Source organism: Theobroma cacao, chromosome 6, assembly GCF_053813885.1.
Source record: "Theobroma cacao isolate CCN51 chromosome 6, ASM5381388v1, whole genome shotgun sequence".
In the NCBI taxonomy this organism is placed as follows: domain Eukaryota; kingdom Viridiplantae; phylum Streptophyta; class Magnoliopsida; order Malvales; family Malvaceae; genus Theobroma; species Theobroma cacao.
The window spans coordinates 19306018-19378106 of NC_142644.1; the positions used below are offsets into that span (position 1 = coordinate 19306018).

The 72089-nt window shown below is 32.9% G+C and overlaps 2 protein-coding genes across 2 annotated transcripts; both read left to right on the plus strand.

Moving 5' to 3' along the window:
- The first annotated feature begins 32430 nt into the window (after positions 1–32430).
- LOC18595810 (pleiotropic drug resistance protein 1-like) lies at positions 32431–40489 on the plus strand. The gene is made up of 24 exons (XM_018123492.2): positions 32431–32995; positions 33493–33613; positions 33735–33823; positions 33947–34031; positions 34149–34308; positions 34442–34518; positions 34828–34881; positions 34972–35062; positions 35153–35454; positions 35539–35820; positions 35912–36228; positions 36342–36502; positions 36599–36702; positions 36789–36945; positions 37032–37160; positions 37242–37402; positions 37519–37851; positions 38273–38563; positions 38652–38735; positions 38835–38968; positions 39104–39331; positions 39417–39588; positions 39681–39935; positions 40060–40489. Exons 1-24 carry the CDS (start codon positions 32658–32660, stop codon positions 40324–40326), a joined length of 4392 nt encoding a protein of 1463 aa, XP_017978981.2. The 5' UTR covers positions 32431–32657; the 3' UTR covers positions 40327–40489.
- A 4451-nt stretch (positions 40490–44940) lies between these two features.
- LOC148762125 (uncharacterized) lies at positions 44941–48198 on the plus strand. The gene is made up of 4 exons (XM_088807647.1): positions 44941–45031; positions 45681–45764; positions 46623–46690; positions 47425–48198. Exon 4 carries the CDS (start codon positions 47431–47433, stop codon positions 48196–48198), a length of 768 nt encoding a protein of 255 aa, XP_088663773.1. The 5' UTR covers positions 44941–45031; positions 45681–45764; positions 46623–46690; positions 47425–47430.
- Positions 48199–72089: the final 23891 nt, after the last annotated feature.

A 72089-nucleotide genomic window follows, 5' to 3' on the forward strand; every position in this document is an offset into this window, starting at 1 on the left:
GGGTTAGTCAGCTAAAATTCAAATCAGAAGTTGGTGGGCTCAAGAGTATTGAGAAACAAAAAAGACTTAGTCGACCAAGAAATGAGTTAGTCGACCAAGAGTCTATTACCAAAAATTTGAACTTCAAGACAGAACCAACTTAATCGACCAAGAAGTAAGTTAGTCGACTAAGAGCCTACTGCTAGAAATCTGGACTTTAAGACAAAAACAACTTAATCGACTAAGAAGGAAGTTAGTCGACTAAGTGCTCACTGTCAGAAACTGGGATCAGAAGACAGAAACAACTTAGTCGACTAAGAACACAATTAGTCAACTAAGATCATTCTGTCAAAAAATTTGAAATGAGCGCTAGAAGACAAATTAAATGCTAGTACTGCCACCAAACTGTTTTCAACGGTCAAAAACTACCTAATACCTATCAGAGTTGATTCTTCATGTATTTAAAAGGCTCCCAACAACTAGAAAAAGTAATTAAGGCTTCCAAGAACAAGAAGAGCTCAAAAATCAGTAAAAAAATTCTCTGCACTCTTATTGCACATCACTCCTATCTTTGTATTTGAGATAAGCACTTCACTTTGTACCACTTAGATCAAGTCAGTGATCATAGGTACACTTTTATTTCTCTTCTCCTTATATACTTAAAGTATGCGAGACACTCTAAGAAATTTATTCAAGCGTGGATTGCTTGATTGAGTGTATAGGTTCTAACTTAGCCTAGAAAAGTTAGTTGTTGGGTTTTGGTTGATCCCGATAAAAACTATTGTGAAAGGTTTTGGCTAAGCCTGGTAAAAGCCATTGTAAAAACTTGGTGAAAGCTTGTGAATTTCACCGTTCATAGTGGATGTGTTTGGAAAATCCTTGGTTGAACAATCAAGGTAGTGGATGTAGGTCCTTGACCGAACTACTCTAAATTCTGGTGTAATTGTTTACTCTGTTTTTAATTTTTCATTCATTTTTAAATCTTTCTTTTATCTTGCATTTGTCCCCAATTAGAAGTCAATTTTAGTAAGAGCCAAAAAGTACTATTCACTCACCTCTAGCACATTTACTTAGGACCAACAAGTGGTATCAGAGTAAGTTCCCTGTTCTTAAGGTCTAACACTTTTTGGGAAGATCCAAATGGCTCTTCAAAAATCAATAGTAGCTGAGGGACAATCAACAAACAGACCACCTCTGTTTGATTGCTCAAATTACCCATATTAGAGTACTAGGATGTCAATATACATTAGAGTAATAGATTATGAGATGTGGGATGTCATAACTGATGGTCCCTTTATTCCTTTAACCTTAAATGTTATAACCAACGAGATGATTCCTAAGTCAAGGTCTGAATGGACCGAAGCTGAAACCAAAAGAGTCCAAACTAACTTTAAGGCAATCAATACACTACATTGTGCTTTAACTCTCACTGAATTCAATAAAGTGTCAAGCTGTACCACATCCAAACAAGTGTGGGATAAACTTAGGATTATTCATGAAGGGACTTCACAAGTTAAGGAGTCCAAGATAGCCCTCTTAATCCACAATTATGAGATGTTTAAGATGGAACTTGGTGAAGATATCACCAGCATGTTAGATAAATTCACAAACATCATAAACAAATTAAGTCAGCTAGGCAAACCAATTCCTGAGCATGAAATCGTTAAAAGACTTCTTAGAAGCATATCAAAGAATTGGAAGCCAAAGGTGACTGCCATCCGTGAAGCCAAGGACTTAAATGTTATAAATCTAGATGAAATCTGTCGTTCTCTTCTTACTCACAAGTTGGAACTCAAGGAAGAGGAAGAATAAGACAAGAGGGAAGCAAAGGAAAAGAATAAAAGTATTGCCTTAAAAGCAAGCATCCTTGAAGAAGAATTAGACAGTTTATCTTATGATGATGATGAGGAACTAGCTATGGTTGCAAGAAGGTTCAAAAAGCTAATGGGCCAAAGAAACTGGAGATTGGCTAGAAGAGGGTATAGAAAATAGCAAGACTCTTCATGGAAAACCAAAAATAAAAACAAGTTCAACAAGAAAGAAGAGCTTATATGCTTTGAATGCAAGAAGCCAAGACACTTCAGGTCAAAATGCCCCTTGTTGAAGGAAGAAACACCAAAGAAAAACAAAAAATCAAAGAAAGCATTGGTGGCTGCAACCTGGTCAGATAGTGATACCTCAAGTTTTGATGATGATGAAGAAAAGGTGGAAGAAAGAGCTAATCTGTGTCTGATGGTAAAGGATGATCAATCCGAGGTATCGTCATCCCCTTTTGATATTTCAATTGATGAATTACAAGAAGAGTATGAATGTCTTTATGATGAGTTTGAGAAACTTGCATCAAAATATAAAACTTATAAAAGAAAAGCTCTATCTCTTAAAACTGATTTGCAAAAAATAAAACATGACTTCAATTCGGTTTTTAAGCAAAGAAATTTTCTAAAATTGAATTAGAGCATTCAAAAACAGATTTTGAAACTCTAAAATTAGAATTGGAAAACAGAACAGAAGCTTTGCAAAAGGCAGTTGAAGAAGATGCTAATCTTAAAAGTTTGAGGAAAGAAACATCAATGAAGAACACATATTTTAAGAAAATTCTGATAATGCTTCATCTAGATGTTATAATTGTGGACAAATTTGAACATTTATCATATAACTGTTATAGAAATAGAAGCATGTAGAAAACAAGAAAAATTTGGGTTCTAAAAGGATCCTATATTGCAGTTAACCTTCAAGGACCCATCAAGGTATGGGTACCTATTACGAAAAGCTAAAAATCTGTTTTGCAGGTTGAGCTAAACTTAAAAGACACATGTTCAAGAGCTCAACTAAAGGAGAAAGAACCATGGTTTATGGACAATGGCTACTCAAGGCACATGACTAGATATGAAATGTTGTTTGCTCAGCTGGACAAGAAAAAGGGAGGTACCGTTTGCTTTGGTGATGATTCAAAGGTAGAATTTATGGTATATGAATCATTGGTAAGAACTCTCAAGCTCGAATTAGTCATGTGTTGCTAGTTAAAGGTTTGAAACACAATTTATTTAGTATCAGCCAATTATGTGATAAAGGTTTTAAGGTATGCTTTGATTCAAATAAATGTGAAGTGATTGATATAAGTACTAACAAAGCTTCATTTATAGGAAAAAGAATTAAGAATATGTATGTTATATTTCTTGAAGATCTTGAGATGAATTGTGAAACATGTCTTATAGCAAATGTTGAAAATGATGGTCGGTTATGGCATAGGAAACTTGGTCATGAAAGCATGCATACCATTTCAAAATTGATAAGAAAAAATCTGGTTATAGGATTGCCTGAGCTTAAATTTGAATATGATCAAATTTGTGATGCATGTCAACTAGGAAAACAAGTTAGAACGTCTTTTAAAAATAAGAAGAATGTGTCAACCTCTAGACCACTAGAATTGCTGCACATTGATCTATTTGGGCCAATTAGCACAACTAGTCTAAGAGGAAAATCATTGGCTTTGTGATAGTTTATGACTATTCTAGGTATACTTGGGTCTACTTCCTTGCTCATAAGAATGATGCACTACTAGCATTTATAAATCATTATAGGAAAGTTGAAATTGAAAAAAGACTTACCATAGTTAGTGTTAGAAGTGAACATGGTGGTGAGTTTGAAGAAGATGAGTTTGAAAACTTTTGCAATGAAAAAGGGTTGGATCATAATTTTTCTGCACCTAGAACACTCCAGCAAAATGGAGTTGTAGAAAGGAAAAACCGAACCTTAAAAGAGATGGCTCGAACTATGCTTTGTGAAAACAATCTACCAAAATATTTTTGGGCAAAAGCTATCAACACAACAACATATATCCTTAATAGAGTCTCAATTAAAGTCTTGATATCAAATACTCCATTTGAACTTTACAAGGGTAGGAAACCAAACGTCTTTCACCTTAGGAGTTTTAGCTGTAAGTGTTTTGTATTGAACAATGAAAAATATTCTTTAGGAAAGTTTGATGCAAAGAGTGATGAGGCAGTATTTTAAGGATATGCATTAAACTCAAAGGCCTATAGAGTTTTTAACAAAATGACTTTAATTGTTGAAGAATCAATCCATGTAGTTTTTGATGAAACTAATGCCTTGCAAAAGGAAATTCCTACTGATAAAGATGATACGGATGATTTTGAAAGACAAATGGAAGAAATGAATTTAGATGACAAGAAAAACAGTGAAAAAAAGTCCTTAGGAAGAGAAACAGAACCTCCACCTTTAGAAACATTGCAAAGAACCGAAAATCAGCATAATGACCTTCCAAGAAGTTGGAGATATGTAAAAGACCATCCAGAAGAGCTGATTATAGGAGATATTACACAAAGTGTCAAAACTAGGAGATGAGTTAGAGAAACATGTGAGTTTTTAGCTTTCATATCTCAAATTGAGCCTAAGAGCTTTGAAGAAGCAGAAAAAGAGGAAAGCTGGGTAATGGTTATGCAAGAGGAACTTGATCAATTCAAAAGAAATCGTGTGTGGTCATTAGTCTCTAGGCCTTTAAATCACCTTATTGTAGGGACAAAATGGGTGTTTAGAAATAAGGTAGATGAGCAAGGAAATGTCATTAGGAACAAAGTTAGGTTAGTGGCTCAAGGGTATAACCAAGAGGAAGGAATTGACTATGATGAAACCTTTGCACCTGTTGCTAGGACAGAAGCCATAAGACTGTTGCTTGCATTTGTTTGTTTCATGAACTTTAAACTATTCCAAATGGATGTAAAAAGTGCATTTTTAAATGGTTTCATTCAAGAGGAAGGTTATGTTGAACAACCCCTCGAATTTGAGGACTATGAAAAACCAGATTATGGGTTCAAACTTCATAAGGCTTTGTATGGACTAAAACAAGCTCCCAAAGCTTGGTATGAAAGACTCTCTAAGTTCTTAGTTGAAAAAGGTTATGTTAGAGGGAGTATTGATACAACATTGTTTATTAAAAGATACTTAAATGATTTAATTGTTGTTCAAATCTATGTGTATGATATTATTTTTGGTGCAACTAATGACGCTTTATGCAAGAACTTTGCTGAAGAGATGCAGGGTGAATTTGAGATGAGCATGATGGAAGAGTTGAAATTCTTTCTTGGGCTCCAAATCAAACAAAGTAAGGAAGGAATTTTCATTAGCCAAGAAAGATACATTCAAGACATGCTTAAAAAGTTTGACATGTTGAAGCTAAAATCAATTAGCACACCAATGAGTCCATCCACCAAACTTGATGTTGATGAAAAGGAAAAGGATATTAATCAAAAGCTCTATAGAGGTATGATCGGATCACTACTTTATTTAACAGCCAACAGGCCTGATATCCAATTCAGTGTATGTTTGTGTGCTCATTTTCAATCTTAACCCAAGGAATCACACTTGACTGTTGTTAAAAGAATTTTTAGATACCTCTTAGATACACAAACTTTAAGGATATGGTATCCTAAAGAATCATCCTTTAATCTAGTTGGATATTCATATGTAGATTTTCCTGGAAGCAAAACTGATAGAAAGAGCACTAGTGGAACCTGCTAGTTTCTAGGTCGTATGCTTGTGTCATGGTCAAGTAAAAAACAGAATTCAGTTGCTCTCTCTACAGCTGAAGCCGAATATATTTCTCTAGGTAGTTGTTGTGCTCAAATCTTGTGGATTAAACAACAACTAAAAGACTTTGGAGTAACAATGGATAACATACCAATATATTATGATAATACCAGTGCAATCAACATTTCAAAAAATCATGTACAGCATTCTAGGACTAAGCATATCGTGAAAGACTTTGTGAAAGGTGATATTAAGATTGAGTTTGTTAATACTTTACAACAATTAGCTGACATATTCACGAAGCCTCTAAATGAGGAAAGACTTTGTGAGATTATGAGAAATTTAGGAATGGTTAGTGTGCAAGAGCTTTAGGAAAAATTTTGAAATTTTCTAAAAGGATAGTGGGCACTTAGTTGACTAAAAAAGTCACTTAATCAACTAAGAGCATTCTGTCGCTTTAAATAATAAGACTCAGTCAGTTAAAGAAAGGAGGAATTAAATAATGAAAAGAAACTGCCTACTAGGTGATGGAACAGAAAAGAAAAATTACCTCACCAAAAATAAAATTTAAGAAGGAAATTTTTAAATTTTAAAAGAAGAGGTTATTGAATGTATTTAAAGAGGGGGAGACAGACGGTTTTGATAGAATTCAACCTCTCTTAACACATTCTCACTTCATTTTCTCTCATCTAAAACTGACCCTGCTGAAAGAAAAATTCTTCCTTCTTAAACCCACAAAACCCTAAGCCATAAATCTCTCAAACCAAATGGCAAAACCATTATAGACTAAAGAAATTCTGGAAAAGAAAATAGGTAAACGACCAATGGAGGAAAGTAGGCAAGTTGAATCTCAGAAGAAGAAAAAGAAGAGTATGTCCACCTCTGAGATCGAGAAATCTGGGAAAAAGCAGACCATGAAGGAATATAAAACAGAGAAGAAGAAAGAAAAGGGTAAATCCTCCAAGAAAGGCAATATTTCATCCTCCAAATTTAGGAATAAAGCCCATGAAGATAAATTCAAGAAAATAGAAAATTCTCCAATTATATGTGGAAAATTCATAAACAGGAACAGCTTTGATGAAGCCCTTGAAATTCAAGTTATTTTATTAGATTATTTTGAAGAAATGAAACTGAAGGATTTTAGCACTTTTAAGAATCGAACCTATAGTGCTAGTTCGATGAAAGAATTTTATGCTAGCATAGCCTTAGATAAGGATGAACTTAAGGATTCTGATGATTATATTGATGATTGTTTAAATGTCTTTTTAAATGGAAAGGAATTTGTTGTGACTATTGCCGATTTAGGAAATATACTTAAAATTGAAAGTGAAAATGGTGACTATGAAATGCCTGAAAACTATGATCCCACATCTCTGTGGGAGATAATCACAGGGAAGAAAGAAAAATATTCATCAAAGAGTAATATTGGTCTAATTAAAAGTCCACAATTAGAATTTGCATTACTTTATTGCTGCGAATATTCATGGAAGAGGTGGCAATTTTGGTTATATTAGTCTTCAGGACTTATGGCTAATGAAGTATGCCTTCAATGGTGCTCAACTTAATTTAGGCAGATTCATGATTGAAAGAATGAGAGGAGCCTGTCGATTGGAAAAAATAAATCTGCCTTATGGAAATATCATTACATCATTGGTGCAAAAAAAGGGAATTTGGAGCTTTAGGTATGAATTGGATAAAGTGAAGAGCAGGGATCAAGCTATTGACCTTGGGAGTCTGCCTAAGATGGGGTATAAGCTTGATGGACAAAAATTTGTTAAAACCCCCAAGGTCACTCCAGGATGAGAGTCTTATCTCCTTGCTCAGTCAGAGGTAGCCCTCTCACAGTTCTCAAATGAAATGGTTTTTAATATGCTCATGCGAATGGATGGAAAGCTTATTGACTAGGCAATGAGAATGCAAAAAATTGAAAAAAAATTGACAGAACTGGAAAATGTGTTGAAGAAAAAAGGAAAAATGCCTCATGAACCTGCAGCTGTAGACACCTCTGCCATTCCAAGCCATGCATCAGCAGGACAAGATGCTGAAGGTTCTGCCTTTCAGGCCAAGGTTCATGAACCTGAAGTTAATCAACCAAGGAAACCCCCCTCACCTTAGCCACAAAAGAAAGTTGAATCAGAACAAGGTACTGATGTGCTTGGCTCACTTGATGAAATCCTCCATCCCATCACGAACATCAACAAGAGCAGCCTTCTCCTCCTAATTCTGAGGAAGTATCAATCATGGACATTTTTCACCAAATGGTTCAAGAAAAACAAGTAGAAAACGAAGCAGCTAAAGCACAACCACAGAAATCTACATCCCCTGAACCAGCTCATACTACAGAGGGGCAATCTGTTAAAGAAAAAGAAAAAGCTGCTGCAGCTCCACAAGACAAATTTAAACCACTTGGCAATGGCAAGAAAACAATGGCCACCAAGACAAAGTTCCTTAGAAAAAGAAAATCCTTCAGAATAGTTGAAAAAACTAGACCATCAGCCATTTTTTCTCTTTAAGACCCCCTTGAAATTTCTGATAAATCATCCCCTAAACCCTCACCATAAAAATCACCACCTGAACCCCTAAATGTTCACTACGGCACTAATGAATCTACCCCTTCACCCTCTTCAAAAGATGATTGAGCATCCTTAGATTTTGATGATGAAAAAAAAGGGGAGAATTATGGTAGAAAGTTTAGGAAAGAACTGAACATTGCGTGACTGACTTTGAAAAAACAAGTTTAGGAGAAAACTAGGGGCAATTTAGGAACACTGACTATTGTTTTTGTTTTACTGCTGTTTTTGCTTTGACAATTAAACATTTAAATTTGACTTTGCTGATAGATATTTTTGAATGCTGAATAAACATTGTTGTTTATGTTATTGGATGATGATAAGTTGATGTTTGAATATTTAAATCTGTTCTTGAGATTGTTTGTTGCTGTTTAGAGATTTGGTACTAACATTGGGCTGTTGTGATGATAACCAATTTCTGTCATGATATTGTGAATGGAATGTAAATAGAATGTGTTTGTGAATGTATATGGATGCTAATTATACTATATCTGTTGAATAATAAATGGCATAGATAAAATCTGGTAACAATATACTGTTGACAGACACAGCTGAAATATTGATGATATTCTGTCAACCAGTCACCTATTGTAGATTACTCTATATATCTGCATAAATATATTCTGAATGTATAATATCATTGTCTGTATGACATAAATAAAAATTTGCTGGAATGAATAAGGAAAATAAGCACACACTTAGGGGGAGAAATCCTCATTTTTTATGCAGAACTAAAAAAATTAAATGGACATTGTACTATTAATCAAGGAATGTTTTGTCATCATCAAAAAGGGGCAGATTGTTGGCTCCATTAGTTTTTTATGATAATAAAATATTCTCATTCATTTGTGTCTAATATTTCTACTTGAGTGTACAGGACAAGAATTGTATGCCAATGATAAATAAATTATTCCAAAGGACATATCAAAAATTATATGTATAAGAAGCCACAATTGATCAACAAAACAGAAGCTCCTTAGTTGAATAATAAAGGGTTAGTCAGCTAAAATTCAAATCAAAAGTTAGCGGGCTCAAGAGTATTGAGAAATAGAAAAGACTTAATCGACCAAGAAATGGGTCAGTCGACTAAGAGTCTACTGCTAGAAATCTGGACTTCAAGACAGAACCAACTTAACCGACCACGAGGTAAGTTAGTCGACTAAGAGCCTACTGCTAGAAATCTGGACTTTAAGACAGAAATAACTTAATCGACTAAGAAAGAAGTTAGTCGACTAAGTGCTCACTACCAAAAACTAGGATTATAAGACAAAAACAACTTAGTCAACTAAGTGCACAATTAGTAACTAAGATCATTCTGTCAGAAAATTTAAAATGAGCACTAGAAGACAGATTAACGACCAGAATTGCCACCAAATTATTTTCAACGGTCAAAAATTGCCTAATACCTATCAGAGTTGATGCTTTAAGTATTTAAGAGGCTCCCAACGGCTAGAAAAAGTAATTAAGGCTTCCAAGAATAAGAAGAGCTCAAAAACCAGCAAAAAAATTATCTGCACTCTTACTGCACTTCACTTCTATCTTTGTATGTGAGATAAGCACTTCACTTTGTACCACTTAGATCAAGTCAGTGATCATAGGTACACTTTTATTTCTCTTCTCTTCTCCTTGTATACTTTGTGCGCGAGAAATTTATTCAAGCTTGGATTGCTTGATTGAGTGTATAGGTTGTAACTTAGCCTAGAAAAGTTAGTTGTTGGGTTTTGGTTGATTCCGGTAAAAATCATTGTGAAAGGTTTTGGCTAAGCCTAGTAAAAGCCATTGTAAAAGCTTGGTGAAAGCTTGTGAATTTCACCATTCATAGTGGATGTGTTTGGAAAATCCTTGGTTGAACAATCAAGGTATTGGATGTAGGTCCTTGACTAAACCACTCTAAATTCTAGTGTGATTGTCTGCTCTGTTTTTAATTTTTCATTCATCTTTAAATCTTTCTTTTGTCTTGCATTTTTCCCCAATTAGAAGTCAATTTTAGTAAGAGCCAAAAAGTGTTATTCACCCCCTCTAGCACACTTACTTGGGACCAATAAATAGGAGTCAGAAGAGGGGGTGGATTAATCAGTGCCAAAGTGAACATTAATGGGTTTAGAAGATGATAAGGGTGATGATTCAGTGGATGAGGAGTCTGAGACTTGGAAAAGTTTTTGGCTGGAAGATTTGGTTGAGGATCTAACTTTTGTAGGAGATTTATTTAGTATCAACCTGGCAAACATTTTTCTTTTGAGGAACTTGGTTTTCGGTGCCATGGTTTTCTTTTTTTTTTTCCTAATTGGATTGATTAGAGCTTGTGCAGATGTGGATCCTTTCCCCCTTTCCTTTGTTAGTAGTTTTACTTTTGCTTGTAGTGTCAATTGAGCTAGGTGAAGTCCTACCAGGTGCAAGCTTTTGTGTTGCTTCTTTCTCAACTTTTTCTTTTCTTACCATTTGATGAAACATATCCATGATTAAGATTTCCTCAAATTTTGTTAAAGATTTCTTGGTTTTCTTTGCTTCATCATGTTGTTGAAGATTAAAATTGTCAACGATGTTGTCAAGAAAATCAGCCACTTTTATATCATCCTTGCCTTTTTTTTTTTCTCCATGTTCAGAAGTATTCTATTTGTTTGCTATGTCATGTTTTGTTTCAGTACCTTCAATTTGAGTTATAAGATTCTTAGTAGTTTGTCCTTCTGCTATAGGACTTTAAGCTACAGGAGTACTTTCAAATGTAGGACCAGATGGTGTTTTTCCTTTCTGTTCACAATAGTGGCAAAGCTTTGTAGCTGTTCTTCAATTTTAGAATCCTGACTGACTGATCATTCAACTTGCCATCAATCCTCATCAATAAATTGAAGATCATTTCATCTGAGATTGGAGGGGAGGCTATCTTGGTCTGAGTAGAGGGAAGATTCTCATTTCTTGGGATGTCTTTAGGAGTCTTAATAAATTTTTCTTCTTCAAGTTTGTATCTGATTTTTGGTAGACTTCCCAAATAAATAGCTTGGTCTTTGCTTTTAACCTTGTCCACTTGGTGTCTTGCACTCCAAATTCCTTTTTTTCTTACCAAAGAGGTAATGATGTTCCCATAAGGCAGATTGATCTTATCTACATGACAAGTTCTCTTCATCCTTTCAATCATAAACCTTACAAGGTTGAGGGAAGTTACATTGAATACATGTTCCATTAGCCACATGTCTTGAAGACTTACATAGCTAAATCTACTACTTCATCCATGAATTGTTGATGTAATAAAGTAATGGAGAACATTAGTTTGAGGACTCTTGATGAAGCTTGCATAGCTTTTGGAGGAGTACCTTTCCTTTTTTGTAAGAAATGATTTCCCACGGGAATGAAGGATCATAATCTTCTGGAATTTCATATTCCCCCATATCACATTCAATTTTCAACAGTTTCCCCAAATCAATAGTAGTGACAATAAATTCCTTTCCATTTAGAAACACATTAATACCATCATCAACAAAATCCTTCGGATCATCTAGCTTTATTTTATCTAAAGCAATGCTAGAATAAAATCCTTTGACTAGACTTGGGCTATATGTTCTAGTTTCAAAGACACTTAATCTCTTTAATTTGAGTTCATCAAAATATTCAGACAAACCTCTCTTGATTTCAGGAACTTCATCAAAACTATCTCAATTGATGAATTTGCTGTAAGATATGGGAGCATTTTCAATTTTCTTGAACTTTCCTCATGAACCTTATTTCTAAACTTTGAGGATGTGGAGTTCCCTTTTTCAGCAACTTTCTTTGACCCCAATGGTTTCTCTTATCATTTCTTTCCTATCTTTTCAACCATTGATTATGGGTCATTCTTTTTCTTTTTCTTTTGAGCCTAAAGTGATGGATTCTCCTTAACGGGACCTTTCCCTTTTTTCTTATCACGAGTGTCACTTGGCAGGGTGGTTCTGGCCATCGTTCTTGGTTGTTTCAGACTTAAGGTTTGAAGTGATGTTTGAAGAGTTTGAGAGGAGGAGTTTGGGTTTTGAAGAGATGGTTTAGAAAGAGAGAATATGAAAGGGAGATAGGAAGTTATTAATTTCCCCCTTTTAAATAAAGTTTGACTTTTCTCCTTTTGAAATTCAAATTTCAACCTTTATTTTTGTCTTAGTTTTTAGAGTTTGACAGTTTGTTTTTTTTTTTTCTTTGCTTTTAGTTTCTTAACTAATTAAGTCTTACTTTTAACCAACTAAGTCAAGCACTTTGAATATATTAATCAACATAGAATGTCTTAATCGGTTAGGTGGTTTTCTTAACCAATTAAGTCTCTACTGACTTGTTTAATTTATTTAATTATGCAGCGGATAAATCATTTAGTATATTCCTTTAGTTTAAGAGATATTTTTGACAGATCACTTAAGTTGTGTAAGGTGAATGTAAAAGATTTATCTAAAACTCATTTACATTGAATATCCCCAGTTCTCATCTAATTTTGGAAAATCGTTCTTCACTAAAGGGTTTTGTGAAAATATCAGACAATTGATGCACAATATCAACAAATTCAATCTTAATATCTTCTTTAAGCACATGATCTCTAATAAAGTGATGTCAAATTTCAATGTGTTTGGTTCTAGAGTGTTGAATTGGATTCTTAGAGATGTTTATAACACTTGTGTTATCACAAAATATGGGTATATTATGCATGATTATTTCAAAGTCTTTTAATTGTTATATAATCCATATAATTTGTGCACAGTAACTTCCTAAGGATATGTATTCAACTTCAGTTGTAGATAGTGCAACAGAGTTTGCTTTTTACATGACCAAGATACAAGCATATTTCCAAGGAATTGACAGGTGCCGCTAGTGCTTTTCCTATCTGGTTTACTTTTAGCAAAATCAGCATCAGAGTATCTAATCAGATAAAAAAATGATCCTTTTAGATACCATAATCTTAAGCTTTGTGTGTCTAAAACGTACCTAAAGATTCTTTTCACAACAGTTAAATGCGATTTCTTGGGATGTGATTGGAACCATGCACACAATCATCCACATAAATTTGAACTATAATTAAATCATTCAAGCATTTCTTAATAAATAGGGTTCTACAACACTTCCTCTAATATAATCTTTTTTAACTAGAAATTTTGAAAGTCTTTCGTACCAAGCTCTTAGAGCTTGTTTTAGTCCATATAAGGCCTTATGTAGTTTATAAACATAGTCAGGCTTTCCAAAATCTTCAAAACCAGGAGGTTGTTTGACATAAACTTTTTCTTGAATAAAGCCATTTAAAAATGCACTTTTCATATACATTTGAAATAGTTTGAAATTCATGAAATATGCAAAATCTTATGGCTTCCAACCTGGCAACAAGAGCAAAGATTTCATCATAGTCAATATCTTTTTCATGATTATATCCTTGAGCAATTAGCCTAGCTTTGTTTCTCATTATATTACCTTGTTCATCTACCTTGTTTCTAAATACCTGTTTTGTACCAACAATTGGGTGATTGGTTGGCCTTGGGATTAATGTCCAGACTCTGTTTCTTTCAAATTGTTCAACCTCTTCTTGCATTGCCAACATCCAGCTTTCTTCCTTTTTTGCTTCTTCAAAATTTTTAGGTTCAACTTGAGAAATAAAGGCCAAGTATTCACACGTTTCTTTAACTCTTCTTCTTGTTCTAACTCTTTCTAAAAGATCACCAATGATCTGTTCTTGTGGGTGGTCTTTGACATATTTCCAACTTTTTGGAAGATTATTGTTTTGGTTTTCAATCCTTTGCAAACTTTTTAAAGGTGGAACTTTTGTTTCTCTTTCATGGGAGTTTTCTTCACTGTTTTTCTTGTTTTTCAAACTCATCTCTTCCATTTGTTTTTCAAAGTCCTCTACATCATCATCATCAAAAAAAATTTTCTTTTGCACAACATTAATTTCATCAAAAACTACATGAATAGATTCTTCAATTATTAAAGTTCTTTTGTTAAAAACTCTATATGCTTTTGAACTTAATGCATACCCTAGAAAGATTGCCTCATCACTCTTAGCATTAAATTTTTCATGAGTGTGTTTTCCATTATTTAAAATAAAACATTTGCTGTTGAAACTTCTAAAATGAGAAATATTTGGTTTTCTGCCTTTGTATAATTCATAAGGAGTTTTAGATATCGTAGCCCTTATTGAAACTTTGTTTAGAATGTAAGGTGCTGTATTAACAACTTAAGCCCAAAAATACTTTGGTAAATTATTTTCACAAAACATGGCTCGAGCCATCTCCTTTAAAGTTTGATTTTTTCTCTCAACAACTCCATTTTGTTGAGGTGTTCTAGGTGTAGAGAAGTTATGATCAAACCTATTTTCATAGCAAAAATTTTCAAATTCATCTCTTTCAAACTTTTAATGCTAACAATGATGAGTCCTTTTTCATTTTGAACTTTCTTACAGTGACTTGCAAATGTAGGTAATGCATCATTTTTGTAAGCAAGGAAGTAGACCTAAGTATATCTGCAATAATCATAAACTATAACAAAATCATATGATTTATCTCCTAAGCTAGTTATGTTAATTGGACTTAACAAGTTTATATGCAATAGTTCAAGAGGTCTAGAGGTTGAAATGATCTTTTTAGCTTTGAATGAAGTTCTAGCTTGTTTTCCTAATTGGCATGCATCACAAATTTGATCATTTTCAAATTTAATTTTAGGAAGTTCTATAACTTGATTTTTTCTCATTAGTTTTGAAATGGTATGCATGCTTACATGTTCAAGTCTTCGATGCCATAACCAGCTGTCATTCTCATAATATACATAAGACATGTCTCACAATCTAGTTCAAGATCTTCAAGAAATATAACATACATATTTTTTATGCTTCTTCCTATGAATGCAATTTTGTTGGTTCTAATATCTATAACTTTACATTTATGTGAACCAAAACATACTTTAAAACCTTTGTCACACAGTTGACTAATACTTAATAGATTATACTTTAACCCTTTAATGAAAAAAACATGATTGATTTGAGCATGAAAATTTTTACCAATAGTTTTTATTCCATGAATTTCACCTTTTGAATCATCTCCAAATGATGTTGTACCACCTTTTTTCTTATCTAGTTGAGCAAACAGCATTTCATTTCCTATTATATGCCTTGAATAACCGCTATCTATGTACCACGGTTGCTTCTGCTTCAATTGAGCCTTTAAACATCTATCCTCTTGGTTTAGCTTAACCTACAAAATAAATTTTTAGTCTTTCTTAATAGGTACCCATACCTTAATGGGTCCATTAAGGTTAGTTGATACATGAAAGCCTTTTAATACCTGTTGTAACGTGTGGGTCCGGGAACCCGTCCGCTAGATGCGGGCTAAAATCGAGTAACTAAGAGTCGCCACCAATCCTTTTTTTTATTTAAATGTAATTGGCCACTTATTAACTTGATTCTAATCGACGAAATTCTAAATTAATTTTCAGTCTGTCGAAAGAATGAGAATTGGTCTACGACTTTTTAGAAATGGATTCGGGAGTGCGGTTATGCATGGAGAATGGTTAGCACCTTCGTGACGCCCGTTCCACGAACGGTACCATTTAATCTTAAGTTATCCTATTGTAGCCTACCTTGATTTAATTCCTATGTTTCCTTAATCCTTGCTTATTAACTAATTTTTATTAAGTTAGCTGATTGAGTCTTTTATTCGGTTTTATGTATGCACGTGATGCGAGCGTAAAATGATGTCATGATTTGTTTATTTTAAATAATGAGATTGGCAATCTTTTATTGGAAAATCATTCGAAGACCATCCCAACATTTTGGTGAAGTCTCGAAGTTTTCCTCACCTAAGGATATCCCCGAAAGAACTCGTCTTTACGAGCTTTTCAAGGAAATCCCATCATCGGAATTCTCACCCCAATAACAAAATAAATGTGGTATGCTATGACAAGATAAAAGGATGATATTTATATGAACACGTTTATTAGTTTAGTTGGTTCATTATTCACACAATAATATGTTTAATAATTTAAGGTGATTTATTACTTTATTTATATATTTATTATTATTGATGATTTTTTTATGTATATTATTTTTTACAATGATTATTTGAGTTAATAGGTATTGGAGTTTAGAGTTCGAATTTATCTCGACGCTTCAGTGAAAATCCGTTTCTATCTCCAAATTTAAGTGATCCACTTAAAAGTGGCAACTCTTTGCCCCTTTTAAGTGAAATAACTCAAAAAATGTATATTTGATTATTTATTTATTTTTTTTATTATATTTTTTCTTATTTTTTATTTATTTTATTTTCATTTATTTATTTATTGATTTTTAGATCAAATCTTGAAACTTCACTAATTATAAATTTTGATCATAAATACATTTTTATTTTTGCTAATTTACCTAACCTATTTTCCTAGAATGATCTAAAATTAAACCAAAATTACAAGTTAATTTGGCAAAATGAGCTTGACCCAGAATCAATCAAAATAAGCCCACAAGCAAAAAGGTAGGATTTATACCTTTCTAAGCCAATATTGGCCCAACTCGAAGGCCCACGAAAAGCCCAAGCCAGCTGCACCTAATCTGCCTCTTGAAGCCCACAAGGTTGAGCCCGAAACGCACCGTTTTAGGTGTTTGTTTGGCAGCTTGTAATCCTCCAAAACAGCGTCGTTTTAAATACCCTAAACCAAAGTATTTAACCTTCTTTTTTCCTTCTCCTTTCATTTTCTGCCCTTTATTCTCTCTCTAGCCGTAACCTTCTCTGTCTTCTCTCTAAAATTTTCCCTCTCTCTCTCTTTTTTTTGTGGCCGACAGAAGCTTTTCTTCTTTTCTTCCCGTCGTCGACATTTCTCCTTCCCCTCTCTCTTTTTGTTTCTTTTTCGTCTCTCTCTCTTTTCTTTTCTTTCCTTTTGCTCTCTTTTTCTTTCTCCCTTGCCGGCGTCTTTTCTCACCACCGGCGCCTTTTCCTTTCCCTCCCTCTTTCTTCTTTTTCCAACGGTGACCTTCCCTTGTTGCCGATTCCCCTTTCGAGTCTCACTCTACGTCGGCCTCTCACCTCTCTCTCTTCGTCGGCCTCTCACCGTCGGATGAATTTCACACAACCAGATCTGGCCGAGCGGATCTCCCTTTTTATTTTTTAGTTTTTGCTTTTTGCTCTCCTCTTTTTTTTTGTTGTGGTTTTTTGATTGATTTTCATTTTTTATTGTGGCTAGGGTAGTGGGCTGCTAGAACTTAGGATTTTTTTTTTATTTTTTGGTTGCTGCTGTTGTTTGAAGAAAAATGGGATTTTTTTTACTGGATCTGGTTTTTTTGAAACGTTTTCTGGGTTTTTTTTTTTGAAATCTCCTTACTTTGTTTGTTGTTCTGACTTCATTTTTAAAAGATCTGGATTGTCCAAATTTTTAGACAATCTCAGGAGTGCAATCATGTGATTTCGCAGGGCTCCTGGTATAAGCAAGCTCAGGGCAAGTAGTTGGAGGTGACTAGAGAGGGAGGCTGAACAAACGTTTAGTCTTTTCCCTTTTCTGTTCCCTTTTTTTTTTTAATTAATTTTTTATTATATTATTTGATTATTTTATTTATTATTTTATTAATTTTTATTATATATATTTTTATTTAGGGAATAACTGTCTACAATACCCAAATCATTTTTTTCTTTGAATGCTTTTTCTTTTATGACAATCATAAAATTGTTGACCTATTTTGCCACATACGTAACACTTAGATGAGAAACCATAAGAGTTTCTTTTAAATGTTGTATTTCTTCTTGAAGTTTCTTTTGTTAAGGCCTTAAGAGCAATGTTTTCATCATATGCCTTTTATAGTGCCTCATTTCTATTTTCAAGTTCCAACTGCAAAAGTTCAGAGTCTGTTTTCGAATGTTCTAGTTCAGTTTGAAGAATATTTCTTTGTTCAAAAAACAGAGTTGAAATCATATCTTAACTTTTCTAATTCATTCTCAAGAGATGTAATCTTTCTTTTTAGGATCTTATATTTTAATGCAAGTTTTTCAAACTTATCATATAAGTATTCATATTCTTCTTAAAATTCATCAATTGAAATATCACAAAGGGTAGAAGATACCTCGGATTCATCACTTTTGGCCATCAGGCATAGGTTTGCTCTTTCTTCCACTTTCTCCTCATCAACTTCGAAACTTGGTGTATCACTATCAGACCAAGTTGCAGCCACCATAGCTTTATTTGATTTTCTATTTTTCTTGGGAGTTTCCTCCTTGAGCAATGGGCATTTTGATCTGAAGTGTCTAGGTTTCTTGCATTTAAAACATATAATATTTTCCTTCTTGTTAGATTCATTTTTGTTTCTGACCTTCCATGAGAAACCTTGATCTCTTCTATAGCTTTTCTTAGCAAGTCTTCTACATCTTTGTCCCATAAGTTTTCTGAATTTTCTAGCTACCATGGCCAACTCTTCGTCATCGTCACATGATAGATTCTCTAACTCTACTTCAAGAGTGCTTACTATTAGAGCAATGCTTTTTTTCTTTTCTTTGGCTTCTTTCTTGTCTTCTTCGTCTTCTTCTTTAAACTCCAACTCATGAGTGAGAAGAAAGTCACAAATTTTATCAAGAGTGATGACATTCAAATCCTTAACCTCTCGAATAACAGTCACTTTTGGCTTTCAATTCTTAGGTAGGCTTCTAAGAAGTCTTTTGACAAGTTCATGTTCAAGAATTGGCTTACTTAATTGACTAAGTTTATTGGTGATGTTAGTAAACTTATGAAACATGCTGGTGATATGTTCACTAGGTTCCATTTTGAACATTTCAAAGTTATGGGTTAAAAGAGCAATTTTGGACTCATTGACTTGTGAAGTACCTTCATGAAAGATTTTAAGTTTGTCCCAAACTTGTTTGGCAATGGTGCAGCTTGACACTTTGTTAAATTCAGTGGAAGTCAAGACACGGTGTAGAGTATTAATTGCCTTAAAATTTGTTTGGACCTTCTTGGTTTTAGCTTCAATCCATTCAACTTTTGGTTTAAGAATTCTTTCACAGGTCACAACATTTGTGGTCAAAGGGATATAAGGTCCATCAATGATAACATCCTACATTTCATAATCTATTGCTCTTATGTAAATAGATATTTTAGTGCTCCAATAGGGGTAGTTTGATCCATCAAACAAAAGTGGTTTGTTAGTGGACTAACCCTCAGCAACAACAAATTTTTGAAAAGCCATTTGGATCTTTCCTAAGGATGTTAAGCCTTAAACAACTAGAGTCTTGCTCTGATACCACTTGTTGGTCCCAAAAAGTGTGCTAGAGGAAGGGTGAATAGCACTTTCGGAATGACACAAAAATTCTTTCTAAGTTAAGAGCTAATTGAGGGATTTGAAGGTGGAAATTTAAAGATTATTGGGGGAATGATTTAAGTGTTAAAAGTGAGAAGAAAATAAAAGAAAGTAAACAAAACACAATGATTTATAGTGGTTTGGTCCCCTTGACCTACATCCACTACCTTGATTTCCTAATCAAAGATTTTCAAACCAATTCACTAAAATCAATGAAATTTTCAAGCTTTCCACCAAGCTTTTACAATAGCTTTTCACAAGCTCAGCCACAACCTTTAATGATGGTTTTTCCCAAGATCAGTCAAAACCCAAAACTAACTTTTCAAAGACAAAGTTAGAACCTACAACAACCAGGCTATTCAAAGCTTGATCAACTCCTTAGAGTGTCTAACACACTCTAAGTGATTGAGGAATAATGATATAAAGATGTACCTATGATCACTAAGCTGATGTAAATGGTACAAAATGAGGTGTTAAAACTCTATTACAAATATTGGAGTAAAGCACAAGAGGAAGTGAGAGGAATTTTGCTATTCTTTGTTCTTTTTTATTCTTGGAAGCATCTCTACTTCTTCTTAACCATTGAAAATGTCTTTTATACTTGAAAAATCAACTCTGATAGATGTTGACAGCTTCTGATTGTTGAAAATAGTTTAAAATGCTTTCTAGCTGTTAGTTTGTCTTTAGACATTCAAATTCAAATTTTCTGACAATGAGCTTTTGGTTAGTTAATCATACTTCTTAGTCGATTAAGTTTTTTCTGTTTTGCAGTTTGCATTACTCTCTTAATTGGTTAAGAAAGACTTTAACCGATTAAAAGCTTACTGTTTTTGGAGCAACCAACTTCACCAGCTTTTTTTTGTTGGATTGATTCTTCTCTTGCCTTGTTAATGCTAATCTTCATTCACTCTTAATTAGTTGTGGGATTTGTTTAGTCACTTGAGACTTCTTAAATTATTCTTCACAAATTTGATTGCCTTCTCTTTAGATCTTCACTTTTGGATTTTAGCTGATTAACTCCTTTAGTTAATTGACTAGAAGGCTTTATGTTTATAACTTATTCTGATGAGTTTTGATGTTTGCTTTTAAGTGATTATTCTATTAAGTGACATACATTTTTATTCTGCATACTCAAGTAGTATAGTTAGACATTAATGAATAAAAATGTTTTGTTATCATCAAAAACTCATGGGGTCAACAGTTAAAAGTATCCATTTACTTTTAGTGGGTTAAAAGTATCGATCCACTCTTGGTGGGTTAAAAAGCATCCATCCACTTCTAGTGTATTAAAAAGTATTCATTCACTCTCGGTGGGTTAAAAAGTATTCATTTTATTAGAATAATGATTAGTGTAATCACCATGATTACAATTATTATGGCGACCCCTTCTACATCCATAACCATAATTATTAAATGATGTCGCATTAACTTCAGGGAATGGATGAGATTCATGATTTTTCGTTTGTAGCTCATTATTTTGCTCAACCATAAAAACATGAAATCCAAAACAAAACTTATTTTCAGATTACCAAAAGTATAATATTTTATAATCAAGGGACAAAGTATAATATATACTACATGATAACAAAATTCACATTAAAGTTGATTTTTAGGGAATGAAAACACCAAAAAGATATCGAGTAACTTACCTAATTTGCTACAACTAGAAATTAAAGACTAACTATTGAAATCCTTTTAAAGCTTGAAGATGATGAAAACAAAATAATGCCAATACTTACCTGATTTACTAAAACCAAAAATCAAAACCCAATTATTGAAATCCTTTTGAAGCATGAAGATGATAATACCAAAACTTGAGAAATTAGAGAATCGCGCTGATAACGCGTTATAAAATATAACTTAAGAGAACAAATAAAGATAACTTGAAAGAACAACTAAAGAAAGAGAAGAAATATAAGAGAAAATATTTAGAAGGAGAAAGAAGATTTTATTGAAGTGTGCATTTACAAATGAAGTGAAGAAGCCTATTTATAGGTTAATAACCACTTATCTAAATAGAATTTACTAGATGAAGATAATAATAAGGAATTAGATAAATTAAATCCTAATATTGATCCAATCTAATTTACATCTAAATATATATATATAGATATTCAGACAAATATTTGTAACAAGATCTTATTTTACATAACACTTTTCATGTTAGTTACTAGCATAATAGGATAGTATGTCTGCCTCTGAATTTGTATTTAACATGATGTAAAATGCTATGAGTAATGAAACCTATTATGTTATTATTTTGGTTGTCTTGCAGTGAATGCAAATTATTATCAGTAACATGGTTGGTTCGCCCACTAGGTGAACGTGTTCAATTTCAGAGTGCGGCGAAAAGTAAACTGTAAATGTATATTCTGTCACTCTATCAATCCAAACTTGCTTTATGATAAACTGCACTGTATAAGAGATCTAATACCACTGAGTTGAGAGCAGTAACATACAGAGACAATGAGCAAAAGAGATTCATGAGTTTTTCTCTTGTGGTATCTTGATCTCTGAGGCAACAATTCCTTCTTTCCTGGTTGTTTTATGGTAAGTAAATTGATCAGTCCAGACAAAAATAAGTGGAAAGAATAACACTTATGGTCATTTATAGTTATGCCTTGTGCATGGAAGAGGAGCAGGATCTTGTTCAAGGATGCTTTTGCTTTAAATGAATGAACCGGGTAAGTCCTTGCACTTGATGGGAATATGAGACATTGAAAGCAGGTGTATTCAATCGACATCTTGCTTACATAGACCAAATTCGTCTTCAATATCCTTCATCTTTGCAATTTTGGATGCACTTTTTTCTATTACTTTTACGGTCTCCCCAAGTTTTTGTTCAAGATGAAAATGACAGTAACAATCGAATTTGAACTCTTCATTTATCTTTGAGTGTTTCTTTGGTGATCCGCTTGATGCTGCAGATGTTACAATTGTTCTTAGATTTTCATTTCCATAATGATGGGAAACAAATATATGCTTCTATCATCGATCTGTGTTGTCACATGAAAGACTCGATATAATCAGTCAGCCATTACTGATCATTTGTTTTTGAAATTGAAGCCTCAAAAACTTATATTTGTCCCTCAACATTAACTTTCTTCTTCTTTGTGTAGCTTCTCTTCTCTTATTATCTTCCGAGGGTTAGCAATAAATGCAAATGCATATCAGACAGACAGACAGACACTAAATTTGCTCTAGGCTTCCCCAGTCCCATGGTTACTTGTATTGAGATTGTTTTAGCAGTTCATGGCACGGTACAGAGGTTGAGCCTAAGAACAGTCCGTTCTATGTGTCATAACAAAAAGTTTTTGCTAGGTGGAATGAGAATGCAGGCTAAGGGTGTTTTTTTTTTTTTTTTTGTAATTGTATGGAAAACCTCAAATCAAATTGTTTTACGAAAAAGCGTTTCTTTGCATGTAAGTGAATAAACTGCTTTTGGATCCAGTATTAGGGTCAGAAAAAAAAAAAAAAGGCTGCAACTGAAATATCTAGGAATGATCTCCATTGCCATTCTCTCAGCTTAACATACTGTAGACCCGTATACCGGCTGGATTACCCGTCAGGCCCCCAAGCCTGGCCTGCCTTGAACAGAATTTTAAGACTCGAGCTCGGTCCAAAAACATATTTTATCAACACCTCTAGACATAATCATGTATAGTAATTGTTTGTCTTAGCCTTTAATATTCAGACATGATGTTAAAGACTTGTCCAACACATTCTGTCCGAGAAAAAGGGCAAAAACCGACACCTTAAAGAATTCTATTGCAGAAAAGGAAAGCAGGAAGGAATTGGAAATAAAATTAGGCAAGCGCAGCATCAGTTGAATGGCAGTTGGTGAGAAGACAAGTCTCTCCGATCTTATCGGAAACTATTAATTTGCCTAATTCCATGCTTTTGGTTTTGGATATCAATTCCTCCCCTCCCCCCTCATTTTTGAGAAATCAATTTGCACCTAAAAGAGACTAAGCATCATGCCTGGCTTAAGCTTAATTAGCTTGGGCTAGAAGATCCAAGGTGATAAAAGAAACAAGACCACGTATTCTGAGCCTTGTCAATTCATTGTGTTGACAATATCTTCAACATACTTCTAGAACAATTTGACATAACTATAAGTTTTAAGCAAGATAATGCTTTTTTATTATTATTATTATTATATCTGTAAAACATATCTGAAGGCTTTGAGTTTCTTTATTTATTTATTAATTGTATAAATTCTATGGCTATAGATCCTAAGGAGGGTAACTGCAACCTTCTTCTTAATAAATATACTAGTTATTTAATATTCTATCCTACTAAAAGAATGAAAGGCCAAGGATCAATTTTCATCATATCTAACTTGTAATTTGTCTCCAAATTAATAAAATATGTTGCCAATTTTTAATTGAGTGCCTTTGTTCAAAACAAGGCAGAATGTAGACCACGATTAAAACAAATGCTATTAACCCATAAAAGAAATTAAAACTTGTACCTGTTCATAATCAATAAGCTGTTGAAGTAGGTATCAACAAGAATATATATCATAAGTTTTTTTTTTTTTTTTGATGTCAGAATTTCCACGCCAAATCAAATTAATTTGGATATTCGATGTGAGAAGGAAGAAATATTAACTCATATTTAGAGGTAGAATTGGATTGTCAATCAATGATTGGTTTGTTAATGAAAGTGCCCTTAGTTACTCTTTAAAATGAATTCAAATACCAATTATAATAGTCTTTTTTCTATTAAATATAGTAATTCACAGGTAATACTATAAATTCGTATACATTCTTACTATGATAATTTTAAAAAATATCCTTAGAGCAGCCGTTAACAAGATTCATAAAATGAAATACCTCATTTCTCAAAGTCTGAATTGAAGCATCCCCAAACTACTGAAAATCAATTTCGATGGCAATTTATATTTATATTTATATTTATTGCGGTTGCTACCCCAATCCACACCAAAAGCGAGGACGGCTGAAATAATTCAATGTAAAGCGGCTAAGTCAACGGGGGCATTCAATGTAAGCTACAGCGAGCATATCCCACATAATCCACGCCTAAATAGCAAACCCACCCCTTTTTTTTTATTTATTTATTTGATACGCATAGTTTCATCTCTTAAAATTTAATTATAAAATCTTTATAAAATCCTTGAGATATTTCGCTTCAAGTTTCTTCTTAATTTTAAAAATTAGAACATGTTTTCTTCAAGGAAAAGCATCACGTAAACGTTTTGTTCCTTGTTTTAATTATAAACTTATTTTTGCTCTAATGTTAATATTGTTTATCATCTCTTTACAAATGCATGCAAAACTAGAAGTTTACAAAATAATGGAATCCTTTCAATGTGTTGAATGTATTTTTATTTGCTTAATTGGAACTAAAGACTGTTAGATGAAAACTAGAAATAGCAAAACATTGGGTTCCAGCTGGAGATGTGTAGAGAGTGAATTCCTAATTTTAATTTGGCAAGGTGGAGGTTGGGAAGGAGTAATGAAAGAAGAAAGAAAAGTCAAGTGTTGGATAAAATGTGTTTTCAATGTGTTAATCAACAACCTCCTGATTTTGGGGCACACATCATCAGCTAGCTGCTCACATGAATCGCAAGGATGCTGGAAAAGTACTTGAACCCGTCAAGGGTAAGGACTTTTGGTATTTTTTTTTAATTTTTGGAAATAAAAAAATGTAACAAGTGCATTTTGATATAAAATAACACAATATTTTTTTTAATTTAAGGATTATTAAACATAATATATGTAATCTTTTTAGATAACAATATTCATGATTCTTTTTTTTATATATATTACATTTTGATGATTTCTTCATTTCAAATATGTTATAATTTCGTTTTTTATTTTTTCACTCTTATTTTATAACAACTTATGAAAAAATAAAAATAAATGACGAGAGCATCAATCAAATGAAATCTTCAACATAATTAATCAGTGAATATTTTTATTTAAATTTTTGTTTCAATAAAAGAGAATATAATAATGAAAGGACAAAAGTGGCATTTGGAGACTATCTGAGGTATAGTCATTTTAACCCGCAAAGGGCCCTCAGAATCTCACACGTGACATTGTAATTTTTCTCATGCATGGAGGGTATTTTAGGGTTTTAATCATGGGACCACAACTCTTTGAGAATTTTTGCGCAAGTCGGGCGTGTTTTCGATTTTGCCTTTCAATTAGAGGGTTTTTCTCAAGTTCTCTTACAAAATAAGAGCCTATGACCATTATATGTGCCTTGGTGTTTTGAGAATTCTTGCATATGTCATTACTAAAAAATAAACTATTGCCGACGAAACGGATTCCGTGGATAATTAGTGATAAATTATTGATGGAATTAAACTACAAATTATGTTGATGGATAAAGGATTAAATATGTCATTTATAAAATATTAAGTGATAATCCCACACTTTACAAAGATATTTTTTTAGTTTACTTGAAGTTGAAATATTATCAAACTGTCAACTTTTCTTCTCACTCCTTTTGTTTATTTAATAGTTGGCACAAAGATTAGTATAGATAGGATGGGAATGAAATAATTCAGTTATAAAACAAATTAAGACAAAAGTATTTTTTTTAAGTAAAATTGGGGGACCCAGGGAGGCGGGGAATGCCTTACCTAACAATCAGCTAGCTACGTGGTGTGTTTCTGGCAGGGTTGGGAAGAAGCGTGAAAGCGTACAGGACTGAAAGCAGCTGAGATTGTTTTGAGTCATAGAATTAGCCAAACCTTGTATTGGTAAGGTGCCGTGAATAAACTTCTAAACCAGTATTGAGATATCCTTCTTGCGACCCACGCCCCAATATGTTTTTCTTCTGTGACATTTGGACCAAACTTCTATCTACAAATATCACGTGGCCTAATTTTGTTTTACAAAAATAAATAAATAAATAAATAATTTGCTGTTGATCTTCAAACGAGACTGGTAGAAGTTCCCGCTTTCCTTGGCTATTCCAACATTTAGTCCTTCTGTAACAAGAAAGAACGCGATTTATAACTGTCCTACGGACCCAACAAAACAAAATATCTACACATTCTGGATACTTGGAAAAAAAAAGAAAAGAAAGGACTGCTTTTAATTACCTAATTATGTAATTATGGAATGAGAAACAGAAGAGCCGCTTCCATTGAAAGGAGGTCAATTACCACGAAAATAAAACTAGCATTTCTGCAATTGTTCACTTTCTTTCTTTTTTCCATAATTACAAGGACATCCAAAAGTGTTAAAATGGTATTTATGCGGTTTAGTGTAAGTAAAAAAAAAACAAAGCAGTTTAAAAAATAACTCCTAAAAATAAGATATTTTTAAAAATAACACTTTTTAGTTGAGCTGGATAAAATTACTCTTAATGAAACTTTCTTATATCACATGCACATGTTACATGGCATGCACATAATATTACACGTCTATGTACAAAAACATGTTACACGTTATATATTAAATCTTTTTATATCAAGTGCACATGATGTTAGACATCGTACACATGATGTTACATGCTATGCATATAATGTTATACGTCATTGTTGTTGATTTCTTATACAAGTGCACGTATTGTTAACAAGTAATATAATAGTAAGTAGAATTTGTTCTCACGGAGAATTGAATTAATTCTAATTGCTAACTATTAAAATTTTAACACCTTAATCTTATCTAAACAACCTAATTATTAAAAAGAAAAATTGAAACTAATAACTAAAATTAATCTAAAATCTATCAGTAAAATTATTTTATTGACTTTTAGTGATTAATAAACCTAAGATTATGATATCCTCCAATACTTCATCTAAATATTCTGTCTTTCTCTCTCTCTTAACTTAGTTTAACGGCTTAAGTTGCTAACCTAGAGTCCTAAATTATTTACAAATCTCTGTCAAGTTTCTCATAAAAATATTTCTCCTAATTAATTTACTATATGTCTATACAAATTAAATTGAAGAAAGATTCATTAAATTTGTACTTTAATTTTGGTTATGTATGGCTTATAGGTATATGTCTATCCTATATGTAAATCAAATTACCTAATCAACTAAGTGCATTCAATCATATGCTATTCTATTCAAAATCTACCTAAATCTTCTTCATTAAGGTTTAACCTAGATTTTCAATTCAATCTAATTGATAATCAAGCAATTAGAAGTATTAAGAATAGAATAAAATAAACAACTTAAATCCATCAAACATAAGCAAAAAAGAGATAAATAAATCAGACTACATATTGAGTTCAATCATTATCTTAGATAACAATTTAGTTCCCCATCAAGCCACACATCATTAATAAATTAAAGTTAATTATCAAAACCAAAACCAAGAAAATAAAAAAACAACAAAAAGATAAAAGGAACACAAGAGTTGAATTCTTGATCTTCAAATCTACTTGAATTCTTTAATTTCTTCTTTAGCTCTAACGAGACTTTTCTTTAATGATTTTGTGGCTTGATTTTCAGCTCTTAATCTGGTGTTTTGTTCTATATTTTAAAACTCTTCCAAAAGGTTATTTTTATAGTTTTTTGAAGTTAGGCCAAGTTGGGTGAAGAAAGAATTGAATTCGAAGTAGAATTTCCTCATCAAATTATGTAGGCCGCAACCTACTTCCTCCAAAGCAGCAGCCTTGACCATTTAAATTGTAGAAATCGTAATTGTTCTAAGACTACTACAATGCTCTAATTTCAATAAGATTTTTGACTACCTTCCATGCCGGACTGGGTAAAAAGGTAATCATGAAAGTTGTAGATTTTTCTCTTAGCTTTCCAATGGTATAAGAATCACTTCATTTGGAGTATTGTAGAGAGAGTTATGGCCGAAATACCAAAACATATATAATGAAAGTTTGTACCTTGAAATTGCTCTTCTTCTTCTACTAAAATTCTTCTTTCATCAAATACTTATAAAAACATAAATAAATCAATAACAACCTATCTTAATCACATGAAAACCAAATTAAGTATAAAATTAACTAAGATTAGATTGACTCACCTAAATTACTAATTTAAAATAATTTAAATAAAACTTACTAATTTTTATGTATTACCATAAGAACTAAGCTAAATTATTATCAAAATTAATTTCAAATAACACTATATCATAAGTTATCAGCCATGCACAAGATGGTACACACCATGTTGGAAAAAAGTATTGTTATTACACGTCATGTACAAAAACATGTTAAACCCCATGATTAAAAAAGGTTGTTAGGAGCCATGTTGAAAAAAAATATTATTGTTACATGTCATGGTTTAAAAAAAGTTGTTACACGACATGTTGAAAAAAAATATTATTGTTACATGCCATGTGCAAAAATATGTTGCACGTCTTGTTGAAAAAAATATTGTTGTTACATGTCATGTTAAAAAACTATTATTGTTACACGTATTGTTTAAAAAATTTTATTACACTTTAATACTTGAAATGTTGTTATTATTTACAAACGAAACTTCAAATCTTTTCAACTCTCTTAATTTCTTTTTGTTTTTCTTTTACGATTTGGCACTGATTAAAATGTTTATAACATGTTTTTATAAATCAAAACACAATTTTCCTTATCTAAAACACCTATTTCAACTAAAAATAAAAAAAATTTCCTTTTAAACCCTTGGTTTATAAATTTCAAATTATTGAGTTTATTGATGTCTAGACCTTGAATTGATTCAATTAAAAGCTATTCCAAACATCTGTGATCATTTCTATCATTTTAGTTTCATCCAAAACATCTAAAAATCAAATTTTCAAAATAACCACTCACCCCAAGCACATCAAAACCATCTCTTGACGTCTTGAAAGCACGAGAGAGAAAAATTGAGAGCACAGCAAACAGATGTTGAAGAGAGAAATCAATAAAATTATAGAGAGCTAAATGGTGAGAGAGAGAAATCGAAAGCAAGGACGGAAATGGAGAGAAATTATGATGGATGATTTAATTTATTTGAAATAGTTTCAAGAATATTTTTGTCAAGTCATGGCTAAATATGGTTAAAAACGGTTAATTTTATTTTGGTGACTATTTTTGAAATCAAGTTATGAAGATGGCTATTTTTCACAATTTTCTCTAAAAAAATGTGGAAATAATACAACCCTCAAAGATAAAAAGGAATTTTATGAGTCTTATTCAAATTGTTTCGGTTATTATATTTTTCATTTTAATTGGTAAGGGAATTGCCAAAAGGCGGGTGGGTTGGTTTCTACAGAGGGGTAAGCAAAACCAATTCAAACTAATTACCCACCAAAACCAAATGCGATGTGGGTAAAATTATTTGGTTTAATTGATTTATTGGATTAATTGGTCTAAAATGTTTGGTCCAATTGGTTTTTTAATCGGTTCTTAGTTTTAAAATTTTTAAACCAATCCACCTAAAAAGCCAAACTAGTTTTATATATATATATATATATATATATATATATATATATATATATTTAATATATATAATATTTTTTATATATATTAAGAAGAATTGATAGTAAACTTAATTAATAATATATTTCAAATATATTAGGGTATTATATGTATATATACAAATCATAATCATAACAATTTAATATTAGTTATATATATATTTATTTATAAATTTATATTAATATAAAATTATAAGTTATATATTTTAAATGATATAACTTATATGCTAATATTATAATATATAATAGTAAATATCCTTTATATTAATATGTTATAATTATTACATTTTAGTAATATTTCATAATATAAAATGTTATAAATATATATTGTATAAATATATTATATATATTTAATTTATACATAAGCATTACTATAACTTATAATGTACTTTATTTATATGATTACACTTAACAACTTTATTAGTTATCACTTTAGATTTTATAATTAATTGTTTATAATTAATTATTATTTATACAAACTTTGATATAAAATATTTTAACATATAATTTGTATCATTAATTATATATATAATATCATATATTGTATATGCATATATTTAATTTATATATAAGCATTATTACAACTTATAATAACTTTATTTATATGATTACACTTAATAAATTGATTAGCTATCACTTTACATTTTATAACATATTGTTTATAATTAGTTATTATTTATATAAATTTTGATATAAAACATTATAACATATAAGTTGTATTATTAATTCTATATATAATTATGAATGAAATTTATAAGTTTTAATATTATAATTTATAAAAAAAAATAGTGATAAAATTTTAATTTATTGATTCAAAATCGGATCAATTAAATCAATTTTATATTTTATCGATTTAATCTTCTTTTATATTTAATCAATTTTGATCTATTTTTTTAAAAAAAATTAATTTATTTGATCTTTAAATATAATAAATCAAACTACTTAATTCATCTATTTGTACACCCTTATCTTTAAAAACAAAAAAAGAGTATAACATTTCGACATTCAATTTACTAATGCTAGATTATGATCCGTGTGTTGCACACGGACCTCTTTCTAGATGTTTTTTTTTTTTTTTTAACTTTTTTTTTTCTTAACCTTTCACGTGACTAAAAAAGGAAGTTCCTTTGAACTTCCTTTTGCTTATGTTATAAATTTTATATTCAACTATTTCCCCTTGTTTTCGTACTTTCTAGAAGCCAAAAGATGCTGAGGCAAATCGGATTTCCCGCCGCTTTTCCACACTTTTTTTTTGTTATAAGACAAAAAAAGGTCAAAGCCCTCGATGTTCTTCAACAGTTCCTACTTTTAAGATGAGATCATTGGTGACGTTCACAGGTTCAATTCTGAGGTGTAAATGTTTTTCTTTTTCTTTTTTGTGGGATTTAAGAGTTTTACTTTTATTAGATCTGAAAAATCTTTGCTTTATATTCAATGGTAATTGTGTTCTAGTCAGTTCTTCACCTTATGGGATTGACTTTTATGATACGCCAAAAAAAGCCACAGTCGCATTAAGAATTTGACATTGAACTTTATAAGTTGGGTTTTTATTTCAAATTATGTGATGTCGTTTCTAGATGAACATATGGATCCGGGTCAAAATTCAGCGTGTCCATAACATTTCTAGGCATTACGAAGACTTACTTATTTTTACACCTAAAGGTTTTAAGTTACAGAATAAGATTGCTATGTATAATAATTTCAAAATGAATGGATGTTTGTAATTTCCACAAGATCAAATGGACCGTGGCCAATTCAATATGGAATCGATTTCCGAATACCTTTGGAAAATTTTGTGACGTGATGTACTTGTACTGGTAAGCAAGAAACTGAAAACAATCAGAAAGCAAGACAATTGGACTAGACGACGCTGTCGCTGTGTCTCATCTCAAGTTTCGCATGCTTTGAAAAATTTACTGGCACTAATCTCAAGTGGAATTTCTATGAATAATGTTTCTTCAAAATTTCTCTGATGCTTTCGAGTTCGAGTTTAACTAGTATGGCATTGGTCAGCAACTATGTCATCTAAGCCTTTCGTTTTGATGGTTCACATGATAAAATAATAATATTTTTTAAAATTGGCCAATAATTTTATTTTAAATATGAGCAAGAGAAGAAGAGAATTTGAATTGGGTTCCTATAAACAAAGGAAAAAAATATAAAATTTACCTAACTAATTTTCCACTTATTTATTATTCTTTTAATGAAGAAAAAATAATAGTATTAAATAAAATTTGAATTGGGATTATTTTAATTAAGCACGTGGAAAAAAGAAACAAAACAATTAGACCGAATTTTATTTGATTGCAAATATTTTGTTAAGGAATATATATGACACCACAAAAAAAAAAAAAAAAACGAAATTGGACCCATTTCGTGGGAGCCAGGACTGTTTGAAAATTACGAAATGCAAACAGTAAAGAAAAAAGACACGAGTAGAAGTGAAATAATATTCAATTTCAAGAAAGGTGGCATTGGATGCAATTGATTTTGTCACAATAAAAATATAAGTTGGGAAAGACTTAAAACAGTCTCACAGAATCTCCAATATCCTCATGTACACAATGCTGCCCTCCATCTAATTCAATCCCACGAAACACCCTGGAAACTTTGGACTTTTGACAGATAACAAGAACTAGGCCGCCAGCATTATTGCTAACGGCCTTATATATAGAGCCAATCTCAATTTTCTTGCACCACCCTCTTCCTTAGCCTCACACCTGTTTTTTTTCTTCTTTTGGTCCAAGGACACAGCCTGTTAACAAAAGGATACCGCCTTCTTTTCCTCGATAAATATTCTAGAGTTTCTTTGTTTTGAACAGGGGAAACCCCATTTTTCTTTTGTTCGTTCATTCTTTCATTTGAGCTCCGGAAGTTGAAAGTTTTCATTGGTTTTGGTGGGTGTTGGCATTTCTTTCGGTGATGGAAGGCGGGGATATATATAAAGCGAGCAGCAGTTTACGGGGCAGTTTACGAGCAGGTAGTTCTTCGATATGGAGAAGCAATACTGTGGAAGCCTTTTCGAGGTCTTCCCGAGATGAGGATGATGAAGAAGCTTTAAAATGGGCTGCACTTGAGAAACTACCTACTGTTGCTCGTCTCAGGAAAGGTATATTGACTAGCTCTCAAGGTGGTGCCAATGAAATCGATGTTCATGACCTTGGATGGCAAGAAAAGAGGACTCTGCTTGAGAGGTTGGTCAAAGTTGCAGAGGAAGATAATGAGAAGTTCTTGTTGAAGCTCAAGAACCGTATTGATAGGTAATCAACTTTTGTATTTTTTTTCTTTGTTTTCTTACTAGGAAAAAAAAAAAGAAATGTAAATTAAATAATTTGATTAAATGCTCTTCTAAAAATCAAACATTCCTTAAATTTTTGTTTTAAAATTTAATTTATCTTTTAGATATTATTCACTTGACGAAAATTAATGATAAAAAATTAATAAATTATTTTTAAAAAAATTAAGAGACTTAAATTGATAATTATGAAGAACTATTTTGTTTTATGTAGTAACTGTTAATTCTATATTTACTAATTTTTGTAATCGATTTTCCTTAAACTTAAAAAGTTATATCTTAATTTAAACAGAATAATATGTTGAATTCTGAAATAAAAAAAAATTTGAGAAACATAAATGGTAAAAGAGCATTTTAACGTTAATAATTTTGGAGGGAAAGACTTAAGAAAACAGAGGAACTCTGTTTTAGTCCTTGGAGATCCTGTTCTCAACTCGAGTATCATTGCCTTGGAAATTTCAGGGTTGGGATCGATCTTCCCACAATCGAAGTCCGATTCGAACATCTAAATATCGACGCTGAAGCTTTTGTCGGAAGCAGAGCATTGCCTACCGTTCTTAATTTCACTACTAGCATATTTGAGGTAGCAACCCAGAAAATTCTCATTACTTTCTTATCATTCTACGAACTGCTTTTTCATCTTTTTTTTTTTTTTTGGCTTTTTAGAGTTCTTTCTCACGTTTCAATTTGTGTTGTGATTAAAGGGCTTCTTGAATGAAGTGGGCATTCTTTCTAGTAGAAAGAAACACTTGACCATCCTCAACGATGTCAGTGGCATCATTAAGCCGGGCAGGTAACATGGCGATCTCAGTTTCCATCATCACCTGGACTTTGATGTTTTTATTGTCAAACATAAAACCAGGAAACCCTGGAATTCTTATAGTATTAATTTTGTCTTTTCATGTACTTATCACAGGTTGACATTACTTTTGGGTCCTCCAAGTTCTGGAAAGACAACTCTCCTGTTGGCTTTAGCTGGGAAGCTTGATCCTGCCCTCAAGGTGCTCTAGAAAATTTACATTTCTTTCAATGGGTGTTTCCTTTCTAGGCTTCTTGTTTTTACATCAAGGTTCTTTCTTTGCTCTTATTTCTAATTTGAAACTGAAATTCTCATGCAGTGTTCGGGGAGAGTGACTTACAATGGGCATGGTATGCATGAGTTTGTGCCCGAAAGAACAGCTGCCTACATCAGTCAAAATGATCTTCACATTGGCGAAATGACTGTGAGGGAAACTTTGGCCTTTTCTGCAAGATGCCAAGGGGTTGGAGATCGTTATGGTTAGTTTGATTGATACCAACCCTTATGATTTTTTTTAACATTTTTTCTGCAACATAATTTTTTTTTTGGTATAATTCTACATGATTTTCGATTCTTCAAAAAATGACATTTTGTTGTTTTGGGCGTTGACAGAGATGTTAGCAGAGTTGTCAAGAAGGGAGAAACAAGCAAACATTAAACCTGATCCTGATATTGATGTCTTCATGAAGGTAAGAACTAAGAAGCCATTGTAATGTAAAATATGGACACCTTTTCATCCTCACTGGCAGCATGCCTGCCCTGTTTAGTTCTTCTTCAGGCCTCCTGGAAAAATTAGTTGCATATGTAGCTTAAAGTCATGTTCTATGCACTCGAGCTAATTGTTTTTTTCGTTCATGACAAAAGGAAATAAAATTTGATTGAAATTCAGAAATGGAATTCAAATTAAGATTAGTTTTATATAACCAGAATTCCCATTCTAAAGAATCTTGTTTCCATCATGATTAATATGTTTCACGTTGTCATTTTTAACTTTGCAGGCAGTAGCAACAGAAGGTCAGGAAGCAAATGTAATTACCGATTATATTCTAAAGGTAATATTACAGAAAGTTCTCAAGTATATTGAAGGATATTCAACAACTAAGAAAAATCCTTATTGAATGCATTTGCCATAACTTTTACAGATTTTAGGACTGGAAATATGTGCTGACACAATGGTCGGGGACGAAATGTTAAGGGGCATCTCTGGAGGACAAAGGAAGCGTGTCACAACAGGTAACTCATTAAATCAATCAAGCCATTAATTCCATTACCAAAGTACCCAAAATTTCTTATCATCAAATTTAATTATGTTCATTGAAATAGGTGAAATGCTGGTCGGACCAGCAAAGGCACTGTTTATGGATGAGATATCTACCGGTCTGGACAGTTCTACAACTTTCCAAATTGTGAACTCGCTCAAGCAAACTGTTCACATCCTTAATGGAACTGCAGTCATCTCGCTTCTGCAGCCAGCTCCAGAGACTTATGATCTTTTCGATGACATTATTCTCCTTTCTGATGGTCGAGTTGTATATCAGGGTCGTCGTGAACACGTGCTGAGCTTTTTTGAATCTATGGGCTTCAGGTGTCCTGAGAGAAAAGGCGTGGCTGACTTCTTGCAAGAAGTAAGTCTTGATAAAGAATTTGTTCCTTTCTTCATTGTAAAAAAGTTGCTGTTCGACCATATTACTCAACTTAATTAATTGCAGGTGACATCAAGGAAAGATCAAATGCAGTATTGGATACGTAGAGATCAACCATACAGGTTTGTCACGGCCAATGAATTTGCTGAAGCATTCCAATCATTCCACGTGGGAATGCAACTTGGTGATGAACTTGGAACTCCATTTGAAAAAACAAAGAGCCACCCAGCTGCTTTGACAACCAAAAAGTATGGTGTTGGGTTGAAGGAGTTGGCGAAGGCTTGCATCTCAAGGGAATATCTACTAATGAAGAGAAACTCTTTTGTTTATATCTTCAAGTTTATGCAAGTGCGTACTAATGATATTTAATTCTTTGACCCCAATTATGGTGTATATGATCATGACTCTAACGTCCTTTTATTTTCTTTTATGCTATTAGATCACAGTGATGGCGTTTATTACCATGACACTCTTCCTGAGGACTGAAATGAAAAGAGATTCAGTTGAGTGGGGACAGATCTATATGGGTGCTTTGTTTTTTGGCATGATTACGATCATGTTTAACGGAATGTCTGAGATTTCCATGACCATCGCTAAGCTTCCTGTCTTTTATAAGCAAAGAGACCTCCTATTCTTTCCTTCATGGGCATATGCTCTACCAACATGGATACTTAAGATCCCTATCACATTTGTGGAAGTTGCCATATGGGTATTTTTAACCTACTATGTCATTGGGTTTGATCCAAATGTTGAAAGGTATATAAAGTAATGACGATAAAAAGTCATGGGGTACTTGCCTAGTAGCATATATAATTGCTTGTTCACTAGCTCTGATCCAAATTGACATGCAAGTAATTTATCTTGTGCAGGCTGTTTAGACAGTACTTCATCCTTGTTCTTGTTAACCAGATGGCTTCTGGATTGTTTCGGTTCATTGCAGCAACTGGTAGAAACATGATTGTTTCTAACACTTTTGGGTCATTTGCTTTGCTGGTGCTTTTTGCATTGGGTGGCTTTGTCCTGTCACGAGGTATGTTAAGTGTTAGAAACAGAATAGGAAATCAAACTATCAATGAAAATTGAACTTTAAACAATGCTGATCAACTTTCTTTATATAATGTCACAGAGGACATAAAGAAATGGTGGATATGGGGTTACTGGATTTCGCCAATGATGTATGGGCAAAATGCATTGATGGTTAATGAGTTCCTTGGCAACCAGTGGAACCATGTAAATGCTTTGAATTTGCAACGCTTACAGTTCTGCTTTTATTATTCACAATTTGCTGATCTTTTATATTTTCTTTCATATTGAAGGTGCGTCCAAACGTAACAGAATCAGTGGGAATTGAAGTTTTGAAGGCTCGGGGCTTCTTCCAAGATCCACATTGGTATTGGATTGGAGTAGGGGCAATGATTGGATTCACATTATTGTTCAACTTCGGTTTTACTCTGGCTCTTACCTATCTAAATTGTGAGTATAGCTTTACCTTCTTAAAATTTATGCCTCTCTTTGGAAGCGAAATCTAATCTTTTACCCCTTTTCCAATAAATATGCAGCATTTGAGAAGCCTCGGGCTGTAATATCAAAAGACTCTGTAAGCAATGAGCAAGAGAATGGAGTTGGAGCTGGCGGAAGCATTCAGTTATCAAACTATGAAAGTAGCTCAAGTCATGCAACTAAATCAGGTATAGACCTTGTTTATATTTGTGTTCAATGTCGTTGGATACAAGCCATTGTATACAATATTAAATCTAATTGACATGCAGAAATTCAAGATGACATTCGAAGAAGCACCTCATCCAAGTCCTCATCTATGACTGAGGCAACTGTTGGTGCCCTTGGCAACAAGAAAAAAGGAATGGTTCTTCCATTTGAGCCACATTCCATCACATTTGATGACGTAATATATTCCGTCGATATGCCACAGGTAACATAAGGTTCCATGTACAAATACCAAATTTGTCCAATGGTTGGATTGTGTCTTGTTTCAGTTTAATGTCATCTAGAAATATGAGTTTATTTGGTTGAATTGAAACTTTGCAGGAAATGAAAGAACAAGGTGTCACTGAAGATAGGTTGGTGCTATTGAAGGGTGTTAGTGGTGCTTTCAGACCAGGCGTTCTCACAGCTCTAATGGGTGTTAGTGGTGCTGGTAAAACCACTCTGATGGATGTGCTGGCTGGTAGAAAAACTGGTGGTTTTATCGATGGGAACATCACAGTTTCAGGTTACCCAAAGAAGCAAGAAACATTTGCTCGAGTATCTGGATACTGTGAGCAAAATGATATTCACTCTCCTCATGTCACTGTGTATGAGTCCTTGCTCTATTCTGCTTGGCTTCGACTGCCCGCTGAAGTCAATGCTGAAACCAGAAAGGTTGGCATTTTGAAACCCTAAGATATTTCAATTCTCTTATTCTACTTTGCTACAACCTAGAGGCTTTTACTAAGCTAAGGAAATACAAAATTTGATTTCCACTCCTCAGGGTTTGTTCAAGTTGAGAAGCTTTGAGTTTGATAACAGTTTCCCATCCATTGATTATGGATTAGGATGAATTCAAGAAAGTTAGCACACATAATTGAGTTGAAAAAGAAAGTGATTTTCTTCTTTTTTTTTTACCAATTACCAAAGTTTATATTGTTTAATAAACTTGTTTAAAAGGTTTGAGTATGGGGTATATAGGTCAGTTTATCTAGATTGAAATCCTCACAGCAGAGTCCAACAAAATAAAATATTTTCCTAGTGATCACTTTGTCTTGAATTAAATTGATGGTTTTATTTCAACATATGATTTCAGATGTTCATTGAGGAAGTCATGGAGCTTGTGGAACTAAATCCATTAAGGCAAGCACTAGTTGGCTTACCCGGTGTAAATGGTTTGTCGACTGAACAGCGCAAGAGGCTTACTATTGCAGTTGAGCTTGTGGCAAACCCCTCTATAATTTTCATGGATGAGCCAACTTCAGGGCTTGATGCAAGAGCTGCTGCAATTGTCATGAGAACAGTTAGGAACACAGTGGACACTGGAAGAACAGTTGTGTGTACCATCCATCAACCAAGTATTGACATATTTGAAGCATTTGATGAGGTGAGAAATTAAAAATTTGAAAGGGAAGTTGCTACTTTTTAGTTGGTTTTTAATGTAATTGTGTAACTAATTAAACATACCATTGCAGCTACTCCTTATGAAGCGGGGAGGACAAGAGATATATGTGGGGCCATTAGGACACCACTCTAAACATCTTATCAAGTATTTTGAGGTGAGATGTAATGCAAGACCACAAATTACAAAATACATTAACTCATTCATCTCTCCATTCACCTGAACTATCTAACACTATAATGTTCATCTTCGCCAGGGTATCCAAGGAGTTAGCAAAATCAAAGATGGCTACAATCCAGCAACTTGGATGTTGGAAGTTAGCACAACTGCACAGGAATTAGCTTTGGGTGTTGATTTTGCTGATATCTATAAGAATTCAGAACTGTACAGGTAAATAGGCTGCTCTGTTACATCATTGCAGCAAAAAATATATACTGATTCAAGTAATTACTTTTATTCAGCATAAGGTCTAATGTGGCTAATGGCCTACCTTGAATTTGCTACTGATGCATGGCATTTGTTCAGGAGAAACAAAGCTCTTATTCAAGATTTAAGCAAACCTGCCCCAAGTACAAAGGAACTGTATTTTCCAACTCAGTACTCTCAACCATTCTTGACTCAGTGTCAAGCTTGCTTATGGAAGCAGCACTTGTCATATTGGCGCAACCCACCATATACCGCTGTGAGATTTCTCTTTACAACTGTCATAGCATTGATGTTTGGGACACTGTTCTGGGACCTTGGCACTAAAACGTAAGCTACAACTCAAGCACAAAAGCTCAAACTTCAATGTTGGATTTTATCAGCTTCATATATTTGACACATTGTGAAATTACAGGAAAAGGCAACAAGATCTGACCAATGCAATGGGTTCAATGTATGCTGCTGTTCTGTTTCTTGGCATCCAGAACGCTGCATCTGTGCAGCCTGTTGTGGCCGTTGAAAGGACAGTCTTTTATAGAGAAAGAGCTGCTGGAATGTATTCCGCCATGCCATATGCCATTGGCCAGGTAAGTTTATACATTTTGAAGAGTCCAAACAGTAAAGCAAGTTGTAACAATTTTATAGTATCACTTTATTGACTTCCATTTTGCAACTACAGGTCTTAATCGAGTTACCATATATTTTTGTTCAATCTGCTGTGTACGGCTGTATAGTCTATGCAATGATCGGATTTGAATGGACCGCTGCTAAGTTCTTCTGGTATCTGTTCTTTATGTACTTCACCTTGCTGTACTTTACCTTTTATGGCATGATGGCTGTGGCTGTCACACCAAACCACCACATTGCAGCGATAGTTTCCTCAGCTTTCTATGGACTATGGAATCTTTTTTCAGGATTCATCATCCCACGACCTGTAAGTGCTGCTTTCTCATAATTTTTTCTTTTTCAAAGCTCTTGGTATCTTTAGCGTATACTCTACACATATCTTGATGAGGATTAACTTTCTTCCCACTCTTTCAAACTTGTTCTATATACAGAGTATTCCTGTGTGGTGGAGATGGTACTATTGGATATGTCCAGTATCTTGGACCTTCTATGGATTGGTTGTTTCACAATTTGGAGATATACAGGACACCCTTGAGGATGGCAGCAACGGTGAGACAGTTGAACAATACTTGAGAAATGTCTTTGACTTCAAACATGAATTTCTGGGCGTAGTTGCAGCTGTAATTCTTGGGTTCACAGTACTCTTTGGAGGAATCTTTACCGTTTCCATAAAGGTGTTTAATTTCCAAAGACGATAGAATTGGTTTTTTTTTTTTTTATTCTTTATCCTCAATGTAGAATGTTTAAAGATCCATCCTAGTAATGCTAGAGTATTATAAGGAAAGGAACAAGCAAAAGTTCCTGTTCCTGTACGTTATATTCCTATAAAAAATCTAATGACATTTGAATTTTTATACATAATTTATTACAAAGTTACAAATTCTTTCATTGTAATTGAGATTTTGTTGTATGTAACTATGAATCAATGAATAAACTCTTTAATTGAGATGAACCAAATGTGATTTTTCTTGTACCAAAGTTCAAAATCAATCATAAGAGAAGAAAGTGCTTGGCTGAGGATTTATTCCATCACAAAAGAAGAAGAAGAAGAAGAAGAAAAGAAGCTTATTCCACAAGAGTCTATTTATCTAACATAAAATTATTTAACAAAAACTTTATGAAATTATGTCTGCATTCAAAAACTATGATAAATAAATTAATCTAAACCTTCCTCATGTGGATTGTTACAGTTCGGGTACATTTTAAAAAGTATATTAATTAAAAAAATGATGTTCCTTATTTAAAGGGTAAAATCTCACATTTTACACTGTAAAACTAAAAAGTGAACTAGAAAGATAGAGCAGATATTTTTCTTACACACATTAAGATTCATTAACGTTTTGGGAATTTTCCACTTGAACATGACACCTTATATTTTGCCCTTCTTGGGCATGAAATCTATTGGTTATTTTTCTCCTTTTTTATTCTTGCCGTGTAACAAATTAAGGGTTCATTGCCTTCTAATCAATCTGCGGAAACTAAAGCAACTCTACAAACAATATAAAAGTTTAGCCCACTAGCTAGCATCTCTCTTAATTCATGAATGCAAGAAGCAATGTTTTACTTAAGTAGTACTTGTATTCTTTCGTCTAAAATTATTATAGATATAAATGAGTCAACAAATTAATCACCGGAATTATCAGATTATTAGTTTCCAATTTATTTTCTAAACATAGGAATTATCTTCAAGTTATATGGCTTAATGAGATGTGGGGATCATATTGAAATGAAGCTTGAACATTTATTACCGGGACAAATATTCACCTTACATATATGAATAAATATGAATCTGCAGAGTGTAAAATATTTTATAATTGTGATTTTTAAAAATTTGTAATTATTTTTAATTAATTATGTTAAGATTCTATTAAAATTCTTATGGAATCGAATTCACGAGTTCATTATTTTCGCTTTTATGGGGGGTTTTCCTCTTAATTTTAATGCTTAAATGGAAAAAATTTCCTCTTAAAATTTGAGTTCATTGATATGGATCACTCGAAGTGATATCTTATTTTTTTATTTAAATTTTGAAAATGTTGACTTGTTATGTTTATAAAATAAGAGATGATTATTTTCAGTTATATAGTCGAGATTTTAATGAATTTTTACGTGCATTAAAAAAATTAATTTGTTAGTGTAACATTGCAAGCCAATCGATTTTGTATTTGTAAATACTACATTAATTAGACATATTTTATATTAAATATATTATGGATATTTTATATAATGTGCGAGATATTTTTTTATTGATGAGTTTATTTATAAAGAGTCATGAGAGATTTATATAAATAAAGTCTTTGAAACATAATAACCTTGCAAAGAAATTATAAAAGTTATAATTATAAGATTCTTATGCATTCAAGCCTTATTCCTAAATATGTTCTTGGTCATTATATTGTCAAGAATAAAGATATTGACAATGCTCAAAGATTGGCACATGCTAAGTCTCCTTACTTTGAAAGTAAGCAACCGATTTCATAGGTGGGTGCATGTTAAGGAACAATTCATTGAACATGACCCGCTATGAAAGTTCCATTTTATATTTCACTCAAGTGTCTATGAAAATACTTTCATGTGTCAATAATTTAAGTAATCCATAGACTTGTGTTACCAGGTCATCTTATATGTGAATTGTTATGCTTTAATTTCACCACTATAGGTCTGGAGGCGATTAGATGCCTAAATAGGGTGTTTTTGGATATTGTATGGAGCTTGCGAAGATGAATAAGTAGTTAAGAGAGGATTCATCATTCTAAGTGATTTGAAGGGAACATATCTCATTTGCTCCTAACTTATAGTGACTGACAATCCTTGGCCAAGGTAATCTTGATAAGTCAATATGGAAGCTATAGGACTAATATGGATAAGTTAGAAAGTAGACACCAAGCCAGGTTTTTTTTATCTATTTGGGATATTTTGATGAAATGATTAAATTATACCGAGATATTGTACATTGAAAGGTTAGTCAAGCCATATTGACTCTCCTAACATTTGAGTGGCCATAATGTATTGCTAGATGCTGCTCATGATCTATAAATATAAATATAAATTCTTAATTGAATTGATTTATATTTATTGTCAACATATTGTGGACCTAATGGGTCATGTTTAATAAGATAACGATGTGAAATTAAAATGGGACTAGAATTTAATTGGAAATTAAGAATTTCCACCATGGACTTAGTTAAATTGTTTAATTAAGTGGAAAGATTAAAATGCAATAAACCAAAAGTATTTTAACTTAACTATAAATACTTTTTATATGTGTGCACACTTGGTAAGAAATAGGTGAGAAAAGATGATAGTAAAATAGAAGGAGAAAACCCTAAGCCTCAGGCACCATTTTCTTAAGAAAACTTTTTCTTATCCTTCTTTTAAGTCAAAAACAAATAATCTTTGATATGTGAGATTTTTCAAAAAATCTTAGCTACTAGCATAGCATCACGGCACCACATAATTCCAATTTATTGTACGTTTTCAATTGACATCTATGTGGATCACCATTGGAGGTTGGACACATGGATAGCTTTGGTTTGCAACAACTGGGCTTTAGTGTACAATCAAGTGAAGAGATTTTGACACGTGATTTTTTGAAATCACTTCTCAAGGTATATGGTTGAACATATGTTTGTTTATATTTGCTTTTAATTGACTAATAGGGCAACATAAGTGATTCAAGGGTGGTTTCAGTTTTGTCTGTTTATATTCTGTGACATTATATGAATGTAATTTCTTCTCTAAGCATGCTCGAAACCTTTCAATTGGTATCAAAGCCTTCTTATTGTTGTCCTTTGATTGGATATTATGCCTTGGTTGTTACCAAATTGACAAAAATCGTTTTGTTCGAAAATTTTAGTCAAAATCGATACATGTGCCTAAATTATTGAAAATTGTTTTGGTAAATTTTAAAATTTAATTCTAGTATATTAATTATGATTTAATACTTGTTTTTAAGTTTTTGAATACTGATTTCAACCAAGTTTTTACAAATTGAAAAGTTAAAGTTCAAATTCAAATAGTTTCATGCGAGTTTAAGCTTGAATGGTGATAAATCATGACAAAAAAAATTTAGAATTTTTCTAGGGTTCATTAATATTACTTTGAGTAATTTCCAGCTTTGAAAATATGCCAATTTGTTTAATATATGGTCTGGAAAATTCAGGTATTGGTTGTTCATGAACAACCAAATTTTTAGGGATATAAGATACCCAAGGTATTGCTGTTGTGGTGAAATTCCAACTTGTAATTTTTGGCTACCTTGATTGGTGTTTAGTCGCCACTTTAGGGGCTGCAAAGAAGCCCATGTGTCGTCCCAATTAATCTTAGTTCAGGAAACTTTGACTAGACTTGTCAAAATTGACCTGACCCATTGAGCCAACCCATTTTTTACTAAAAGTGGGGTGGGTTTGGGTATGAAAATTTAGGCCTATATTAGAACAGGGTCTAAATGAGCTAGCGTATTTGATCAGTGGGCTATCTCAGGTTGGTACGTGTCAAGCCCGACCTTATAAAATACTTTCCATGTCATTCATATGATTGACAATATGCTTGCATACTTGGAAAGCCCTGAAAGAAAAATCGTTAAAAGACGACAATGTACCAAATGGTACAATTAAGTTAATTTAAGTCTCGAACTAGATCAAATAAAAAATTTAAAATGAAATTAAGAATATTAAAGTCCCAGAATGGTTTAATATGGTGATTTGGAGTTCGAGGATCAATTTGAAGTCAAACTAGAATTTTTACTGTCCAGGGGCAAAATGGTCATTTGCCACCCAAGGACACAATGGGAATTTTTAGAAAAGAATTTTTTTTAGCCCCATTTGACTTATTGGAGTATGATTTGAGTATTGGAGTATAATTTGAGGGTTTGGCAGTGAAAAAGTTTAATTCCAGTGATTTCTAGAGTGTAGGGGCAAAATCGTAATTTTACCACTCGCGGACAAAATTTGAGATTTTGAGAGAATTTAGATCAAATTTGACAAATTGGAGAATGGTATGAGTATAAGGGATGAAAAATATGTCTATGGGCAATTTTTCAATTTTTGGGGCAAAAATGTAATTTTTGACTTTTACGGGGGTAAAAGTGTAAATTTCAAAAATTACTCCACCAAGACTTTGGATAAGTCTGAGAATTTTACCTAAGCTATGGATATGTGGGACAAGTGTATGGTGAAAATTTGGAAATAAATGGATGGCTAGAATTTAAGGAATTAATAAAACATTAAAAAAATAAATAAAATAATATTATATTATTTTAGCCTTTAAAAAGGTGAAAATTCCGGAATTCTCATCTTCTTCAGCTGTCCAAACCAGGGGAGAAAAGGGGAAAAAAAAAACAAGAATCCTACCTGAAAAATTTGGAGAAAATCAAGAGAAATCAAGAAATCAAGCATTAAAAAGGTAAATTTCATTGATTTTCCTTGTGATTTTCACTACCCATGCATTTTTTTCTCATTTCCATGCAAAATTAGAAAGTGGGTATGGACACCCATGCTGGCCAAACCTCCATGGATGAGTTTTGAGCTTGATTTTTGGTTGATTTTAATTGAATTAAGTGATTTTAGTTAAGTTATATTGAAATATAGCAAAAATAAGCTAGAAATATAATTTTCTCCCATTGAAACCCATTATGCTGAATTTTCTAGGGGAATATTGGCTGCTGATCTTGATGGTTATTTGAGGAATTATGATGAATAATGATGAATTATGAGCCTAGAAAAATAATGGAAATTTTCGGAGCAAAAATACAAATTTTTACCCACTAGGGGTATTTTCGTAATTTATTATCGAGACTGATAATTTGCACCACACTGAGGGACATTAAGTCAATTTGGGTGCAATTGAGGTATAGAAACTGAAAAAAATTAATTTGGAGTTTAAACGGACGCGTATATCAATTTATCGGGTAAAAGACCGAAATAGGCTAACACCGCATTTAGGCAAAAATTTAGACATTTTTGCATTCCATATCAAGCATTAGTAGTCTAAATTAGTTTAATTTCAATTTAGTACCAATGTGGTGAATTTCTCGATTTTGTACTGTGTCAAGGTGGTGAGTCCTCTAATAAAGGCAAGGGAATTGCACCCGAGGACCAATAGTCTGAGTATTTCGAAAATCCTCACTCTAGACACGGTGAGTAACCTTACCATCATTTTAATTATCTAAAGTATGTTTTTATTCGGTTTTGGTGAATTTTATGAAAATGAGTTCAAATGGTAAATTTTTATGTTTTGTAAACAAAATGAGTTTAAATGAAAATATTTTATAAATTGTCTTGAAACGAAATAACGATTTTGAAAAATAGAGTAATTGGAGACCACTGATATGTTGTAAATTTAAAATTGAATTAATGGCTTATGTTATTGTATTGGCATGACTGGCTGGGCTGTGTTTTTATGAATTATATGAATTGCTTTATTTTACCCTTGCAGGCTGGGTAGTAATATATTAGCCCTGTCATGCTGTCAAAATTTTATTGTATGGTGGGTTTGACCTGCTGCAGTGGGCTGGATTCTGTGGACTAGCCTATTAGAGGGGCACGGAATCCTGTTATATTTTTACCTCAGTTGGAGAGGCGAGTAGGGTAACTCCTGAGGTATAACTTTTAGAGTTCACTTCACGCCAAACCACCTCGTGAAGGGGAACTCGGCCAACGTCAAGGAATGGCTATGTTTTCAAAATAAAAACATGACTTTCTAATAGCCTTGGCGGACTCAGTTGGGATAGCCCTCGGCCAAGGTATCCCAAATAACTGAGTATGATAATAATTTTTGGCATGAGCCAAGCTTTTTAAGAAATTCATAAGCCATACTGATTACTTGCTTTAAATAAATTGATTTCATTTGGTTGAAATAAGTTGAAAGATGATAAATTACAGTTTGATGAAATGTTTTAATAGTCTCCTTTTACTCGACTTTAGATATTTTGAGTGATGTTTGTTTACTCACTGGGATTTTATAATCTCACCACCCTCATTTCCACCCATTTCAGGTTCAGAATAGATTGTAGATAACTGATATCGGCGAGGATTACAGTTGAACTTGCCACATCCAAAGACTGTAGGTTCATTTCTTTTTATACTTTTGGTCATTCGGAGGCCCACGTGTCACTGTAAATTAAATTCTATACTTTGGTTATCTGTATTACGGTATGTAAGAATTTATTTTGCTTTTACGCTATAAAAATTATTTATGCAGTGTTCTTAAAATATCGTTTTATGTGAAAATTGAATATTTTATTGAATATTTTTATTTTATTATAACAGTCATAATTCCATTTTAAACGAATGTTTTAGACATCCAAAATTATTTTTGATTAAGAAATATGTGTTTTCCACTTACATACTATATTTTTAGATGATTTTTTTAGATTTTTGGGATAAATGACAAAAATACCCTTGTGAGACGAAAATTATTATTTCATTTGTTTAAGTTGGAAACAATTTAAAATCTTTTAAAATGTGGTATTTGGAAACAGTTACCCACAGGGGAAATGAGAAGCTGATATTAAAGCCTTGCGGGGTCTCGGTTGACATTCCGGGTAATGAATGTAAATTGAGACGTCGCGGCGGTTGTCACGGGCTCGATGGGAGTTTCAGGTCGTGACAATTAAGTTGGTATCAGAGCTGTTGGTTTGAAAGATTAGAGTTTTGGGTTTAAAGTTATTTTAAAGCTGTTTTAAAAATTTACAGTGTCAGTGTGGCCCCGAGTTAAGTTAGGTTAGGTTGAATAAAATACATGCATAAGCATATAGAGCCTGAGGTTGCCTAAACTCACTTTGTTCCCTCTTATAGATTATTATGTCTCCTCGACGCAAACAACCACCTTTCACTAGATCAGCTGGGAGGGGAAGAGGTTGTTTTCAACGTCGTCAGTTAGGTGCAATAGAGGAGGAATCGACTGCATCCACCATTCGGGCAGCACCTGCTGCTGAACAAACCGAGACTCCTCCACATCCTCCACCTCCTCTGCCACTTACTAGTATTCTTGCTATGCCTCTTGAGGCAGTTCAGGCATTAGCAGCCTTCTTTACTGCTATTGTTGGCCAGGCTCAGGCTGGTCAAGCTCTTCCTACAGTTCCTCTGGCTGCTCCTTCAGTACCACCATCCCCACCTCCTATCCCACCACCAGTGCTGGATGTTTCTGATTCTAAGAAGCTTAAAGAGGCTAGGCAACATAGTTGTGTTTCTTTTATGGGTGAGTCGGACGCAACCGTGGCTAAAGAGGTGGTGCGAATGGCTTTAAGAGCTGAGAAGCTTGCGAATGAAAATAGGAGTTTGCGAGCTGAGTTAGCAAAAAGGAGAAATCTGAGTGTATCTTCTAGTCAGCCACCAAAAAGGGGCAAAGACTCCTCTGTTTCAGGAAGTTCACGTAGATGCAGAAATTGTGGGAATTATCATGTTGGGCCGTGCAGAGGGCCTGCACGATGTTTTCATTGTGATCAACTGGGTCACATTAGGAGAGATTGTCCACAGTTAGGACGGGCTACTGTAGCTGCTCCATCTCCACCAGCTCATACGGATATACAGAGGAGAGATTCCTCTGGATTGCAACCGAGACAGGGATGATTTTGACATACCACCAAGGGTAGATTAAATAAGTTGAAATTAGTGCTCTAATAAAGTACGTATGATAGAAAGCTAGTTTGTAAGTTGTAGTTTTCATGATCATGAAATATATAAAGATTATCAATATATGGACATACATTTAGAGTTGTAATTTACAAGTTTGAAGTATTTAAGATATGATTAAATGGAATTAGCATTAGTTAGGGTACGTAAATCTTTTAATTAATTTCTATGGAGTATCCATGATAGTAGAATGGAGGAACATCGTGCAGTGATGCTATATGGTGAAATCACTATACAATATGGAAAGGGTATTTTCGAGTGGGATTTATTGACTGATGATAAGTGATGAACAATTTGAGATACATGTAGCTATGAATAAATTTGGAGATTTTTGCTTAAGCAAACTTGTATTAAATGTTATGGTAAAGATATATGAATGCTAGTGGCAAAATAAATATGTTAAATCAATGTTTTGATCGCAAACTTGTGATAGAAAGTTAGTCTTACTAATTGTGGTATAGACTCGAAGGGAAGCCACACGATTGTGAATAATTGAGGTAGTAGCTTTAAGGGGAGAAGAGTTGCTGGGATAAAGTGAAATCAAATAGTTGCAATGCCACAGTACTGACTCTCAAACACTGTCGCGTTAAGAACCCCTAATGGCTAACAAGCAAGAGCAAATTGAGAGTGGCATGAAGATGAAACTCACGAGTTGAAGAATGGTCATTGGTTTTCATGCTAAGCTTTGTTGTTTGGAGTCTTAAGTGCATTGGGAGGTATTAAGATAAAGATGATGAGTGAAATTACAAAGTTTTTTTTTTTTTTTTTTTTTTATTACCTTATATATATTGGCATGTAAGAGGAAGAAAAGTTAGAGAATTTTTGAGATGGCTACATAAAAATAAATTAACATGTGGAGTGTTAAGATGAATAATATGATGACTGAAGTCAAATCTTAAGAAATAAAGAAGACAAGAGATTAAGTCTTGTTAAAGACTAAAGAGGAAGCGAGCGAAAGGTTAGATGAATGTATGAGATACTGATAAGAGATGTCAATAGCAAGTGAGGAAAATGTAAATAAAGATTTCAATAATGATATAGCAAATGAGTTTATATAGAATATTGTTATGAGAATATACTGATCTTGTCTTGACCTTGTTGAAAGGAAAGGATTAGTAACAACACAAGTAAACTAGGTGACATGCTAGAAACCCATGGAGATAAATTGAAGCATGAGTAGTTGGGCATGCCTTTATGGAAATGATATACTTGGTGTATAAAAGAGTAAATAAGTGATTAAGTGTTTCAAGAATGTTTAAACGCCCTTGAGAAAGAATTATAAGTTATACATGATGGGCATAAGATGCGTGACTTTGAAACTTGCTAAGGAGCCAAATGGCTAAGTTACGGGTTAAATGATCATATGTTGTGAGACATAAATTTAAAATAAATATCCCTAAGGAAATACTCAAGAGAAGTTCTGCCATGGATCATGTGAAAGCAAGCACTAAGTTATGTAGTTATAAAAAGGAAGCTATAAGCTGAGAGTGGTATAAGTATTAACATTAAAAAGTACTTGAGGAGAATTTAGTTTCAAGTCTTGTAATTTCAAGTACAATTTGTAAATTAGTTAAGGAAGAATGATGTTATATTCATATGAAAGAGTGGAATAAAGGATGATAGAAGTTAACCCTGATAATGAAGTCAGATAATGAAACTTTCTTAATATATTATGGGAATTGGAATTCGAAAATGCGTGAGGCATACATGATTCAAATGAGTCTGAGTTTTAAGTGACAAATCAATATCGAAATGCAATAAGGATACAATATATAGGAGACATGAAGGATAATCGAGGAATAAGGATGACTTTTAGGAATTGTAGTATTGCATAAGATGCAATGATCAAGTCAAGATAAATTTTTGAGATACCAATGGGATTATAAAACATACACGCATAATAGATTATAATTCAATGGAGATGACATTATGATGCAATGATATACAGTACAAGGAAACTTAAGCATATAATTGGAAACGATAAGAAGAGAATATAAGTATATAAATGATGAGGAACTATACACAGGCATGATGAGAATTTGTATGAATTATGAAGCTTATTCTATTGAATCTTGATTGTGGATGGGAATGAATTAAGAGAAATTAGTCTGAAGGCATTTGAAAACAGAGACTCGTATACATAATGAGGAATATAGACATTTGAATGTATATGTATATGTATGTGTGGAGTAGTGATGTACCCAACTAAATGAATAATGGTTTTAGTGGTTCAAGATTTGAACTCAATATATTTGATGAGTTGTATAGATAATGTAACGATTAAGAATCTTATCAGAAGACGATTTATGGTGACCTAAGGAATTTTGGAGAAATAGTTAAGGGAATATAATCTATAGTACGATTAAGCCATATGAGATGGATTAATAAGATTAAGAAGATTGAAATTTCCTAAATGCAAAGTAAACATGAAATATGTAGAAATAATTAAAGCCATTAATTTTCCTGAACGCTGAGGATATGTACAGGAATGAGTATAGCATGTTAATGATGTTGTAAACTACACAATAGTGTATGAGGATAGGATGAATGAATGAAAGTCGAGAAGTTTGATATGGAATGAAGTAATAAAATAGTGATTGGTATACCTAAATAAGAATAAAATGCGATCGAAATTGGTATGATTGAGATGGAGTTATGGTTCAAGCTTAATGATAGTAATAAAAGCATGCTTGGTGTCTCGATATAAGAGATCATAATTGTGAAGGTTATTGTTGATCTGATTTTAAAGGATAATAATAGACATAAGCGAAGTACTTGAGTTGAATTGGAGGTAAATGAGGTGAACAAATCGAAATTCCCTATAAAGGGGAAGACATAAGAAGTCGAGCATTAGATGAGAAAATAATACCCCTACCTTTTCTCTGAGTTCAGTACATGAAATTTTGAGGTCAAAATTTTATTTTAAGGGGGGTAGTGTTGTCAAGCCCGACCTTATAAAATACTTTCCATGTCATTCATATGATTGACAATATGCTTGCATACTTGGAAAGCCCTGAAAGAAAAATCGTTAAAAGACGACAATGTACCAAATGGTACAATTAAGTTAATTTAAGTCTCGAACTAGATCAAATAGAGAATTTAAAATGAAATTAAGAATATTAAAGTCCCAGAATGGTTTAATATGGTGATTTGGAGTTCGAGGATCAATTTGAAGTCAAACTAGAATTTTTACTGTCCAGGGGCAAAATTGTCATTTGCCACCCAAGGACACAATGGGAATTTTTAGAAAAGAATTTTTTTTAGCCCCATTTGACTTATTGGAGTATGATTTGAGTATTGGAGTATAATTTGAGGGTTTGGCAGTGAAAAAGTTTAATTCCAGTGATTTCTAGAGTGTAGGGGCAAAATCGTAATTTTACCACTCGCGGACAAAATTTGAGATTTTGAGAGAATTTAGATCAAATTTGACAAATTGGAGAATGGTATGAGTATAAGGGATGAAAAATATGTCTATGGGCAATTTTTCAATTTTTGGGGCAAAAATGTAATTTTTGACTTTTACGGGGGTAAAAGTGTAAATTTCAAAAATTACTCCACCAAGACTTTGGATAAGTCTGAGAATTTTACCTAAGCTATGGATATGTGGGACAAGTGTATGGTGAAAATTTGGAAATAAATGGATGGCTAGAATTTAAGGAATTAATAAAACATTAAAAAAATGAATAAAATAATATTATATTATTTTAGCCTTTAAAAAGGTGAAAATTCCGGAATTCTCATCTTCTTCAGCTGTCCAAACCAGGGGAGAAAAGGGGAAAAAAAAACAAGAATCCTACCTGAAAAATTTGGAGAAAATCAAGAGAAATCAAGAAATCAAGCATTAAAAAGGTAAATTTCATTGATTTTCCTTGTGATTTTCACTACCCATGCATTTTTTTCTCATTTCCATGCAAAATTAGAAAGTGAGTATGGACACCCATGCTGGCCAAACCTCCATGGATGAGTTTTGAGCTTGATTTTTGGTTGATTTTAATTGAATTAAGTGATTTTAGTTAAGTTATATTGAAATATAGCAAAAATAAGCTAGAAATATAATTTTCTCCCATTGAAACCCATTATGCTGAATTTTCTAGGGGAATATTGGCTGCTGATCTTGATGGTTATTTGAGGAATTATGATGAATAATGATGAATTATGGGCCTAGAAAAATAATGGAAATTTTCGGAGCAAAAATACAAATTTTTACCCACTAGGGGTATTTTCGTAATTTATTATCGGGACTGATAATTTGCACCACACTGAGGGACATTAAGTCAATTTGGGTGCAATTGAGGTATAGAAACTGAAAAAAATTAATTTGGAGTTTAAACGGACGCGTATATCAATTTATCGGGTAAAAGACCGAAATAGGCTAACACCGCATTTAGGCAAAAATTTAGACATTTTTGCATTCCATATCAAGCATTAGTAGTCTAAATTAGTTTAATTTCAATTTAGTACCAATGTGGTGAATTTCTCGATTTTGTACTGTGTCAAGGTGGTGAGTCCTCTAATAAAGGCAAGGGAATTGCACCCGAGGACCAATAGTCTGAGTATTTCAAAAATCCTCACTCTAGACACGGTGAGTAACCTTACCATCATTTTAATTATCTAAAGTATGTTTTTATTCGATTTTGGTGAATTTTATGAAAATGAGTTCAAATGGTAAATTTTTATGTTTTGTAAACAAAATGAGTTTAAATGAAAATATTTTATAAATTGTCTTGAAACGAAATAACGATTTTGAAAAATAGAGTAATTGGAGACCACTGATATGTTGTAAATTTAAAATTGAATTAATGGCTTATGTTATTGTATTGGCATGACTGGCTGGGCTGTGTTTTTATGAATTATATGAATTGCTTTATTTTACCCTTGCAGGCTGGGTAGTAATATATTAGCCCTGTCATGCTGTCAAAATTTTATTGTATGGTGGGTTTGACCTGCTGCAGTGGGCTGGATTCTGTGGACTAGCCTATTAGAGGGGCACGGAATCCTGTTATATTTTTACCTCGGTTGGAGAGGCGAGTAGGGTAACTCCTGAGGTATAACTTTTAGAGTTCACTTCACGCCAAACCACCTCGTGAAGGGGAACTCGGCCAACGTCAAGGAATGGCTATGTTTTCAAAATAAAAACATGACTTTCTAATAGCCTTGGCGGACTCAGTTGGGATAGCCCTCGGCCAAGGTATCCCAAATAACTGAGTATGATAATAATTTTTGGCATGAGCCAAGCTTTTTAAGAAATTCATAAGCCATACTGATTACTTGCTTTAAATAAATTGATTTCATTTGGTTGAAATAAGTTGAAAGATGATAAATTACAGTTTGATGAAATGTTTTAATAGTCTCCTTTTACTCGACTTTAGATATTTTGAGTGATGTTTGTTTACTCACTGGGATTTTATAATCTCACCACCCTCATTTCCACCCATTTCAGGTTCAGAATAGATTGTAGATAACTGATATCGGCGAGGATTACAGTTGAACTTGCCACATCCAAAGACTGTAGGTTCATTTCTTTTTATACTTTTGGTCATTCGGGGGCCCACGTGTCACTGTAAATTAAATTCTATACTTTGGTTATCTGTATTACGGTATGTAAGAATTTATTTTGCTTTTACGCTATAAAAATTATTTATGCAGTGTTCTTAAAATATCGTTTTATGTGAAAATTGAATATTTTATTATAACAGTCATAATTCCATTTTAAACGAATGTTTTAGACATCCAAAATTATTTTTGATTAAGAAATATGTGTTTTCCACTTACATACTATATTTTTAGATGATTTTTTTAGATTTTTGGGATAAATGACAAAAATACCCTTGTGAGACGAAAATTATTATTTCATTTGTTTAAGTTGGAAACAGTTTAAAATCTTTTAAAATGTGGTATTTGGAAACAGTTACCCACAGGGGAAATGAGAAGCTGATATTAAAGCCTTGCGGGGTCTCGGTTGACATTCCGGGTAATGAATGTAAATTGAGACGTCGCGGCGGTTGTCACGGGCTCGATGGGAGTTTCGGGTCGTGACAGTACGAGTTAGAAAAAAAATTAATAATTTTAGTTAATTTAATAATTTTATATATTTAGTATATAAAATTAATAATTTAGCTACCAATGGTATTGTTTATTTTATATATTTCAATGTCTTTAATCTTTGCTTGTCAAATTAATAATTTTAGTTAAGATTGAAACTCACTATCTCTTTTTCTTTTATGGCAATGAATATTAGATGATAATGATTCAGACTTTGAGACATTATTGCTGTCCAAACAAGATTCAAATGTTTTGCTTAAGGATGAGAATTGGGGATGACATAAAGAGTCTAGAAGTTTCTATTTATTTGGTTATGTACTTATATTGATGAGATTGTAGTTTGTGTTAAAGATTAAAACTTTATTTATGTTTGATGTAATTTATTTGCATATTTATATTTGGTGTAATTTATTTGTTTGTAATATGTTTTTATTATTCAATTTATGGATTAAATCATGAAACAATTTTATTGATAGGGAGTTTGTTAGGTAGAGTTATGGGAATGAATTTATTCTTTTTTGAAAAAAAGAAATGGGTTGGCCCAGCTTGGCCCATGGGATGACAAGGGGTGGATTGGGTTGGGGTTTTGACAGCCCATGTAAAAAATGGGTTGACCCAACCCATATCTTCCTAGCCTACAATATTTTGGGCCAGCCCAGCCCATATTAACACCTTTAACTTTGACTGATCGAAAAAAGGAAAGAAAATCCTAAAGTTTAGGATTTTGAAAGCATAAGGAAATTAATTCCCTAATTGCCGATTGGTATCCCATAATTTAAGGAATTGGATTATGTCATATTTAATTAGATTAAATATGATAATTATCATTGTATTTTTTAGCCAAATTTGTTTCCTAAAATATATTTGGAAAGAAAATGAAATTTAGAAAACTAGAATATGGTAACTACTTAAAAGATAAGGTTACCTATTTTGTTCTATTTCCAAATAATTAGGAAATTAGTGAAATAGTTTGACTAATTATTTAAATTAAATTACAATGACTAATATAAATTGTCACGACCCGGAACTTCCATCGGGCTCGTGACAACCGCTGCGACGTCCCGATAGGCACTCATTACCCTAAATGCCGATCGAAACCCCGTAAGGCTTAGCATCAGCTTCCGCATCTCTCCGGTGAGCGATAGTTATTAAATCTTGCATTTCAAGAAATCATAAGTTGTTTCCAAATCAAAACAATAAAATATTATTTTCTGGCTCACAGGGGCATTTTCGTCATTTTTCTTCGATAATATCGAAACTCACCAAAAACATGGTGTAAAAGCTAAATATGTTCATACATATTTTGAATCAGATAACTAAAGTATAAAATTACTTTTACAATGACATGTGGGCCCCCAACTAACCAATAAGATGCGAGTTTGTGAACCTATAATTTTAACAATGCAAGGCTAACTGAAGTCCTTGATGCAATTGGCTATCTACTGGCTATCCCCGAACTTGAAATGTGGGGAATTGAGGGTGGTGAGATTATAAAATCCCAGTGAATAAACAGATACCATCTAAACTATCTAAAGGCGAGTAAATAGAGACAATTAAAAATAATTAACTTTAGTAAATTTTTCACATCACGAATATTCATTTCAACCAAATAATCAATATGGCTCGTGAATTACTCAAAACTTGGCTCATGCCAAATCCTGTACTCGAGGACACCTGGACCAGGGGTATCCAACCGAGTCCGCCAAGGCTGTGAAAAATTTTATATAATCATAAAACTTGTTTTTATTTTGACAACATAGCCGTTTTTTGACGTTGGCTGAGTCTCACTTTCAGGTGGTGGTCCACGTGAAGTGCATTCAAAAAGCCCACCTTAGGAGATACCCTACGTGCCTCTCCGACTGAGGTGAGAATATAAAGGAGTTTACCGTGCCCTTCTAATAGGCTGGCCCACGGAAACCCCCACCACTGCAGTAGCTAATCTTTTATCTACCACCTGATTTATAAAATCTTTTTCTGCATGACATGGCAATTTATCGTAACCTAGCCTCTCAAGGCTAAATACACAATATAAATAATTCTAACACCAAAATCAGTTTAGCCATTCATGCTCATTTATTATCATAAGCCATTCAATTTAAAACCATAAATTTACAACACAAACAGGCAGTCTCCAATTACTCTATTTTCAAAACCAGTATTCGATTTTTCAGAAAATTTATAAAATCATTTTATAAAATCACAATTTCTCTTAAAACATAGCAATTTACCATTTAAACCCATTTTCCATAAAATCACACAATTGTATAAAACTACTCTAGATAATTAAGACGATAATAAGTTTACTCACAGTTTCTGAAAACTAAATTCGGGTACTCCAACTATTACTCCTCAGGCACGATTTCTTTGCCCTTGCCAGAGGATTCGCTACCTTGACAAATTGCACAATTAAGAGGTTTACTACTTTGGTACTAAACCAAAATAAACTAATTTATACTACTAATGCATGATATGAAGTGCAAAATGTCTAAATTTTGCCTAAACGAGATGTTAGCCTATTTCGATCTTTTACCCGATAAATCGATATACGCGTCCGTTTAAACTCCAAATTAATTTTTTTCAGTTTCTATACCTCAATTGCACCCAAATTGACTTAATGTTCCTCAGTGTGGTGCAAATTATCAGTCTCGATAGCAAATTATGAAAATACCCCTAGTGGGTAAAAATTTCTATTTTTGCTCAGAAAATTCCCATTATTTTTCTAGGCTCATAATTCATCATTATTCATCATAATTCCTCAAATAAACATCAAGATCAGCAGCCAATATTCCACTAAAAAATTCGGCCAATAATGGTAATGGAGGAAAATGAATTCTTTTCTTGTTGTTTTGTTTCTAAATATGCTAAACTAACTAAAAACACTAACATAACTTAAAATCAAATTAATCTAACTTCATTCTCTAACATGAAATCACCATACCCATTTGAGCAGCCATGAATTCACCATGAAAACATGAAATCTAACCATGGAAAATAAGGAGAAAAGCATGGGAAAGGTAGATCACAAGTCAAAATCAAGAAATTTTACCTTTGATTGCTTGATTCCTTGAAATCCACCAATTTTCCTTTAATTTTCCCACCTAGGTTTCTTGTGTTTTTCCTTTCCTCCTTTTGTTCTTCCTTTTTCTTTGTTTGGCCGGCCATGTGAAAGAAAATTGGCTGATTTTTATGCTTATTTTAAAGCTAAATAAATAATGAATATAAACTTGACACATGTCACCTTATTATTGATCCATGTGTCATTTCTTAACTATTAAGCTTTCTCTCTCCACCACACATTATTCAAGGGTAAAAAATGATGGTGGGTGAAGACCTTGTGCTGGAAAAATGCTCTGGGGGTGCAAAATTACCGTTTTGTCCCCAAGGTGAAAAAATTACATTTTTGCCCCAAAAACTGAAAAATTGCCCATAGACATATTTTTCATCCCTTATACTCATACTGTTCTCCAATTTGTCAAATGTGATCTAAATTCTCTCAAAATCTCAAATTTTATCTGGAGTAAAAAAATTACGATTTTACCCCTACACTCCAAAAATCACCGAAATTAAACTTTTTCACTGCCAAACCCTCAAATTAAACTCCAATAAGTTTAATATAATCAATCTTAATCAAACGGGATTAAAAATTTCCATATTCGTTCTCAGGTTACAAATTACCATTTTGCCCCTAGAATACTTAAAGTCCGGATTAACTCCATATTGGACCTCAAACTCTGAATCTTCATTTTAAATCAACCCATGGGTTTTAGTTTTCTCAAATTCATCCTCGATTCTCTGTTTAAACTAGTTCAAGACTTATTTGACTGAACCATATCATTAGGGGCAATACAGTCATTTAACTTGTTTTCTGGGACAATTCAATATACAAACATGCTATCCAAAGCATGTGAATGATATATCACAGATAATTTAGGGTCGGGTGTTACAGTACTACCCCCCTTAAAATAAAAATTTTGACCTCAAAATTTCATTTATCAATCTCAAAGAACTAATGGGGGTATTATCTTTTCATCATATCTTAAGTTTAAATCTTGAACCACCAAGAACCATTTTTCACTTGAACTGACCATAATATCAATCCCTACACATGTGTATATGCCTCATAATCCCATTGGTGCTTTAAAAATTTATCTTGACTTGATCATTACATCATATGCAATACCACAATTCCTAAGAGTCATCCTTTTTCCTTGAATATCCGTTATACCTCTACATTACCTTGTATCTTTCTTGCATTACAATATTGATTTGTCACTTAAGACTCAAACTCATTTGAATCATGTATACCTTAAGCATTTTCGAATTCCAATTTCCATAATGTATTAGGAAAATTTCATTATCTAACTTCATTTTCAAGGTTAATTTTTATCATCCTTTGTTCTACTTTTTCATATAAATATAACATCATTCTTCCCTAACCAATTTACAAATTGTACTTGAAATTGTAAAACTTGAAACTAGATTCTCCTCAAATATTTTTCAATATCAATATGAATATCACTTTCAGCTTACAGCTTCCTTTTTATAATCACATAACTTAGTGCTTGCTTTAACGAGATCCAAAGCAAAACTTCTCTTGAGTATTTCCTTTAGAATATCTATCTTAAACTTAAGTCTCACAACCGATGAGTACTTAACTCGTGACTTAGCCAATTGACTCCTCAACAAGTTTCAAAATCACACATCTTATACTCATCTCGTATAATGTATAATTCTTGCTCAAAGGTATTTAAATATTCTTGAAACACCTAATCACTTATTTTCTCTTTCATACTCCAAGTATATCATTTCCATAAAGGTATACCCAACTACTCATATTTCAATTTATATCCAAGAGTTTCTAGCATGTCACCTAGTTTACTTGTGTTGTTGCTAATCTTTTCCTTTCAACAAAGTTAAGACAAAATCAGTATATTCTCATAACAATATTCTATATCAACTCATTTGCTATATCATTATTGAAATCTTTATTTACATTTTTCCTCACTTGGTATTGACATCTCTTATCAGTATCTCATACATTCATCTAACCTTTCGCTCGCTTCTTCATTAGTCTTTAACAAGACTTAATCTCTTATCTTCCTTATTTCTTAAGATTTGACTTCAGTCATCATATTATTCATCTTAACACTCCCCATGTTAATTTATTTTTGTAAAACCCGACCCTATAAACACATGTCATGACATACATGCACTGAGTAGCATGTTATTATGTTAGGAAAGCACCTAAGAATAGACGAAACCCGGTATCGTACCTAACGGTACATTTGAGTTGATTTAACCTTGAACTAGTTCAAATAGGAATCGTAGGATGAAATTTAATATTTTATTTTCAAACCCTGTTCTATAAAATAATTACGACGTCATTTACATGCTTAATAGAATGTTTGCATATTTAGAAAGTTTGAGAAATCGTTAAAAGACGATATTACCCCTAATGGTACCATTAAGTCGATTAAGCCTCGAACTAGTTCAAATAGGAATTTTAAGGTGAAATTAAGAGTTTCACAGTTTAGGGATGACTCAAAATGGTAATTCGGAGTTCGAGGATCAATTTGGAGTCAAACTGAAATTTTCACTAGCCAAGGACAAAATGGTCATTTGCCACTTGGGGACAAAATGAGAATGTTTAAAAAAGATTTTTTTGGCCCCATTTGACTTATTGGAGTATGATTTGAGTATTGGAGTATGATTTGAAGTTTAGAAGTGAAAAGTTTTAATTTTAGTATAATTTAGAGTATAGGGGCAAAATGGTAATTTTGCCACTATGAGGGCAAATCTGTAAATTTTCACCCCCGACACTTGTCAAGACCAAGGGATTTTATTTATCATGGAAATGGATAAACATGAGAAATGTGTGGTGGAGAATTAAAGAATTAAAAGTCAAATATTTAAAATTTGAACTAATAAGGAAATGCCATGTGTCATGTTTTTATTATTTTATTATTTCTTCATAAAAAGGCAAAAAATCAGCCCATTTCTCCCATAGTGATCAGCCAAACCAGAAGAGAAGAGAAACCAAGGAAGAACAAACCCTAGGTGGGACAAATCAAAGAGAAAGTGTTGGAATTCAAGGATTTGATCAAGCAAAGGTAAAATTTCTTTGATTTTGCTAGTGATTTACCTTACCCATGTATTTTCCCTTAATTTCCATGGTTAAATTACATGTTTTCATGATGAATTCATGGCTGGTCAAAATGGGTATGGAGAGAGAATGATCTTGGATTGGTTTGATTTTTAGGTATGTTAGTGTTTTTAGGTGATTAATGATGTGTCGCATGAAAACAAGTGAAGAAAACCACCAAAGGTTTGGTGCCCATCAATAGCCGAATTCTCTAAGTGAATAATGAAAAGAATGGGATGTTATTCTAGGTGATTTGATTAAGAAATAATAGTTTTTGGTGCAGGAATTAATGAATTATGGAGAAAAAATTAAGTAGGAAAAATCACGGAGTTAGTGTACCATTGTTGGCCGAAAGTTCCAAGAAGAAAAGTGAAGATAAATTTTGCCTAATTGTGTGTTAATTAGTTGTGTTTGGTGAATTGAGGGATTGGAAAAGAAATGGAGCAAGTTGGAGTGAAATTGGACGCATTGGCCAATTTATTGGATGAAAAATCGACTTAGGCCAATATCGGGTCTAGATGGCTACCTGTGCATTTTTCATTTCATATCATGCATATATATTGAGCTTGAAATAGCTTATGACTGTTAGACACAATTTAATTGGAATATGTGTCATGGATTATGGCTAGGTGGTGAGCCATTGGATACGGGTAAAGGACTGTAGTCGCGGACTGAAAATAGGAGTATTTCTACTCCTAATACAGTGAGTGGACAACTTATCGTCTTAAATATCTAGAGTAATTATACTTGTTTAATGCTTCTATTGAATCATGAATTTAAATTATAAAATATTATGTTTTTCAATTAAAATGTTTTTTAATAAAAATGAGATTTATACTGGTTTTGAAATCAAATATTGTTTTGGAAAAAATTGAGTATATGGAGACTGTATTGAAATTTATGATTTTATATGTTATTGAAATTGTGGCTTATGATACTATGGTAGCATGATGGCTAAATTTTTTAGGTTGGCATGAAATATATGAACAATTTTGGATTGGTCTCGGTAGACTGGATTACATTTTATTCACCATATTATGCTACTGGAATTTTTATGCGTCTGGTGGTGTATTAAACGGTCACTGCAGTGGTGGGGGTTTCTGTGGACTGCTTATGAGAGGGGCACGGTAACTCAATTATATACTTACCTCCGGGGGGAGATGTTGGGTGAAGTATCTCCTGAGGTATGATTTGAGTGCACCTCACATTTGGGCCACCATGTGAGAGTGAGACTCAGCCAACGCCAAGAAACGGTTGTGTGTCAAATGTGAAAACATATTTATGGGTATGGGTCATTGAACAGCCTTGGTGGTCTCAGTGGGATACCTTGACAAAGGTACTCGCGAGAATGATTCTGGCAGGGGCCAAGTTTAAGAAATTCATAAGTTGGGAAATTTGATGAAAATAAATTGTTTGGTATAGATTGAAACAAATTTTGCGTTATGAACATTATTGAGATATAATGTTTTTATGTTGTCTCCATCTACTCAGCTTTAGATGCTTTTGATGGTAATTGTTTACTCACTGGGATTATATAATCATAATCTCACCCTTCTTCCTATCCATTTTTCAGGCTCAGGACAATTTGTTGATAGTTGATTAAGACGAGAATTAATCTCGGAGTTACATCCTAGAAAGTAAGGGTTCATAGCCCTACATCTTCTTAGTCAGTTGGGGGCCCACGTGTCACTGTAAAAGTAATTTTATTCTTCAGTTATTTTATTTAAAGTATGTATGAATATATTTAGCTTTTACACCATGTTTTTGACGAGTTTCGATATTCTCGAAGAAAAATGATGAAAATGCCCTTGTGAGCCAGAAAGTAATATTTATTGTTTTGATTTGGATATGACTTATGATGTTTTTGAAATGTGAGATTTAATAACTGTCGTTCACTAGGGAGATGCGAAAGCTAATGCTAAGCCTTGCGGGGTTTCGATAGGCATTTGGGGTAATGAGTGCCTATCGGGACGTCACGGCGGTTATCACGGGCTTGATGAGAGTTTCGGGTCGTGATATTTATAGTCAAGGAATGACTAAAAATGATTATTCGGAGTTCGAGGGTTCATTAGGGGTAAAATTGAAAATTTTAATGTTCAGGGGTAAAATCGTCATTTTGCCATCTAAGATAATAATTTGATAATGGAGTAAAATTTTTGACCAAGATTAACTATTTGGAGTATAATTTAATGATAGAAAGTGAAAAAGTTTAATTCTGGTGATTTCTGGAGTGTAAGGGCAAAATCGTAATTTTGCCACCTGTGGATAAAATTTGAGATTTTGAGAGAATTTAGATCAAATTTGACAAATTGGAGAATGATATGAGTATAAGGGATGAAATATATGTCTATGGGTAATTTTTCAGTTTTTTGGGCAAAAATGTAATTTTTCACTTTTACAGGGGCAAAAGTGTAAAATTAAAAAATTACTCCACCGAGACTTTGGATAAGTCTGAGAATTTTATCTAAGCTATGGATATGTGGGACAAGTGTATGGTGAAAATTTGAAAACAAATGGATGAAAATTTAAAAATGGGCCAATGGGAAAGTGACACGTGATATTTTTTAATAATATAATATTATTTTAGTGAAAAGTCAGCCCATTTAAACCCCATTTTAAGTGCTGGCAAGCCATAAGGAAGAACAAGAGAGGAAATAGAGAGGAAAGGAAGAAAAAAAGAAAAACCAAAGAGAAACAAGAAAATTCAAAGGGGAATTCATGTTTTTCGCCCGTTTACGCATTTAACGGTAAGATTTTTCGATTTTAGCTTGATTTCTACCTTTCCTATGCCTTTATTTCCATTAAGCATGCTTGAGGAGGGAGATCAAAAAGTGATATCAAGGGTTGGATGAAATTCTAGGGGAGAGATTTTGGAATTTTTAGGTTTTGATTTTTAGTTAAATTGGTAGTTTTAGTTAGTTAAATGTGTATAGAAATTAAATTGGGCAAGAAAGCATGAAATTTTCACAATACCCACCCTTGGCTAAATATGCATTGATGTACAATGATGATGAACTGATTTTTATTCTAAGAGAAATGAAGAGAAAATGGTGAAAAATGGTTAAATGTGATAGAAAAACAAAGTGGAAAATTAACCGAGTTAATGTCCCATTTTTGGCCGAATTTTCCAAGGAAGAGAGTGAGCTGATTTTGGTGATTTTAGAGGAATATTGGCTGATAATTAATGGTTAGAAAGGTTGGAGAGAGAATGGGACAATTTAGAGCTAAAATGGAGCGCGTTAGCAATTTATCGGGTAAAGTGTCAAAAATAAGTTAATACCGCATTTAAGCTGTTTTTGGCTATTGCATTTCATATCATGCATTAGTATAGGATTTAAGTCAAATATATAGTGATTTAGCATTAATGTGATGAATTGAATAAATTTTTGCAATGTGTCAAGGAGGAGAGCCTTCCGGTAAAGGCAAGGAAATCGTACCCGACAAGTAGTTATCGGGGCACCTAGAAAGCTTTTAGTTTGTACAAACGGTGAGTAAACTTATTATTATTGTAAATTATCTAGAGTTTATTTTTAAATGCTCTTTATGTATTTTATGAAATGAAAATAAGATTAAAACGGGATTTTTGATGTTTTACAAATAAATGTGACAAATAAAGATATATTGTGTTGATTATGAAATTGAGTAATTAGAGGCAACCAATTATTTTGAAATATATATTTTCCTATCAATGGCTGGGTAAATGGCTTATGAAATATGAGTATATGTGGCTATATTTGATAAATTGCATTAGGAATTTATGTAAGCTGTTTTTACTATGCAGGCTGGGTAAATAAATAAAAGCCACGTTATACTGTCAAAATTTTATTAAAATTGGTGGGTTTAGTCACTGCAGTGACGGGTTTCCGTGGACTGCCTATTAGAGGGGCACGGTAAACTCGGTTATATAGTTACTTCGATAGTAGAAACGAGGAGGGTAACTTTCGGGGTAGTATTAGAGCTCACTTCACGTCGAACCCCCACGTGAATGTGTAACTCGGCCAACGCCAAGGAACGACTTGTTTTAAAAATAAAAATGTGTTTCACATGTAATGTTATAACAACCTTGGCAGACTCGGTTAGATGCCTCGGCCAAGGTATCCCCGAGGATTAGTTTTGGCTTGAGCCTTATTTTTAATAAAAGACATAAGCCTTAACAACTGTTTTGGTAAATTACAAATATTTTATGATTTAAGAAATAAATTGAAAAATTATGAAATGGTTCGTAATTTGTTGTTTAAACTTGCCTCCATTTTACTCGCCTTTAGATATTTATGATAATGTCTGTTTACTCATTGGGATTGCAAAATCTCACCCACCTCATTTCCAAACATTTCAGGTATGTGGTAGCTTGTAGATACCCTATTTTGTCGAGGATTCCAGTTGACATCTCTACCACACAGACAGTAGGTTTCTAGCACCAACACTAGGTGTATTTTGGGCCACTTGTCATTGTAATCATTATTGTACATTATAACTTAGTAAATTTTTGTATGTATAAATTTATTTTACTTACACATTACAAAAGATTTCTTACACGTGTTTCTATAAATATTATTTTATATAAAATACTATATTTTAATCAATATTTTGAATAGTGATATTTGTCTATAAATCCTTTAAAAAAAAATTTCTTTGGATTTATTTGAGCCGGAAACGGCCAGTAATTGTTTTAAATGGAATGTTTAACAACGATTGCTCACAAGAAAGGAAAGAAACTGATATGTAAGCCTTGTGGGGTTCCTGTTGGCATTCCGGATAATGAGTGTCAATTGGGACGTCGCGGTGGTTGTCATGGGCCCAAGGAAGGTTCCGGGTCGTGACAATTTTTATGTAACCATATCAAAAACTCTCTAACTTTTCTTTCTTTTACATGCCAATATACAAGACAATAAAGAAACTTTACAATTTCACTCATCATCTTTATCTTAATACCTCCCCAATGCACTTAAGATTCCAAACAACAAAGCTTAGCATGAAAACCAATGACCATTCCTTAACTCGTAAGTTTCATCTTCATGCCACTCTCAATTTGCTCATGCTTGCTAGCCATTAAGGGTTCTTAACGCGACAGTGTTTGAGAGTCAGTACTATGGCATTGCAACTGTTTGATTTCACTTTATCTCAGCAACTCTTCTACCTTTAAAGCTACTACCTCAATTATTCACAATCGTGTGGCTTCCCTCTGAGTCTATACCACAATTAGCAATACTAACTTTCTATCACAAGTACGCGATCAGAACATTGATTTAATGTCTTTATTTTGCCACTAACATTCATATATCTTTAGCATAACATTTAGTACGAGTTTGCTTAAGCAAAGATCTCCAAATTTATTCATAGCTACATGTATCTCAAATTGCACATCACTTATCATCAGTCAATAAATCCCACTTTAGAATACTCTTTCCATATTGTATAATAACTTCACCATATAGTATCACGACACTCTGTTCCTCCATTCTACTATCATGCATACTCCACAAAATTTAATTAAAAGATTCACGTACCTTAACTAATGCTGATTCCATTTAATCATATCTTAAATACTCCAAACTTGTAAATTACAACTCCAAGTGTATGTCCATATATTGATAATCCTTATATATTTCATGAAAACTACAACTTACAAACTAGCTTTCTATCATATTCACACTATTATAACATTAACTTCAACATGTTTAATTCTCCTTTGGTGATATGTTAAGATCATTCCTGGATACATTTCATATTAACATTGATATGCCTTTACCATAGCATTTAGTGCAAATTTGATAAAGAAATTGTCTCCAAATAACCCTTAAATACATAATTATCAAATTGTATACCACTAAATGTCAAGATCTTGACTTTATTCATCAATAATCAATCACATTTATTAAGTGAATAATTTACTTAGTTATTACACCTTGCCTTTGCAATCGTAAGATCAAAGTTGTCCTAAACTTAGGATGCAGAAGTTCTCTCTCTTAGAGTATATCCAAACATCAACATTTTTTAAATTCCTTGCTCTGGGGAGATCACCTTTAAGACTGATCATTCGTATTATAGGCCACACTTTGAACCGAATAAACTTTTAAATTGATCTTTCAAGTAATTCGTATATCAATCTCAATTATAGAACTTCATATGGCACTTAGACTAGATTCGACATTTCCAAGTCATTTAACCTCAAGCTGCCAATTCCACATCTAGTCCTTTAGTCCCTTGGCTCCTCTTTACTATGCATAGCAAAGTTCAAGCTCATCCTTAGAGCATATTTGTTTACTAACTTCTTACTTCATGACCACACATCAATTATAGTAATAATTAATACTCACTCTCAAGTTAGTTTACGTCCTTATATCCATGAACTATAATAAATCCAATCAATTTTTGAAATCTCACAATCGTTTGATTGAAATCAACACCACTTTTATATGGGTATAACACGCTCAATCAACATATTGTTCTTATTTTCATGCATTCAACCAATTGAATTTACTCTTACCTCAATGCTTAATTTATACACTCCACCAAATGAATAAATTATCACGGCCTATTTGTCCAACTCCAAATTTCTCCATCCATAATCGGAGGGATATATCATTTCATTAATCTTTCATTGGGAGCATTCGTTTTAAGATCTCTCCAACACTGGCTCGTGGCACGGGTGGCATCTTAAACCCGAACAACGACCCTACTTATGACCTTTGCATGACATTAACAAGGAAGTGAATTACTAGGAACAGGAGTTCCTATAGCTCCCATAAGATTTATAAGAAAAAACAAAACGAGTCTAAACAACTCTAAATTCTATATGCAGATGCATGTATTCTATTCTACCTAACTTGACTTAACTTAACTAACTTAACTTAACTTGGGCCACGCAGTGTCAGTGTGGATTTCTTAAAACAACTTTAAAACCAAAAACTTTAAAATCCAAAGCTTTAAAATCAAAATCTCTGATCTTTAAACCATGCTCTGATACCACTTTAATTGTCATGACCCGGAACTCCCATCGGGCCCGTGACAACCGTCGTGACGTCCCGATAGGCACTCATTACCCCGAATGCCGATCGAAAACCCGCAAGGCTTAGCATCAGCTTCCACATCTCTCCGGTGAGCGACAGTTATTAAATCTTGCATTTCAATAAATCATAAGTCGTTTTCAAATCAAAACATTAAAATATTATTTTCTGGCCCACAAGGGCATTTTCGTCATTTTTCTTCAATAATACCGAAACTCGTCAAAAACATGGTGTAAAAGCTAAATATGTTCATACATATTTTAAATCAGATAACTAAAGTATAAAACTACTTTTACAATGACATGTGGGCCCCCAACTAACCAATAAGATGCGAGTCTGTGAACCAATAATTTTGACAATGCAAGGCTAACTGAAGTCCTTGATGCAATCTGCTATCTACTGTCATCCCGAACCTGAAATGTGAGGAATTGAGGGTGGTGAGATTATAAAATCCTAGCGAGTAAACAGACATCATCTAAACTATCTAAAGGCGAGTAAATAGAGACAATTAAAAATAATTAACTTCAGTAAATTTTTCACATCACGAATATTCATTTCAACCAAATAATTAATATGGCTCGTGAATTACTCAAAACTTGGCTCATGCCAAATCCTGTACTCGAGAACACCTGGACCAGGGGTATCCAATCGAGTCCGCCAAGGCTGTGAAAAATTTTATATAATCATAAAACTTGTTTTTATTTTAACAACATAGCCATTCCTTAGCGTTGGTTGAGTCTCACTTTCACGCGGTGGTCCACGTGAAGTGCACTGAAAAAGCCCACCTCAGGAGATACCCTATGCGCCTCTCCGACTGAGGTGAGAATATAAAGGAGTTCACCGTGCCCCTCTAATAGGCTGGCCCACGGAAGCCCCCACCACAGCAGTAGCTAATCTTTTATCTACCACTTGATTTATAAAATCTTTTTCTGCATGACATGGCAATTTATCGCAACCTAGCCTCTCAAGGCTAAATACACAATATAAATAATTCTAACACCAAAATCAGTTTAGCCATTCATGCTCATTTATTGTCATAAGCCATTCAATTTAAAACCATAAATTTACAACACAAGCAGGCAGTCTCCAATTACTCTATTTTCAAAACCAGTATTTGATTTTTCAGAAAATTTATAAAATTATTTTATAAAATCACAATTTCTCTTAAAACATAGCAATTTACCATTTAAACCCATTTTTCATAAAATCACACAATTGTATAAAACTACTCTAGATAATTAAGACGATAATAAGTTTACTCACAGTTTCTGAAAACTAAATTCGGGTACTCCAACTATTACTCCTCGGGTGCGATTTCTTTTCTCTTGCCAAATGATTCGCCACCTTGACAAATTGCACAATTAAGAGGTTTACTACTTTGGTACTAAACCAAAATAAACTAATTTATACTACTAATGCATGATATGAAGTGCAAAATGTCAAAATTTTACCTAAACGAGATGTTAGCCTATTTCTGTTTTTTACCCGATAAATCGATATACGCGTCTGTTTAAACTCCAAATTAATTTTTTTTCAATTTCTATACCTCAATTGCACCCAAATTGACTTAATGTTCTTCAGTGTGGTGCAAATTATCAGTCTCAGTAGCAAATTACAAAAATACCCCTAGTGGGTAAAAATTTATATTTTTGCTCAGAAAATTCCCATTATTTTTCTAGGCTCATAATTCATCATTATTCATCATAATTCCTCAAATAAACATCAAGATCAGCAGCCAATATTCCCCTAAAAAATTCAGCCAATAATGGTAATGGAGGAAAATGAATTCTTTTCTTGTTGTTTTGTTTCTAAATATGCTAAACTAACTAAAAACACTAACATAACCTCAAATCAAATTAATCTAACTTCATTCTCTCTCCATACCCATTTGAGCAGCCATGAATTCACTATGAAAACATGAAATCTAACCATGGAAAATAAGGAGAAAAGCATGGGAAAGGTAGATCACAAGTCAAAATCAAGAAATTTTACCTTTGATTGTTTGATTCCTTGAAATCCACCAATTTTCCTTTAATTTTCCCACCTAGGTTTCTTGTTTTTTTCATTTCCTCCTTTTGTTCTTCCTTTTTCTTTGTTTGGCCGGCCATGTGAAAGAAAATTGGCTGATTTTTATACTTATTTTAAAGCTAAATAAATAATGAATATAAACTTGACCCATATCACCTTATTGTTGGTCCATGTGTCATTGCTTAACTATTAAGCTTTCTCTCTCCACCACACATTATTCAAGGGTTAAAAATGATGATGGGTGAAGACCTTGTGCTGAAAAAATGCTCTGGGGGTGCAAAATTACCGTTTTGCTCCCGGGGTGGAAAAATTACATTTTTGCCCCAAAAACTGAAAAATTGCCCATAGACATATTTTTCATCCCTTATACTCATACCATTCTCCAATTTGTCAACTGTGATCTAAATTCTCTCAAAATCTCAAATTTCGTCTACGGATGGAAAAATTATGATTTTGCCTCTACACTCTAGAAATCACCGGAATTAAACTTTTTCACTGCCAAACCCTCAAATTAAACTCCAATAAGTTTAATATAATCAATCTTAATCAAACAGGATTAAAAATTTCCATATTCGTTCTCAGGTGGCAAATTACCATTTTGCCCCTAGAATACTTAAAGTCCGGATTAACTCCATATCGGACTTCAAACTCTGAATCCTCATTTTAAATCAACCCATGGGTTTTAGTTTTCTCAAATTCATCCTTGATTCTCTATTTAAACTAGTTCAAGACTTATTTGACTGAACAGTACCATTAGGGGCAATACAATCATTTAACTTGTTTTTCGGGACAATTCAATATACAAACATGCTATCCAAAGCATGTGAATGATATATCACAGATAATTTAGGGTCGGGTGTTACATAAATGGAAACTTAATTAAGCCTAATATGATTAGGATTTATCTTAATTGGATTAAAATGAATGTTAATTAAGCTAAGTACATGGACTAGATTTAAAATTGGTAATTGAACACTAAAGCGTATAAATGTTTAAATATATGTTCATGATATGTTGTGGATGTATGAGGGTGATTATGGACTTAGACCTAATGTGATTATGGATGGTTAAATTTTTATGATATTTATTAAATTTTAAATAATATCTGCAAGCCCTGCCTTTCTGTCTGTTTCTCTTGGTTGTAAAATTTTCTTCTCACCAAACTCTTCTCGTATGTAACTCGAGCTTTCTTTATTTCAAATGTAATTAGTTACATCAAAGTGTAAAATTAGGATTAGCTAGGGATTATTTTGTAATTCAAAGATGGAGATACAAAGGCACCATGAAGATTACAAGCAAGCTTGGAGAAGACTTTGACCACTTAATTTCTGTTGATGACTTGAGAAAATTAAAGTAGATAAAAGTTCATAATTATCCTAGTAGTATGCATGTAATAGATTTAGTTTATGTGATATTATGAATGTTAGGAATTTTGAGAATATGGTACCTTGGAAAGCAAGTATATTCTCATGTTTAATTTCATTTAATTTATTTGTAATGAAAGTACATTTTGATAATAAGAAGAAGATTTTGTTTTAAGTAATCATTCATTATCTAGTTATTAAGGTATTATGATTCTATTGAGACATTAAAATACATTTATACGAAGAGTCATACATAGGAGACATGTATTTTAATTGAATCTAAAAGTTGTTCATAACCATATAATAAAGCTGGTCACTTTATTGTGTTAAGGCTATAGTGTCCAGATTTGTCACGACCCGAAACTCCCATTGAGCCCATGACAACCGCCGCGATGTCCCGATAGATATTCATTACTCGAAATGCCAATCGAAACCTCGCAAGGCTTAACATCAGTTTTCTCGCTTCCCCTGTGAGTATTAGTTACTAAAATCATGTTTTAAAGTTATATGAACCAATTTCAACTCAAAACCAGCCAAAGAGAAGTTTCAACTACACAGGGGTATTTTGGTCATTTTTCTCAAAAACTCTAGAAACTAGCTAAAAATGTAGTATGTGAGTGGAAAACACATATTTCATAATAAAAAATAAGTTTAGATGTCTAAAACATTCATTTAAAGTGAAACTATACCTATTTGAATATAATAAAAATATTAAATAAAATATTTTATTTTCTTATAAAACAATATTTATAGAGTTACCGGTAAATAATTTTTATAGCATAAAAGCTAAATAAATTCATACATACTATAATACAGATAACCAAAGCATAAGATTTAATTTACAGTGACACGTGGGCCCACGAACGACCAAAAGTATCAAAAGTGGTAAACCTACAGTTTTTGAGGATGCAAGTCCAACTGTAGCCCTCAACGAAATGAGCTATCTACTGACTATCCTGAGGCTGAAAGGGGTGGAAAGGAGGGTGGTAAGAATATATAATCCCAGTGAGTAAACAAATATCATCTAAAATATCTAAAGTCGAGTAAATGGATACAGATAAAATAGATTAGCATAAAAATGATTCACAGCATTTCGAACTCATTTTAATAAGATAAAATAGATTCATTTCACCAAAATAAACAACGAGGCTTATGATTTCCTGAAAAGCTTGACTCGTGCCAAAATCACTCTCATACTTAGTTATTAGGGATACCTTGGCCTGGGGCTATCCCAACCGAGTCTGC

What these genes read in the sequence shown, in the direction of transcription:
- LOC18595810 (XM_018123492.2), top strand. Translation starts at nt 32,658, where the DNA reads ATGGAAGGCGGGGATATATATAAAGCGAGCAGCAGTTTACGGGGCAGT. An exon ending in TTACCGATTATATTCTAAAG is followed by an intron (nt 34,882 to 34,971) that starts GTAATATTACAG and finishes TAACTTTTACAG; the next exon opens with ATTTTAGGACTGGAAATATG. An exon ending in TTTGATCCAAATGTTGAAAG is followed by an intron (nt 36,229 to 36,341) that starts GTATATAAAGTA and finishes TATCTTGTGCAG; the next exon opens with GCTGTTTAGACAGTACTTCA.
- LOC148762125 (XM_088807647.1), top strand. Translation starts at nt 47,431, where the DNA reads ATGTCTCCTCGACGCAAACAACCACCTTTCACTAGATCAGCTGGGAGG.